Source organism: Nicotiana sylvestris, chromosome 2, assembly GCF_000393655.2.
Source record: "Nicotiana sylvestris chromosome 2, ASM39365v2, whole genome shotgun sequence".
Lineage (NCBI taxonomy): Eukaryota > Viridiplantae > Streptophyta > Magnoliopsida > Solanales > Solanaceae > Nicotiana > Nicotiana sylvestris.
In genome coordinates this window covers 52,040,479-52,112,567 of record NC_091058.1, presented here as the reverse complement: position 1 = coordinate 52,112,567, position 72,089 = coordinate 52,040,479, and the positions used below count along the sequence as shown (strand labels likewise).

Here is a 72,089-nt window from a genome sequence, read left to right as displayed (position 1 = left end):
ACAGAAGAATACAGCATGACTAAGTACTAATATGAAGTCAAAACAATGAGAAATAGTAGTAAAAAAACCCTAAGGGTCCAAAACAGTTGGCACGAGGCCTTAATATGGCATTCAGCCCAAACATGGTACTCCCTCTGTTCCAGTTTATGTGAACCTATTTCCTTTTTGGTCCGTTCCAAAAAGAATGAACCCTTTCTAAATTTGGCAATAATTTAGCTTAAAGTTACAACTCTACCCTTAATGAGAAGTTTTTATAACCACACAAATACTCTGGGCCCCATTTGGACTTGTTTAGGACCACAAATTCCAAAAGTCTTCATTTTTTTCTTAAACTCTGTGCCCAGTCAAACAGGTTCACATAAATTGGAACGGAGGGAGTAATAATTTCCAAAACATAATGATATCAAACAAGTTTTAATCAAATACTCATTTTAAAAGTCGTACGGGACGGACCAAGTCATAATACCCAACGGTTCACGACCCCACGCTCGTCATCTAGCGTGTGCGTCACCTCAAAGTAGGACAACGATGTGAAATTCGGGGTTTCATACCCTCAGGACAACATTTACAATCATTACTTACCTCAATTCGGTCCAATCTCTAGCCCGCAATGCCTTTGCCCCTCGACTCGGCCTCCGAATGCTCCAAATCTTACCAAAACCAGTATTATACCATTAATACGCACTAAAGGAACAAAGCCCAAAGCAAAAATAATTAATTTAACTCAAAAATCCCGAAATTAGCCAAACCCGACCCCCGGGTGTTGATACCCAATTTTTCCCTATATATTTGTAATATGAAAAATACTTTCAAAATAGCATATGTATGCATATATAGTATGTCCAAATGTTTTATTATTTTTCCTTAATTTTTAAAGATTTTTAAACCAATTTATTCCCCTATTTTATTCATAAAAACCCAATAATAATTTCTAGAATTATCATTTTTGGTGATTCATTTATTGGCTTCTCATATTTATGTTAAAATATAGCCAAGATGATTTTTTTCATATTTTTACAAATTTATTTAGTATTTTTAAAGCTAAATTGCATATAATTGCAATATTAGCCTCTTTTAGGATTTAATTGCGTTTACATTTATAAAAATTAAGTCCAGTATTTTTAAATTGATAATTATATGTTATAAATCATTTTAGTACTTTCAATTTATTTCCAAAATTTGATTTACTATTTTTTATAAAATAAATGGGAAAATGGCTATTTAAAATCCAGCCAGATTTCATTTCAATTGTAGCCTAATTCTACCCCAATTTACCCCGATCTAATTACTACTCATGCCCAACCCTCAAACCAATTAAATGACCCACCCGAACTCCTACCTAATCCCAGCTGTTGATCCCATGACCCCCTTCCCTTTTTAACCCAAATGACCCCTTCACCCTAATTCATTTCTCACATATCGCCGCCCCCGAATCCCCTTCTCTCTCAATTCTCTCTGAAACAACACCTAAACCCTAGCTGTCACCACCCTAATCCATCTTGATATCTACCTAATCCATGGCCTTCCGAGGTCATCGGAGACCTGTACCAGCCTTACATGGCTCCTATGTCTTTGTCCTTATGGTTTCAAGGCCAGACTATGAAGAACTCTGGTCCAGCCTTCGTTCGATTTTAGTTCATGGCCCTTCTTCGGTCATCTTTGACCTTCTCCGGCTAGCCATGGCCATTCGAGTCAGACCTTTGACTCTCCTGGTTAGATCGGTAACTTTCAAGGCCTTTCTCGTTGCTTTTGGGTTTTTTTGAAACCCTAATCTATAAGACCTTTCGATTTCTTTCAGATCTACTTTAGATCTATGCTTGCTTTGAACTTTTAAGCATTTTTCTCAAAGTTTCTTTAACTTTGCTTTCAACACTCTTTATCTTTCCCAATTAGGGTCTTCCTGTTAAGTTATTTCAAATCTCTTCTCTGATTTTTGACATGTTTTGCTATGTTTTGCTCGTGTTGTTCTTCTATCTGAGTTAACATGCTAAAAACCCTAATTTCTTTTGGCTGTTTGTCAGGCGAGTACTTGTTTAGTTAAGTTTTTGTCTGATTTATTTATTTATCATCTTTTAAGCTCTGCTATTGTTGAGAAAAACTATGTCTTTGGGTTTGAAACTGTTCGCTTGAATACATAACTCGATTTGAAGTTCTTTGCTCTCTTTTTCCTTTATGTGATTCCTCTGACTCTGGGTTTCTACTATCTTTAAAATTCGACTATGCTTGAAACCCTAACTTTGTAAAAGGTTTCTCATCTGTTACTGTGGGACCTTTGCATGCTTCTGATACACTATTTTTTCTCCACTATCGATTCAACTGGACTTGACCTATTTGACTATCATACTTCGAATGTTTGCTATCTACTGAACTTTGTGCTACTAATGTATGATGTCTCTTTTGCCAAATGAATTTGGCCTCGCATGTTTGGTGTCCCTGCTCCCCCTGTTTAAATACTGGAGTGCAGAAGCATGTTACTTCTTTGATTGATCTTCAATCTCGTGACTTATTTCAAAACCTTTCTTTTACGAATTCTAATTTCACTCGCATGTCAAGGTTAATTGATTCCTTTCCGTATTTTGCCTTGCTGAATCCTTTCCCAAAATAAATATATTTCTGTACTTAGACTTGATTGCTTACTTAATATTATACTATTTCTTTTATGTCAATAATCAGTCCGCCTACAAACTGATTTTCTTTCCTTATTTTGAATCTGTTAGCCAAGTGATTCCTCAATTAAAGGAAAATCACTTGGTTGATTGATTCTGACTGTTGGTTATTTCCATGTTTTTATTGAACTTTACTTATTACCTTATTTCTCACATGTTTTTAAAGGCTATAAATACCCTGCACCCCTCTTCTTTCAAAAACACGAACACAAGGAATACGAACACTTGAGTTCAGAACACACACTTCACTAAAAGCTCTCTCTCTCTTTTCTCTGTTACTGTTTGTGTTGCTGCCTTATATAGCCGGCTGAAAGTCAGGGCTAGGCTGAGGAAATTTGCCTGCTTTTCTTTTTGCATTTGCTTCTTTACTGGTATGTTCTTATTAATCTTCAGCATCAACAAAAATATGTTTATTTACTATTTCCTGCACTCTTGCCTGTTTCCTACTTGTGTTTAATCGAGTTTCATTCCTAAGCATGCTATAATCTGCCCTTTCCTTTTCTAAATTAATATTTCCCTTATAAATAAACTCTGTTAGTTACTTATGAATCCCAAACCCCCATCCCCTATGTGTTTGTATTCTTTGGTTGGTTGCGGGCATGTAAGCATCAGACATTGCTGTGCATGACCTAAACCTGACCCTCCCCGGGTCATATGCTTCATATACTCTCTATGTGTTATGTCTTTTGGCTGGTTTATGGGCATGCCAGCTTCACTTATTGTTGTGCATGTCCGGACTTAAACCCTTTTCAGGGTCGTATGCCATCTACAATGTATTCCCAAACCCCTGCCCCTTTGTGCAATTACTGATAATGTGCTTTACTACTACTTTTTTTTAAAACTACCCTTATCCCTTACTATTCTCAATCCTATATTTTTTAAACAAATCTCTGCTTCTACACTTCCACCATATTCTTAGACTTAAGTTCTGCCCCTCTTATGTGAGCCTTGCCTTAGGACCTATGAGCTCCCTCTGAACTTGGACACATAAGGGCTGACCCTTCCACACTGCACTCATCTCTATCTGGTTATGAAACTTGGGTATGAGCATTGTTGGGGTCCTCTTGAGACCCTTAGGGAACTTTGACACACTTAAGTCTAAGAAATGTTTTGAAACAATGGCATTTGAGGTGGTTTATTCCATAACTCAGAGAGGAAGTCAAGAATCATGCTTCCTCTGGTTGTAACTCTTTCTTTTATACTTCCTTGATGTAATTCGTTATTCAGTTTTGTAATAATTTGTAATAAACATTTAGGGCTTGGCTAGTGAAAAGGGGTTGAAGGGTAGATATCATGTCTATAGGACCTAAAATTATGCATGTTTAACTCTGCATCTAGATATCATGCCTATAAGATCTGTTGTTCTGCATGTTTAACTCTGCATCTAGATACCATGCCTATAAGATCTACTTTCATTGAAATTCTATATATTCTACATCTAGAGAATATGCCTATAAGACCTAAAATCTGCATATTGAACTCTGCATTTAGAGAGCCTGTCTATAGGACTTGTTTTAATTTCTGCAATACCACACTTAATAACCATGCTTAGGAACTAACTGGTTAAAAATCAGATATCATGTCATTGTTTAAAATTAGTACCCCCTTTCGTAGAAATCATGCCTATAGGAATACTGCATGCTTTCAATTCCGTTCGACTAGATATTATGTCTATAGGAATTAAATTAGTGATAATCATTATTTATAGAATCCGAAATCAGACTAATCTAAAATCAGCTATCCTCAACTAGTTTTTAAACACCTCTCTCACCTTCTATTAGTACGGTTTATAAAGCATGCCTGTAAGATTTCAAATCGTTTGTCTTCAATTGTTACTGCTTTGCCTCATTCCGGATTGATACCATGTCTATAGGATCTCACATAAATGTTTAGGCAAGCCTCATGTGATAATAACCATAAAATTGAATCTGCCTTTTTTTAATTAATAATTGCTAAAACCAGCAGGCAGACCTGATTCGGACTTCTTATCTAAGTTATGTAATAAACTGGTCTGCCTCAACAAATTGGAATTCCCTTACCTTAGTATTTCGACCCTAAATGTGTGTTTAAGTCATGCTATTTATGTATTTCACTTGAGGAGGTATACATGAGCCTTTATTTGTTTACATGTTTCCCCCCCTAATGTACAATATTATGTGTTTTGTATGTCTCCTTAGATTTTTTCACCTTTTTGAAATCAAAAGTCAGCCTAACATCCCTTCCTTTTAGGAATAGTAGTCCTAAGTTCCTCTAGGACTGATAGGAATGGGACGGGTAATAGCATGCAATAGAGATCGAGACCAATCCGTGCTTTAATACCTTAACGGAGTGGGAAGGGTAGATATGGATATGATGACCGATGCACTAATGCCACGTGTATCCCCTCTTCTGAGGAGTGTCATACCGGGTTCTCATTGATGTGATCCATATTATATATAAACCTAGGACCCATTTCCCTTTTTATTGCAAACTTCTTTTCAGAACTCTTCTTCTAGTTGTTCTTTCTAACTCTTATGTGTTCAAATTTAAATCCCCTCTTATTTGAGCCTTATTTGAATACTTGTTCATTTCACAAATTCATAATAAACTGTCTGGCCGGGAACCACATTAGTGGATCATGAGGGGTGCCTAACACCTTCCCCTTAGGATAATTTCAAGCCCTTACCCTATCTCTGGTTATCAAAAAACTTAGAAGTGAACCCTTATAGGTGTCTTAATGCACCTTAAAATTATTAGGTGGCGACTCTTCAAATGCAAAACCCAGTTCCCAAAAGGAATGAGTTGTCCCATACCAAATGTCACAAACCTGACCTCCCGATTGCACCAAGAGGGGAAAAAAGGGGGCGCGACACCAGGCCCACATCTTATATTCTAATAAAAATCACAAAACTAGAATCCTTACATTCTCACGAGTTCATACATACCAAATACATCAAAATCCGACCACAAACGACCCCTCAAAACCTCAAATCAAAGTCTCCAAGTTCAAGCCCTAATTCCCCAATTTTAGGCTTTAAATCCCATAAATTTCATGTCTAATTAGGTAGAAATCACCATAGAATCGAGTATTGAGTTAGAAAATCTTACCTCCAAATGTTTCCCTTTGATTCCCTCTTTAATCCCTCCCAAAAAGCTTCAAAATCGCCCAACAATGGTGAAAAATAGACCAAAAATCGTGAAGATGGCTATTTAAACATTCTGCCCAAACAATAATTCCTTCTTGGCGAACGCAGTCAAAGCTCGGGTTCACGAAATACAAAAATCTATTAACCACTTATTCCTCCTTCTCAAACGTGACATACTCCACGCGAATATGATGCTTCAACCATCCAAGCCTTCACGAACGTGACTATACCTACGCAAACGCGAAGCACAGAATCCTGGGGACCCAGCTGCTCCAATTACTCTACGCGAATGCGGTACTTCGCGTTCGCGATGCACACTCTGCCTCACCTTTCGCAAATGCGGGATCAATATCACGAACGCGAAGGGCAATTCTCTTGCCTCACTCAACATCTCTTCGCGAACGCAAGGACCCTCTCGCGAACGCGAAGAGCAAAACTCTGCAACACAGAACTGAAGAAATCTGCAACTTTCAAAACAAGAATATGATCTGATTAACCACCTGAAACTCACCCGAGGCCCTCGGGACCTCAACCAAACATGCCAACACATCCCATAACATCATTCAAACTTGTTCCAACCTTCGGAACGCCTAAAACAACATCAAAACATCAAATCATCATCGGATTCAAGCCTAAGAAATTCCAAAACTTCCAAATTCCACTTTCGATTAAAAAGTCTATCAAACCTCGTCCGGATGACCTAAAATTTTGCACGCACATCACAAATGACACAACGGACCTACTCAATTTTTGGAATTCCATTCCGACACTGATATCAAAATCTCCACTACCCACCGGAAAATGCCAAAATTCCAATTTTACTAATTCAAGCCTAAATCTATCCCGGACCTCCAAAACTCATTCTGATCATGCTCCTAAGTCCCAAATACCTCCCGAAGCTATCCAAATTATAAAAACCAAATTCTGAGATCCTTTACTCACAAGTCAACTTCCGGTTGACTTTTCTAACTAAAAGGCCAAATTAAGAGACTAAGTGTCTCATTTCCCTACAAACCACCCCGAACTTAAACTAACCAACACAATGCGATAAAATACAGCTGAACAACATATAAAGAAGCAAAAATGATGGAAACAGAGAGGTAATTTATGAAACAACCGACCGGGTCGTTACATTCCCACCCCTGGTTATCTTTTGCTATTTATGCAAGCAATAATCTAGATGATAGAAAAACACTTTAAGGGAACCTGATAGATATTTCAAATAGCATAAATGGTAGGTTGTTTGTGGGTGGAGACTTTAATGAAATATTAAAAGTAAGAGATAAGTTTGGTGGCAGCTGCATTAACACTAGTTGAAGCAACTTGTTTTAGAATTGCATTAACCAGTGTAAATTAGTGGACCTAGGCTACAAGGGTAATAAATACACCCAGACTAATAAGAGTTATAGGAATAGAACAAGCCTAATCTTAGAAAGAATTAATATGTACTTTTTTTAATAACTGTTGGATTTCTATATACCCTGAAGCCTCTATAACACACTTATCTAGGACCCATTCTAATAATTGCCCCTCCTTGTAAAGTTAAAGCACGACCCCCTAATGCCAACACCAAACCCTTCAGATTTGGGTACATGTGGTGCAGTTGCCAAAACTCATTAAGGACTCTTTCCCAGTTGCCTCCACGCTAATCCACTCATCCCAAAGATTTAGAATCAATGCCATTCATTAGAACAAGCACACCTTCGAAAATATATTCAACAAAAATAAGAGACTGCTAGCCAGGGTTGCTGGAATCCAAAATTTACCAAGTTACCAGTTTAGTCAATTTCTCCTGAATTTATAGAATACCTTAATTGAGGAATTAGACTTTATCCTAAAAAATGAAGATGATTTTTGGAAATTGAAATCCAGAATCAACTGGCTCACTGATGATGATGCCAATACCATATTCTCCCACACTTCTACTTTAAATAGAAGATAAAGAAACATGATTCGTTACCTCAAAGATGAATCTAGTAACTGGCAACATGAGCCTATTGATATAAAAATTTCATTACTAGATTCTTAAGTGCTCTCTACACATCTTCCCACACACAATCTCCAATTAATACCACCAATCCAAACTCCCATAGTCGCGCACTGTCTACAATTCAAAAGGCCAATCTGGACCATATCTAAGAGACAACGAAATTAAAAGAGCAATTTTTCCTTTAAACTATTTAAAGCACCAGGGCCCGACGGCCTGCACCCCTTCTTTTACCAAAAATACTAGATATTATGGGGAAAGATGTCTTCCAGTTCTACAAAGAATGCTTTAATAAAAAAATAATGCACCCTAAAATAAATGAAACCCTCTTATGCCTCATACCAAAATGCCCCCAGGCCTCCATGCTAAAGAACTTCCGACCTATAGGCCTTTGTAATACTATCTACAATACTGTGACCAAAATCATGGTTAATAGAATCAAGCCCTACCTGACCCAAATAATTGGTCCCAACCAAGGCAGATCCATGTCCATTAGGAGAGTTTCTGATAATGCCATCATAATTTAGGAATACATCACCGACTTTTGGAAGATGAGAGGAAGAAAACCGCATATGATCCTAAAAATTCACCTGGAAAAGGCTTTTGACAGGATTGAGTGATCTTTCATCAGGAACATTCTCCATGTTTTTAGCTTCCCCACTGTCACACCTCCTTTTTTCGCACCCGCTAGGGTGCAAGGGAGTTTCTTCCAATTAAAGGACAATCGAAACGGGATTGGTTTAATTATTTCAGAGTCGCCACTTGGGAGATTTAGGGTGTCCCAAGTCACCAATTTTAATCCCGAATCGAGGAAAAGAATGACTCTATATTACGGTCTGCGTACCAGAAATCCGGATAAGGAATTCTGTTAACCCGGGAGAAGGTGTTAGGCATTCCCGAGTTCCGTGGTTCTAGCACGGTCGCTCAACTGTTATATTCGGCTTAATTATCTGATTTTATACAAATATGAACTTGTGTGCAAATTTTATCTTTTAACCGCTTTCATAATTATTATTATTTTACAAGGAATTGCAACGTCGTGGAAACATACCTCGAATCACGTTACATCAATGTACACGTGATTGTTGACATATCTCGACTCGGTTGAGATTTGGATTCGGGTCACATAAATGTACACCCGAGTTAAGGAAAATAAACTATTAAAGGCGCGCTTAAAGCAACTAGCGTATTGTTATTTTTGGGGAAAGCCATGAAATTCGCTAAACGGCGTGTTCCGAATTCTAAGTATTTTTATACATATGCATTTAGAGGGCCCCGCACTTTGTACATCTTTGTTTGTCGAGGCTCGTCTCATTCCTTATGAAAAGAATTTGCAACGTCATGGAAATGCATCTCAGACCACGCTACAATCAATGTACCCGTGGTTAGAGACACATTTCGATTCCGTTGAGATTCGGATTTGGGTCACATAAATGTGCACCCGAGTTTAAGGAGATAACATTATTAAGTACGCGCTTAAAGAGACTATCGCGTTATTATTCCGGGAGGGCCGTGAGATTTGCTAAACGACCCATCCTGGAAACTGAATGCTTCGATAATATACATTTAACGAGGGCCCCGCAGCTTGCGCGTTTTTATTTATTTGTCGAGGCTCATCTCGTTCTTATTTTAAAAGGGTATCCTATAGCAACTACGTTTCTTGTCGCGTTTGTCTCTACTAATCGAAAACAGTAGATAGTCCTAATTAATTACATGCTTGCAAGTTATCTATAACAGAATTCTGAGTACTTGCGCAAAATCAGAAGCACGACCACGTACACAATCAGCCAAACGAATATTAAGGGCCCAAATCCCAAACCAAGCAGTAGCGGTTGGGCCTAGGCCACTATTTTTCGCTGGGAGCCTGCTTGATTTGCTCGACTTGGGCTCAACCTTTGTGAGGTTGAGATTGCAAACTCTGTGTTCTATGTCTTAAAGTATGGTTTAAACAGTTATATGAGCCAATTTATCGGAAGGGGAAGAACTATACTAGTAGTAGATAGTTTACATGCTTGGCCTACATTAAAGAGTATGTTACACAATTTAAACCTAAGTCTGGGATACAACCTACTGCATTAGGAATATTTATCTATCAACATACATATACAACTAACATTCAATCCTCATACGTTGATATTTACTAGGCGTGCAAGTTACCTTCAGTATCCAAACAAAATGTAAACTATCATGCATTACATGATATTCAATATAACAGTCTATGCTTAAAGTAAACAATCTTCAATTCTTCTCTCTTTGCATTCATACTCAACTTCAAGTTACATTGACAGTATTAGTCGTGTACCTGGATGTTTGCACAATAAGAAAAGGAAGAGAAAGAGTATCAGCAGCAAGTAACCAACAACAACAACAGATAGCAACAACACAGCCACACAACCAGCAGCAACTATGTAGCCCACAGGTGCTTGAGCATCAAACAGACAAATCCCAGAAAAAGAGCAATGAACCAACCGAAAACCCAAGATACCTAATGTAACAGCAACAGAAGACCCAATAACCACAAAGCTCAGCAAATACCCAGTACAGTTCCCACAATCAAGAAGGCTAAAACTCAATCCACAGCACACAGAAACTCAGTGTAGTAACAATCACAGCAGAAAACACACAGCCTTCTCTTAACGGAACAGTAATGACCCTAGTTAGAATAACTGACTTGGCCAGAACAGCTCAACCAACTTAGTTCCTTGTGCAGTTTTGGGCAGTGTTTAGTTAAAGTATTCTGAAAATTTTCACTTTGTTTTCTCTTTTTTTGTAGACTAAAAGTCCAGCCCCTTTTAAGTTCTCTAATGGCCTATTTATAAGCCAAACGACCCAGTGCAGCTAAGCTGCCTGGATCCTCCCACTTGCAGACTGCCCATACCCATTAAACCCATGCTTAAACATTTTTTGATGCCAGCCATTGGTTCCCCACGCCTGGTTTATTCTTTAATCAAGAGTTATGGGCTCATTTTAGTATTCATTTTAAACCCCATACTCTTGTGTCTTGTCCCCCACTGGTATTAGTTTAATCCCAAATTAGTACCCTACTTGTCAGCTCATTTAAACTAATCATTTTTGTTTTTTTCAAACCCCAGACTACCCCTGTTGAACCCTGGTTATCACTGTCTTGACCCTCTGCAATAATGGATTATTTTGGACTTCTGAAAAATTTAAAATCGAAGCTGCCCTAGACTGAATCTTTTAGCTGTTTTGTAATGCAGTTTATAGGCTAATCTCAGGCAATGTCGAACATTCAGTCAGTGACATGGTTCATTTAGTCATGTGAAATTATTAGCTTATTTGATCCATTAGTTATAGAGAACTAATCGACGACATTTATCGAGTCGAATATACTAATTATAACAGGTAATAATCAGTCGTTCAAATAAACAAACACATACAGGGACCTAAAGGGCTTCGGACAACTTTGGTCGATCACTGGGAACCTATATAAGTTATTTATGCGACGACTATCCTAATCGGACATGCTTATCACAGGATACATTCAAATCATACACAGAAAACAATCGACCAAATAAAAAGGTCTTTGACAGAGATGGAAGAAATTAAGAAAACTATCAGAAAATAACAAACAAATACAACAAAGCATGCTAACGACTTAATTGGCAGTTGAATAAACAAAAAAGGAAAAGAAAAACTTACCGAAAAATGTTTAAACCAAACTGACCCAAAACTGACTCAACTTTGACCATTTGAAGCCGAACAAACTTTAACCAGGGTGTTCTCACATGAGAACACCTTGGTTAAGGTCTATTAGACCTCAGACCCCTGTCAAGACTGGCCGGATTCCTCAGGTCCATGTGTTCTAGGGTCTGGATTTTCAGATCTGGTTTTTTAGAAGTTGTGGGTAGATTCGGACCAAACCAAGTTTGGTTTGGTCTCGAGGAGGGTCAGGGGAGTGTCTGGTATGAAGATGGGGTGGTTTGGTATAGATCAGAGTTCGACTCAAATCTTCAAATGAAGATTCGAGACGAAGGAAGGTGATTCGAGGCAAATGGATAGCAGATCCATGTTTAGGACAGTGAGGTGGTCCTAGGGTGTTCAGGAGGTGGCCACCGGCGTCCATGCCGCCGGCTTTAATGGCGAGGGAGATGGGGCGGCTAGGGTTTCTAATGGGAGGTCTGGGTTTGAGCTTGGGGACGACGGGATGGGGGTGCTCGTATAGGGGGGCTGGGTAATGAATTATGTTTATATACGTAAAGTGTAATTAGATCCTGGCTGTTGGATACATCGAGATTGATGGCCAGGATCTTTTACTTAGAACAGAACGACACCGTTTGGCCTAGGTTGGGGGGTTGGTTCGGATTGGTTCCTGGGTCGGGTTTTGAAACGGGTTACTGATAGTGATCCTGGACCGTTGGATTGGATTGATTGGAACGGCTGAGATGAGCCGCCGTTGAAACGACGTAGTCTTGGTATCGAACTACGTCGTTTTGACGACCGGTGGATGGGTCTTGGGTTGGCTGACTTGGGCTGGTTTTCGGCCTTCAGAATTTGAAATATCATGGGCCCAATCCGATTTTTTGCACTTTTTATTTTGTTTTCTAATTTTTGAAATACAACTAAATTAAAAATGAATTTGAAATACCCATTTATCAATACTTAACACAATTATTCACACACCTATATAAGAAAAATTTAAAATGGTTAAATCACAACCTAGAAATGCATACATATTTTTTGTATTTTGTTTGATTAATGATTAAATGCAAAATGGACAGACCCACAAATGACTAACAACACATGTCACGGAAAACTCGAAAAATTGTACAGCGAAGTCATTTGTCACTATTTTTATTTTCTTTTGGAGCGATTGTCCGTGAAGCAAAAATCACGCGCTTACAGCTGCCCCTCTTTGCCCGAAGACACGAAGGGTTTTCGCGCAAAGATAAAGCGAGCGATTTTTGCCCGTCCGAATACTCCGTGTGAAGCATTTTTTGAAAAAGATTTGACCGAACCTTTGCTTCAGAGGTTTCCTACATATCCTGGGCTGAACAGGAATCAGGTCAATGTAGTTCGGGAAATTTTGGTAGCTGGGACTACCGTGTGACTGTAGTGCTTGCTGTTGTTGTGCGCTGTTGCCTGCCGCTGTAGGATGCTACCGCTCAACCGATCTCCTTGTTACATTGTTCTTGAAAGGAAAAACAAGAAGCTAAGTTAGAGTATGAGATCTCATCTATCTTCAACTTGTTCTTGTTGCCTTGCTTTCTTGTCGGCTAACGCTTTCCTCTGATGCCCTTATTTTGTGAACTTGGGAGATGATACTGGTCCTTCGCCTTTTCTGAATGTCAGTTTTCACCACTTCGCTTGATCTGCTGGGAACATGGCCCTCTTCTTTAAGCCTTTCAATGGTTTCTTCAGTGGTATGGCTTTCTTTATCAAAATTGTTATGTTGGGCATGCTATAGCGTTCCCAAACTGCTTCTTTTGAGACGCGTTCCTTCTTCCTTTTGAATCGCGCGCTTGTCTTTGCAGCCTTCTGCTTCTGGTGCTGGGGATCTTATTGTTTCCTGCTTGGGGATCTCTGTTGTAACCTTCCGTCTTCAGGTGGGGTTACCGATTCCAAAATCTAGAGCTAAAAGTATTCTCGCATTTTACTGGTGGGCGACCTAGAACTTAAATGTATTCCCGCATTATACTGGTGGGCGACCTAGAACTTAAATGTATTCCCGCATTATACTGGTGGTCGACCTAGAACTTAAATGTATTCCCGTATTTTACTGGTGGGCGACCTATAACTTAAATGTATTCCCGCATTATACTGGTGGGCGACCTAGAACTTAGAAGTATTCCCGCATTATACTGGTGGGCGACCTAGAACTTAAATGTATTCCCGCATTATACTGGTGGGCGACCTAGAACTTAAATGTATTCCCGCATTATACTGGTGGGCGACCTAGAACTTAAACGTATTCCCGCATTATACTGGTGGGCGACCTAGAACTTAAATGTATTCCCGCATTATACTGGTGGGCGACCTAGAACTTAAATGTATTCCCGCATTATACTGGTGGGCGACCTAGAACTTAAATGTATTCCCGCATTGTACTGGTGGGCGACCTAGAACTTAAATGTATTCCCGCATTGTACTGGTGGGCGACCTAGAACTTAAATGTATTCCCGCATTATACTGGTGGGCGACCTAGAACTTAAATGTATTCCCGCATTATACTGGTGGGCGACCTAGAACTTAAATGTATTCCCACATTATACTGGTGGGCGACCTAGAACTTAAATGTATTCCCACATTATACTGGTGGGCGACCTAGAACTTAAATGTATTCCCGCATTATACTGGTGGGCGACCTAGAACTTAAATGTATTTCGAAATTGTTTCCCCGTTCTTCCGAGAAAATTTTTGATAATCGGCAGAAATTTTTCTGCCCCGGTTTTTGGTGACTTCCCTGGCGTTGCATCTTGCTGCCATCATCAATCCTTTGTTTTCCTGCAGCAGACAAAAGGATCTAATTAGTTTTAATCGTGGTAGTAGAGGGTGCCTTTCCGGCGGATGATTTTTCCTCTCTTCCCTTTTTCCTGCTCTATGTCCCCATAATTGGTTAGTGGACGAAATTGCCTGCTGGGGGTCTCTAGCCTGCTGGGGCTGGTTTTCGATTTGTTCCCTTTTCTGCTTTCTCTTTAAGCACATTCCGTGGGAATCTGCTTTTACTCCCGAAACCATTCCCTTTGGAGCTTACTTCCTCCAAAACTGCGAGGCACGATTATTGTGTTGCCTAGGGCCGACTTTTAAGACTGTTTGTGTTATCCTGCATTGGATGAATTCCCCTTCGGTCTCTGGTAGTAAGCTTTGAAAAATCCTTTTCAAGACAAATTTTTAGGAAGAGAAATAACAGCTAGAAAAGGAGAAAATCTTTTTGAACCAATATTTGGTGGGAGAAGAAACTCAGAAGAACTTATCTGGAGGACATGACTGGTCCCCGTGAACATGACGTGCACCATAGATTCCCGACCCAGTCTATTTGTATCAATCGATTTGCCCGATGGTCTGACTTGCTGGGGATGATAAATGACTGTCCATTTCGTTGCGAATGTGGTCGCTTTTTGTTGATCTGTCTTGTCGCCTCATAGTGCCCTTCGAGGGGTTTTCACCAATGAGACTCTCTCTTTTCTCTCATCTCCCGACGCCTTATGGTGCCTGTGAAGGTTTTCACCAATAAGACTCTCTCATTTCATATCTCTCATCTTACATCGCCTTTCGGTGCCTGTGAAGGTTTTCACCGATAAGACTCTCTCATTTTATTTCTCTCATTGAAGAATCGGGGTGTTATCGATACGACCCTCTCTTCTGGAGATCCCTTTGACCATCAATTCAATCCCAGTCTCATGATCTCTTCTTTACTGGGGATCGGTGTATTATTCTCGGCCTTATTAGCCTGACTTGGTATCTCTTGGACATTGATCGGGAGGTCTTTTGGACGTTGATGTTGATTTTGGTGTGGGGTTAAAGAAAGGCTATAAAAATGAAAATAATTTGATGGGTGATGTGCTACAACTTTTGGAATCAGACCTTTGTTGGAACTTAAAACATAACCCCTGCCCTAGTTTTCTTGCTTGGGGAATTTATTTTTCTACACTTACGTTGCGCTATGTGCGTTACGCACACTGTGCCTATTATGCACACTATGTACATTATGCATCCTATATTCATTATGATGCATACTATGACCGAGCCGTGAGGCGCCTACGTATCCTCTTTGAGGAATCAGGTCAAACGTAGTTCCCACGGTTTTGTATTTCTTATGATTTTATCTTCCTTTTTCTTTTCCTTCTTTTTTTTTTTCATGTCTTTTCCATTAGTGATTCCAAAAGAGGGGTATGAAAGAATAACTTAAGGCTCAAAGGGGGAAGCAGGGGTTAAAAGTGTTTGGATAGAAGAAAGAATTGCCTCCATCATCTCATTATCCAATAAATGCCAAATACAAACAAATAAACCAAAAATTGCCATAATTAAAGAAATTACGCATAATATCTCTTGACCGCATCTGAATTGATAGCCATGTCGACACATCTACCTTCGACATCTGTCAAACACAAAGCACCGTTGGACAATACTCTGGTTACGATATAAGGCCCTTGCCAATTTGGGGCGAATTTGCCTTTTGCCTCGACCTGATGTGGGAGGATCTTCTTCAATACCTGCTGCCCTACTTCAAACTTCCTGGGGCGCACCTTCTTATTATATGTTCTTGCCATTCTCTTCTGGTACAGCTGACCATGGCACACTGCTGCCAATCTTTTCTCATCTATCAGGCTCAACTGTTCCAATCGAGCTTTGACCCATTCATCATCATTAATCCCGGCTTCAGCGACAATTCGGAGGGACGGAATTTCGACCTCCGCCGGTATTACGGCTTCAGTTCCGTACACCAACAAATAAGGAGTTGTACCTATGGAAGTCCGGACAGTAGTGCGGTAACCCAACAAAGCAAAGGGTAATCTCTCGTGCCATTGTCTAGATCCTTCCACCATCTTTCGCAGTATCTTTTTGATATTCTTATTGGCTGCTTCGACCGCTCCATTCGCCTTGGGACGATATGGGGTGGAGTTGCGGTGTGTAATCTTGAATTGTTGGCATACCTCTCTCATCAGGCTGCTATTAAGATTCGCACAGTTATCCGTGATGATCACTTTTGGGATCCCAAATCTGCAGATGATATGGGAATGGACAAAGTCCACCACTGCCTTTTTGGTTACTGATTTGAAGGTTTTAGCCTCAACCCATTTGGTGAAGTAATCAATGGTCACTAGAATGAACCTATGACCGTTGGATGCTGCCGGCTCGATGGGCCCAATGACATCCATGCCCCATGCCACAAACGGCCAGGGTGCTGACATCGTATGTAACTCCGTTGGCGGAGAATGAATCAAATCTCCATGTATCTGGCACTGATGGCATTTCCTTACGAAAGTGATACAGTCGTGTTCCATGGTGAGCCAATAACACCCTGTTCGAAGGATCTTTCTTGCCAATACATATCCGCTCATGTGTGGCCCACAAACTCCAGCATGTACCTCTGCCATAACCGTCGTTGCTTGACTGGCATCTATGCATCTCAACAATCCCAAATCCGGGGTTCTTTTGTACAATACTCCTCCGCTGAGGAAGAAACCATTCGACAAACGCCGAAGGGCTCTTTTTTGGTCTCCAGAGGCATGTTCTGGATATATCCCCATTCTGAGGTATTCCTTGATATCATGAAACCAGGGTTCGCCATCTGCTTCTTCTTCTATGGCATTGCAGTAGGCGTGCTGATCACGGACCTGGATGTGCAGAGGATCAACATACATTTTGTCAGGGTGGTGCAGCATTGATGCTAAGGTGGCCAAGGCATCCGCAACCTCATTGTGAACTCTCGGGATGTGTTTGAACTTCACCGATCGAAATTGCTTGCTCAGATCATGCAAGCATTGTCGGTATGGTATGAGTTTTAGATCTCGTGTTTCCCATTCACCCTGAATTTGATGTACCAAGAGGTCCGAGTCTCCCAAGACCAAGACGTCTTGGACATCCATGTCAGCAGCCAAGCGCAGACCCAGAATGCAAGCCTCATACTCGACCATATTGTTGGTGCAATAGAAGCGTAGTTGAGCCGTAACAGGATAATGGCGTCCTGTTTCAGAAATGAGTACTGCTCCTATTCCAACCCCTTTTGCGTTTGCAGCTCCATCGAAGAAAAGCTTCCAACCCGGTTCCTCAGGTAATTCCAACTCATTTGTATGCATCACCTCTTCGTCAGGAAAATACGTTCTTAAGGGCTCGTATTTTTCATCAACGGGATTCTCCGCCAAATGATCTGCCAGCGCCTGGGCTTTCATGGCCGTCCTCGTCACATAGATGATATCAAACTCTGTGAGCAGAATTTGCCATTTTGCCAACCTTCCCGTGGGCATAGGTTTCTGAAAGATATACTTCAATGGGTCCAAACGGGATATGAGATAAGTAGTATACGAAGACAGGTAGTGCTTCAACTTCTGAGCTACCCAAGTTAAGGCACAACATGTTTTCTCGAGTTGAGTGTACTTGACCTCATGTACTGTGAATTTCTTGCTAAGATAGTAGATGGCCTGCTCCTTCCTTCCTGTGTCATCGTGTTGCCCCAATACACAACCAAATGAATTTTCCAAGACCGTCAGGTAAAGAATTAGGGGCTTCCCGGGCTTAGGCGGGACCAATACGGGTGGATTAGACAGATACCCTTTGATTTGGTCGAAAGCCTCCTGACACTCTGCCGTCCAACCTACCGCAGCATCCTTTCTCAGCAGCCGAAATATGGGCTCACAAGTTGCTGTGAGTTGAGCGATGAACCTGCTGATGTAATTGAGTCTACCCAGCAAACTCATTACCTCTGTTTTGTTCCTTGGCGGTGGCAAATCTCGGATGGATTCAATTTTGGATGGGTCTAACTCAATCCCCCGTCGACTGACGATGAATCCTAGCAACTTTCCTGATGGAACCCCGAATGCGCATTTGGCTGGGTTAAGCTTGATATCATACCTTCGGAGTCTTTGGAAAAATCTCCTTAGGTCTGCCACATGGTCCTCCTGACGCCAAGATTTGATGATCACATCATCGACGTACACCTCGATTTCTTTGTGTATCATGTCATGAAACACGGCAGTCATTGCTCGCATGTACGTTGCCCCGGCGTTCTTCAGTCCGAACGGCATTACCCGATAGCAGTAAGTTCCCCATGGCGTAATAAACGCTATTTTTTCCGCATCTTCCTCGTCCATTAGGATCTGATGATAACCCGCATAGCAATCTACAAAGGATCCGATCTCGCGCCCAGCGCAATTATCGATCAGGATATGAATGTTGGGTAACGGAAAATTGTCCTTGGGACTTGCTTTGTTGAGGTTGCGGTAGTCGACGCACACCCTGATTTTTCCATCCTTCTTTGGGACTGGTACCACATTGGCCAACCACTCGGGATATCGAGTGACCCGAATGACCTTCGCTTGCAACTGCTTAATCACTTCTTCTTTGATCTTTACACTCATTTCTGTTTTAAATTTCCTTAGTTTTTGCTTGACCGGAGGGTATGCCGGGTCAGTGGGCAATTTGTGAACCACTAAATTGGTGCTTAATCCAGGCATATCGTCATATGACCATGCAAAAACATCTTTGAATTCCATGAGGGTTTTGATCAATTCTTCTCTGACATTCGGCTCAATGTGGATGCTAATTTTGGTCTCTTGGACGTTATCAGCGTCTCCTAGATTCACAGCCTCGGTGTCATTTAGGTTAGGCTTGGGTTTCTCTTCAAATTGGCACAGTTCTCGGTTTATCTCTTCGAAGGCTTCACCTTCGTCACATTCAGATTCATCATCACAAACGACCTCTTGCATCATTGAGTCGGATTCAGATTGATTTATTAGACTAGGTCGAAGATCCGCTGTGCATGCCATGTCATTAGAACCAGTAAAAAGAGAACTGTTCAGAAAGAAAAGAACAAAACAAAATTAATATGGGACAAAAGAAAAGAACTTTATTAAACTGGCGGGATAAAAGGGTTCACACTTTTACAAAAACGAAAGTAAAATTTGGATTACACCCTTGAATAATCCGGACAAAACAAAACACACAAAACATAAATCAAAGCCTACTACCAAGACTCCCCTCGGACAGGAAGAGGAGTAACCGTCCAATTGTTGGTCTTGGCCTCAGGCCCCACAAACTGTATCTCTGCTCTGCTGGAACCTTCTCCAGCTTCCACCATACTGACATCCATGAATAGCTCCTCAAAACTCTGATTCAGGTCTTCATTTATACCGATCAAAGGTCCTAGAATCTTTGGGACCGGTGACCCCTTGGCACTTGCTTTGACAAAAGACCTTGAGAGGCGTGGCACTGGTTTAGGCAGAAACCAGACCCTCTTCTTCATTTTTCGCGCTTGCTTCCTATCTGCTGCGGTTGGTTTGAACCCCAATCCGAAAGTTTCCAGATTTTTAGGAAGGGAGACAGGTTGGACAATCCCTTGAAGCTCGACTCCTAGGCCTTTTCCCGGCACAAATCCATTACCCAGCATTTCTGAGACCATCATGACTGTTGCGGCAGCTACCCTAGGGTGCGGGATGATTTCTCCTTCAGAAATTTTGTTGGCCGATCCTGTATCGAAAATCTGGTAGACCCAAGGACCTTTGTCATCAGCGGTCTCTATGAAAGGTACGATGGCTCCGCCCATGGTGCACGTTGTATCCTCGCCGTGTAACACGACCTCTTGTCTTTCCCACTCGAACTTCACTATCTGATGTAGGGTGGAGGGCACCGCCTTGGCTGCATGAATCCATGGTCGTCCTAACAGCAGGTTGTAAGATACTGTGGCGTCTAATACCTGGAATTCCATGGTAAACAGGACTGGACCGATGGTCAGTTCAAGTACAACATCCCCCACAGTGGCCGTTCCGCTTCCATCAAACCCTCGGACACAGATACTGTTCTTGTGGATCCTTCCGTGGTCGATCTTTAACTGGTTCAGGGTAGATAGTGGGCAAATATTGGCGCTTGAGCTGTTATCCACCAATACTCGAGTTACCACCGAGTCTTCACATTTGACAGCTAGGTATAGAGCTTTATTATGCTCTGTGCCTTCCACCGGCAGGTCATCATCTGAGAATGTTACCCTATTCACCTCGAAAATCTTGCTGGCAATGGTTTCCAGGTGGTTTACAGAAATCTCACTGGGTACATGAGCTTTGTTCAATATCTTCAACAGGGCCCGACGATGCTCCTCAGAATGGATCAGTAACGACAACAGTGAGATCTGGGCCGGTGTTTTTCTCAGCTGTTCGACCACAGAATAGTCTTGTACTTTCATCTTCCTCAGGAACTCTTCAGCTTCTTCTTCGGACACAGGTTTCTTGGTTGCAACTGGGTTGGTTCTTCTTAGCTCCACCGGAGCAAAACATCGACCTGATCGAGTCAGCCCTTGCGCTTCACAACTGACTTCTTCCACCTGTTTTCCTTTGTACATCACCACCGCCTTTTCATATTTCCAAGGCACAGCCCTGCTGTCAATCATCGGCAGCTGGACCACAGGCTTTATGGTCACCCGTTCTCTACATACCCCTTTCAACACGACCGCCGGTGTGGGCGGGATCCCTGGTATTACCAACTTGCTTGGCTCGGGTTTGCTTGTTATGGCGGACGGGCTCTTTCCCAATATCACTACCGGCTTGACGCCTTCTCCCTGCGACTGTACACTCGTTCCTCCACTGGTTGAGACTTCTTTCGGGGCGGCTTGGATCATCATCACTGTTTGTGAGGGTTTTCTCAATTCTCCTCCCTCACACACCAACTCAATCATGTGAGTTTCGTGGTGTGCTGGCAGTGGGTTTTGGTTGATGTTAGGAGCCTCCGGTGTCTGGACCTCGATCTTATTGGTGTCAATAAGATCCTGTATGGCATGCCTTAATTTCCAGCACTTCTCGGTATCATGCCCGAGCATCCCTGAACAGTATTCACAACTGATTGATCGATCCAAATTCTGAGGTGGGGGATTTGGTTCTCGAGTCTGGACAGGACTAACCAAACCCAATTGCCTCAGCTTGTGGAACAAAGCGGTGTAGGTTTCTCCCAGCTCCGTGAAAGTTCTCTGCTTCCGCAACCTGTCATTCCTAGCATCTGGATTTCCCCGAAAGCCTGCCCCTGAAGGGTTTCTATACGCCCTTGGTGGAGGGTAGGTGTTTTGTGGTGGTGCATATATGTTCTGGGGAGCCGGTGCGCGCCATTGTGGGCGAACCGGAGGCTGAGTGTATGCCTGGGCTTGGTGTACGGAACAATGTGGTTCTCGAGGTGGATAGAAATTTTGTGGTGGGTTGTATGGGTATTCTGACCTGTGAGGTCTGGGTTGGTTGTAGTGCGGCCTGCCAGCCTGGACCAACTGCCTGCCTCGATCGTGGCAACCTCTTCCTTCTTTCTTCTCAGCGCACCTCCCGTGCCGCTTTGAATAGCCTGGGTTGTGGCTTTGAGTGCCGAATAGTTCAAAGATTTTGTCAGACCTCAGACCCTCTTCTATCATGACCCCTATCTTGACCACCTCGTTGAAAGATTTTCCAACCGTTGTCACCAAGTGACCAAAGTAGGTTGGATCCAATGTTTGCAAGAAATAGTCCACCATCTCTCCCTCTCTCATGGGAGGATCGACTCTAGCTGCTTGTTCTCTCCAGCGGAACCCGAACTCGCGAAAACTTTCCCCGGGTTTCTTCCCAGTTCTCAATAATGTGAGACGGTCAGGAACTATCTCGAGATTGTACTGGAAATGACCTGCAAAAGCCTGCGCCAGATCATCCCACGTGTACCACCTGCTGGAATCCTGCCTGGTATACCATTCTAGTGCAGATCCGCTCAGACTTTGGCCGAAATAAGCTATCAGCAGCTCATCCTTGCCGCCTGCCCCTCTCATTTTGCTACAGAATCCCCGCAAATGTGCCATGGGATCACCGTGCCCTTCATATAAATCAAACTTAGGCATCTTGAACCCAGCCGGGAGTTGGACGTCTGGGAAAGGGCACAGATCTTTGTATGCTACGCTGACTTGATTGCCCAGCCCGTGCAAGTTCCTGAAGGACTGCTCCAGGCTTTTGAACTTTCTCAATACTTCATCCTGTTCAGGGTCCTTAGCCGGCTTCTCAATCTCTGTCGGCACTTCCAAACATGGATTGTAAGCCTGTGGTTCGGGGGCATGAAACGTAGGATCGGGGGGGTAGTATTGTGTATCGTGAGCCTGAAACAATGGCTCACTGGTCGTTCTTTGCAAAGGGGCTGATGTTGGTCCCACAAAAATAGGAATATTGGGTGTTGGGAGAGGCTGATGGGGTGGTGGAGCTTGGGAATCATGAGGGCTTCTTTCTTGATGATAAAGGGGATTTGGGCGGCTCGTGGAAGGGCCAGAGTGAGGGTATTCCGGCATGTGTCCCAGTGTTTCAGGGCTCTTTTGTGTTTTGGCTAGGGCTAGCTGCATTGCATTCATCTCTAGTCCCATCCTTTCAATCTTTTCCATCGCTTCTTTTAGCAACTGGCTCATTGGCCTTTCTTCCTCATTACTATTCTCTGAAGTAGTCATGCTTGTTGCTACCGGTCCTTTGGATCTGGTTTGGTATGAGTGTGTTGCCAGATTTCTTTAACAACTAACTTGTCTGGATCAGACAACAACAAACCTTGTTAGCGTTAGAGTTTAACAGATTTGACCATAACACATAGAGGATGCAATGCACCTAGGAAGTTAACCATTTCTACATGCTTTGCTTCAAACAACATGCGTCATCCCGGTTTGCTCATTCGTTCCTTTTTAAAGTATTTTGGGAAACCCTGTGTTTTATTTTATTATGTATTTCTTTTCTTTCTTTATTAAAAGCGGTCGAATCTTATGGGGATTGCCTATGTATCACGTCCCCGCGTGAATCAGACCAGGCGTAGTTCTGCCTTAAAGTAAAGAAATACAAAATTCTTGTGAAATCATTAAATTCATTCTCAAAATTTTGCTATTACAAAATACTTCAAACAAGGAATAGCAATAATACAGACTCCACGGTTCTTTGACCCTATTTGATTGAAGGAAAAAATAAAAAAACAACATATGGGAAAAACATCAAAGCCTAAATAAACAAGACTTGACCAAAGGTTAATTTTCCAACTTAGGGACCTGCGAGGCATCATTCGGCCTTTTCGCGGGTCTAGGTGCGAGATCCCTTTCGAGCTGCTCCAACTCGTGCATGGTATGTTTGACATAACCCATCACTGCTGAGAGAACGGTAACGCAGGTCATGTTCTCACACCGCCGACACCGTCTGATGATGGCATGGGCAATGGCCCTGATCTTATCTCTGGTTTGTTTCTTCTCTATGAGTAGGTGTCTTATCTGATCACTGCACGTCTTGAATACCTGTGAGTCCTGTATATGCTGATTCCTCAGCTGCCGCACTTCTGTCTTCATTTGGGCCAGCAAGTCGTAACAGTATCTACTCTCCAATTGGAAATCCCTGGCCTGCTTAACTGCTTTAAACTCAAGTGTAGCCATCTCTTTCTTTATTTTGGCAACAGTCTTCTCGTGGTCACGTTTCAATTGGTTCAAGCATCGGCGATTCTTATCTACTCTTGTTCCCCACTGTGCCTTGAACTCTGCCATGACCTTTTCGGATTCTTCTAACCCGTCTCGCCATTCCGTGATCTCTCTTTTCAAACCCTTTATCAACCGCTGGTCTGATCGACTTCTGGGCTGCTCATCAAGAGACAATCTCAATTTTTAGATTTGGGCCTTAAGTTCTTTATTCTCTTGGATCAATCTATTCTTTTCGCTTCGATCCGCCGCGATTTGTACGCTGTTATCGAATTTCAGACTGTCCATTTGTAGCTTCAAATCACCAATCTCTGCCCGATAACCCTTCTCTTTTGCTAACCAGTTCCATTGCCCTTGGGATGATTCTACGAAATCTTTGAGATGCGGTCTCTTAGCCGGTCTTTCGTAGGACAGGCTACCTCTAAACCAAGCGTGATATCCTGGGGCGACTTCCCCTTTTGCCGTATCAATCACACAAGTGTTTGCTGTCAGATGTTGGCATTCACTCCAGATTTGGCGAACTTCTTCTTCAGGGAAATGACCGTTCGGACTGATTTCAATCACTTGGGTACTCAAATCTTCATCTTTCGGTACCACTTGGTACCTCCCAAGTTGCCTCAAAACCCGATACGGTGCATAGGGTTGGATACTTTTCAGTCCCATCAACAGAAAGTGAGGCCGGGTTGCCGGCATGTATATGATTTCCTCAATAGGTGACCATCCGAGCGTCCATTGGATTTGGCTGGCAGTGAGAGTTCGGAGAAATGAGGTCCATGATGTGACTCCCTCAGGTAAATTGAGCCCTTTGATTCTCGTGTAGAATTCTCCAATACAAGTTTTCTCTGGCGAACCATAACCCAAAAGTGAGGAGCGATGGCATAAATGATCGGTCATCCACATTTGCAACAGTAGGTTACATCCTTCGAAAAAGTCGCCCCTGGCTCGACAAGCAGTGAGAGCCCGGAAAATGTCAGCCATAATCATAGGCGCCAGAGTACTTTTATCTTGGGTAAGCAAAGTATTGACGACCCCGGTTATCTTTAGATCAATGTTTCCATCTTTCCTAGGGAACACTATAAGACCCAGAAAGGCTGTCATAAAAGCCACTAGCCTGTGTTCGTCCCACTTTTGTCGGTTGCCTCTACTGCATAGTTTGAAATCCGGCTTATTGAACCCGCCCACGTGGCCGTATCTAGCATATATGAGGTGGAGACTGCAGAATCCTTTGGCAAGATCTGGATGGTGGAACGTTCGAGGTATTTTTAGGAAATCCAGAAACCGGTGTACCGTGACAGCTCTAGGTGCAATCAAGTATTTGAACCTAAAAGGGGCTTCATCACTTCCGATGTACCCTGCTATTTCTTCCAACGTCGGGGTGAGCTCGAAGTCCGAAAAATGGAACACGTTGTGTGCGGAATCCCAACAAGTGACCAATGATCTGATGATATCATCCCGAGGCTGAACGTTTAGTAGGTCCGGGAGACCCTTCAGATATTTCCTTACTTTGTCTTGCCCTTCTTTGCCTAAGTCGTTCCACCAAAACCGCAACTCAAACGGGATCTTGGTCATTACTGAAAAAGGTTCGTTTTGTATCGTGCTCATCCTGCACATTTATTAGGGTGATTATGCCAAGTGAATAAAATAAAATAAAAACTTTATTTAGACATATACTTTTTGGACAATAAAACAAACTCTTTTTTTTTTTTTTGAAAATTAAGGGTCTAAAAACTTTCAAGACTTTTTGGCAAGACAAATAGTTTTGCAACAAATAAAGACATATATTTATATATATATATATATATATATATATATATATATATATATATATACATATTACTCGGATTTTCATAAAAATAATAAAAAAACACAACGTTTTTTTTATTTAAAATAAGGCTCTTTTTCATCTTCATTTTTGTGACAAGACAAACTATATATTTTGAAAAACAAAACAGAACAACGACCCCCTTTTTTTCTTCTCTTTTTTTCCTATTTTTCCTTTGCTTTTAATAAAACAAAACTAATAAGACGTTTTCTTTTCATTTTCTCAAAATTTCGGCAGAGTTTTGACAGTATTTTGGCATTGGCTTTTTTCCAAAAATAAACAATTAGCTCCTTAACCACTATTCCTTTTTTTTTTTTTGTTTCCAATTTCACATTATTCAAACACCGGTCAGCATGCGGGCTCGAGACAAATAAATGCACGGAAAACAAATAGGATGCATTAGGATGGTCCTTTCATATCAGGTTGCTAGTCCTAGACGGACCCAACCCCTGTGTTGAGTCCCCTAAGTCAAAATGCAACGTGATGCAAATAAGCGTTCCCACTAGGGATCCGGCATGAAGTCATGTTATTCTATGTTCAAAAACCTGGGTCAGTGTTCTAGACAGTGTACCCGAGCGGACAACTCGAGTCGAGGAGGGGGCAACTTACCGGGAACCAAAAGGCCGTCCGGCTTCGTAACTTATCCGTCCTCTTTCTTATTTCGGGTATTGACACTAACAGAATAGGGAGTCTCGACCAGCGAGCTTCTCCCCGGAGGTAAGAAGAGAAGGGTTTCGGCACAGTTTATATACAGTCCAAATAATATCAAAGCGGTAAAAGCAGCATTTAGCACATTAGGCTCAAACATGTAAAAATCAGATAATAAATAAAGCCAAATAATAACAATTATTTTAAGCTCGAATTTCTAACCCTGAACTAGTGGTTCTGGGTTATCCCCAGCAGAGTCGCCAGAGCTGTCACACCTCCTTTTTCCGCACCCGCTAGGGCGCAAGGGAGTTTCTTCCAATTAAAGGACAATCGAAACGGGATTGGTTTAATTATTTCAGAGTCGCCACTTGGGAGATTTAGGGTGTCCCAAGTCACCAATTTTAATCCCGAATCGAGGAAAAGAATGACTCTATATTACGGTCTGCGTACCAGAAATCCGGATAAGGAATTCTGTTAACCCGGGAGAAGGTGTTAGGCATTCCCGAGTTCCGTGGTTCTAGCACGGTCGCTCAACTGTTATATTCGGCTTAATTATCTGATTTTATACAAATATGAACTTGTGTGCAAATTTTATCTTTTAACCGCTTTCATAATTATTATTATTTTACAAGGAATTGCAACGTCGTGGAAACATACCTCGAATCACGTTACATCAATGTACACGTGATTGTTGACATATCTCGACTCGGTTGAGATTTGAATTCGGGTCACATAAATGTACACCCTAGTTAAGGAAAATAAACTATTAAAGGCGCGCTTAAAGCAACTAGCGTATTGTTATTTTTGGGGAAAGCCATGAAATTCGCTAAACGGCGTGTTCCGAATTCTAAGTATTTTTATACATATGCATTTAGAGGGCCCCGCACTTTGTACATCTTTGTTTGTCGAGGCTCGTCTCATTCCTTATGAAAAGAATTTGCAACGTCATGGAAATGCATCTCAGACCACGCTACAATCAATGTACCCGTGGTTAGAGACACATTTCGATTCCGTTGAGATTCGGATTTGGGTCACATAAATGTGCACCCGAGTTTAAGGAGATAACATTATTAAGTACGCGCTTAAAGAGACTATCGCGTTATTATTCTGGGAGGGCCGTGAGATTTGCTAAACGACCCATCCTGGAAACTGAATGCTTCGATAATATACATTTAACGAGGGCCTCGCAGCTTGCGCATTTTTATTTATTTGTCGAGGCTCATCTCGTTCTTATTTTAAAAGGGTATCCTATAGAAACTACGTTTCTTGTCGCGTTTGTCTCTACTAATCGAAAACAGTAGATAGTCCTAATTAATTACATGCTTGCAAGTTATCTATTACAGAATTCTGAGTACTTGCGCAAAATCAGAAGCACGACCACGTACACAATCAGCCAAACGAATATTAAGGGCCCAAATCCCAAACCAAGCAGTAGCGGTTGGGCCTAGGCCACTATTTTTCGCTGGGAGCCTGCTTGATTTGCTCGACTTGGGCTCAACCTTTGTGAGGTTGAGATTGCAAGCTCTGTGTTCTATGTCTTAAAGTATGGTTTAAACAGTTATATGAGCCAATTTATCGGAAGGGGAAGAACTATACTAGTAGTAGATAGTTTACATGCTTGGCCTACATTAAAGAGTATGTTACACAATTTAAACCTAAGTCTGGGATACAACCTACTGCATTAGGAATATTTATCTAACAGCACACATATACAACTAACATTCAATCCTCATACATTGATATTTACTAGGCGTGCAAGTTACCTTCAGTATCCAAACAAAATGTAAACTATCATGCATTACATGATATTCAATATAACAGTCTATGCTTAAAGTAAACAATCTTCAATTCTTCTCTCTTTGCATTCATACTCAACTTCAAGTTACATTGACAGTATTAGTCGTGTACCTGGATGTTTGCACAATAAGAAAAGGAAGAGAAAGAGTATCAGCAGCAAGTAACCAACAGCAACAACAGATAGCAACAACACAGCAACACAACCAGCAGCAACTATGTAGCCCACAGGTGCTTGAGCATCAGACAGACAAATCCCAGAAAAAGAGCAATGAACCAACCGAAAACCCAAGATACCAAATGTAACAGCAACAGAAGACCCAATAACCACAAAGCTCAGCAAATACCCAGTACAGTTCCCACAATCAAGAAGGCTAAAACTCAATCCACAGCACACAGAAACTCAGTGTAGTAACAATCACAGCAGAAAACACACAGCCTTCTCTTAACGGAACAGTAATGACCCTAGTTAGAATAACTGACTTGGCCAGAACAGCTCAACCAACTTAGTTCCTTGTGCAGTTTTGGGCAGTGTTTAGTTAAAGTATTCTGAAAATTTTCACTTTGTTTTCTCTTTTCTGAAGACTAAAAAGTCCAGCCCCTTTTAAGTTCTCTAATGGCCTATTTATAAGCCAAACGACCCAGTGCAGCTAAGCTGCCTGGATCCTCCCACTTGCAGACTGCCCATACCCATTAAACCCATGCTTAAACATCTTTTGATGCCAGCCATTGGTTCCCCACGCCTGGTTTATTCTTTAATCAAGAGTTATGGGCTCATTTTAGTATTCATTTTAAACCCCATACTCTTGTGTCTTGTCCCCCACTGGTATTAGTTTAATCCCAAATTAGTACCCTACTTGTCAGCTCATTTAAACTAATCATTTTTGTTCTTTTCAAACCCCAGACTACCCCTGTTGAACCCTGGTTATCACTGTCTTGACCCTCTGCAATAATGGGTTATTTTGGACTTCTGAAAAATTTAAAATCGAAGCTGCCCTAGACTGAATCTTTTAGCTGTTTTGTAATGCAGTTTATAGGCTAATCTCAGGCAATGTCGAGCATTCAGTCAGTGACATGGTTCATTTAGTCATGTGAAATTATTAGCTTATTTGATCCATTAGTTATAGAGAACTAATCGACGACATTTATCGAGTCGAATATACTAATTATAACAGGTAATAATCAGTCGTTCAAATAAACAAACACATACAGGGACCTAAAGGGCTTCGGACAACTTTGGTCGATCACTGGGAACCTATATAAGTTATTTATGCGACGACTATCCTAATCGGACATGCTTATCACAGGATACATTCAAATCATACACAGAAAACAATCGACCAAATAAAAAGGTCTTTGACAGAGATGGAAGAAATTAAGAAAACTATCAGAAAATAACAAACAAATACAACAAAGCATGCTAACGACTTAATTGGCAGTTGAATAAACAAAAAAGGAAAAGAAAAACTTACCGAAAAATGTTTAAACCAAACTGACCCAAAACTGACTCAACTTTGACCATTTGAAGCCGAACAAACTTTAACCAGGGTGTTCTCACATGAGAACACCTTGGTTAAGGTCTATTAGACCTCAGACCCCTGTCAAGACTGGCCGGATTCCTCAGGTCCATGTGTTCTAGGGTCTGGATTTTCAGATCTGGTTTTTTAGAAGTTGTGGGTAGATTCGGACCAAACCAAGTTTGGTTTGGTCTCGAGGAGGGTCAGGGGAGTGTCTGGTATGAAGATGGGGTGGTTTGGTATAGATCAGAGTTCGACTCAAATCTTCAAATGAAGATTCGAGACGAAGGAAGGTGATTCGAGGCAAATGGATAGCAGATCCATGTTTAGGACAGTGAGGTGGTCCTAGGGTGTTCAGGAGGTGGCCACCGGCGTCCATGCCGCCGGCTTTAATAGCGAGGGAGATGGGGCGGCTAGGGTTTCTAATGGGAGGTCTGGGTTTGAGCTTGGGGACGACGGGATGGGGGTGCTCGTATAGGGGGGCTGGGTAATGAATTATGTTTATATACGTAAAGTGTAATTAGATCCTGGCCATTGGATGCATCGAGATTGATGGCCAGGATCTTTTACTTAGAACGGAACGACACCGTTTGGCCTAGGTTGGGGGGTTGGTTCGGATTGGTTCTTGGGTCGGGTTTTGAAACGGGTTACTGATAGTGATCCTGGACCGTTGGATTGGATTGATTGGAACGGCTGAGATGAGCCGCCCTTGAAACGACGTAGTCTTGGTATCGAACTACGTCGTTTTGACGACCGGTGGATGGGTCTTGGGTTGGCTGACTTGGGCTGGTTTTGGGCCTTCAGAATTTGAAATATCATGGGCCCAATCCGATTTTTTGCACTTTTTATTTTGTTTTCTAATTTTTGAAATACAACTAAATTAAAAATGAATTTGAAATACCCATTAATCAATACTTAACACAATTATTCACACACCTATATAAGAAAAATTTAAAATGGTTAAATCACAACCTAGAAATGCATACATATTTTTTGTATTTTGTTTGATTAATGATTAAATACAAAATGGATAGACCCACAAATGACTAACAACACATGTCACAGAAAGCTTGAAAAATTGTACAGCGAAGTCATTTGTCACTATTTTTATTTTCTTTTGGAGCGATTGTCCGTGAAGCAAAAATCACGTGCTTACACCCACTGATCTTATTAGTCTCATCTTATCTTGTGTAAGCTCCTCCTCCATTTCAATCTTGGTTAATGGGGACCAAACTCCTCCTTTTAAACAATCCAGAGGCATAAGACAAGGAGATTCTCTTATCTCCTTATTTGTTCATCATGTGTATGGAAAGACTTTCTAGGCTAATTGATGAAGTTGTCCAGACAAAATAGTGGAGCAATCAGCATCAACAGGTCTAGACCAAAGATCTCACATCTTTTATTTGCTGATGGTCTAACCTTATTTTCTAGGGTTGAGTACAACAATTGATCAACTATTATCAATATTCTAAATTCCTTCAATCTGGCTCCAGGTCAGAAAATTAATCTTGAAAAGTCAAGGGTCTTCTTCTCTGCTAACTGCCACCCTGACCAGATGGAGGCTAACTCTGCCAATCTATCCATCCAAGCCTCTTATACCTTATGCAAATATCTGGGTTTTCCCATCTTCCATAAAAGGCCAGTTAATAGTGACTTTCAATTCAACATTGACAATATACAATCTAAATTGGCTGAGTGGAAAACAAGTTTTCTAAACATGACTGGGAGAACTACCCTTGCAAAAACTCCTTGAATAACATCCCAAATCATGACATGCAAAACAACAAAGGCAATTGATAAAATCCAAAGAAACTATATCTGGGTACTACCCCTAATAAGAAGAAAATGTATCTAGTAGGCTGGGACACTGTTGCCAATCCTAAAAGCCAAGGAGGGTTAGGAATCCAAAAACCAGAGTAAAGCTATCCATGCTGGCCTTGTTAAACACTGTAATTGGACTCACATCTTTAAAAAGGCTAAATCTTCCATATGGTAGCGTATCCTTAAAGGTTGGGACATTTGTAGTAAAGCTATCAAATGGGTGGTTCACAAAGGAGACAAAGTCAGCTTCCTAAATGACTCTTGGATCCTCAACCACCCACCCATCAGGAGCATGAGAGAGTTGTTGATACCCAATTTTTTCCTATATATTTTTAATATGCATAAATACTTTTAAAATAGCATATATATGCATATATAAGCACGCACAAGGTTTTTTATAATTTTTCTATAATTTTAAAGATTTTAAATTGATTTATTTCCTCCATTTTTACTCATAAAATCCCAAATAATTATCCCTCAAATTATTGTTGTGGTAATTTAGTCATTTAAATTCTATATTTATACCAAAATATTGTTAAAATATTTTTTAGTGCATTTTTATAATTACATTTATATTTTTAAAACTAATTTGCATATAATTACAATATTAGTCTTATTAATATATCATTACATTTATATGCATAAAATTGATCTTCTATATTTTTAAATGTTAAATATGTATTTTTAATCATTTTAGTACACGAAATTATTTTTTAGAAATTATCTATTATTTATTATAAATTGTATGGGGATAAATTGTTTATTTAAAATCTAGCCAGATTGCATTTCAATTTTAGCCTCAATTAAATCCAATACCCCAGCCCAATTTCGGATTAAATAACTCGACCCAGGCCCTAAATGCACCTAACCGACCCAAAACCCATCAAAACACTCTCAACCTAACCCTAACCCTTCAACCGCCGACCTCTCTTCTCCGGTCATCTCCGGTGACCTCTCATCGTCTCCTAAGCCTCCAACGGCTCCTCTAATGCCACGATTGCCTTCTCTAAGGTCTTCAAGGTCCCAGGGCCATGCCGACTGTCACACCTCCTTTTTACCTACACCCCGAAAGGGTATAAGGGAGTTTTTTCAATTTAAGTGACAATCGAAACTAGATTGTTTTATTAAAATTTCAGAGTCGCCACTTGGGATAATTTTATGGTGTCCCAAGTCACCGGTTCAAATACCGAATCGAGGAAAAGCTTGAATCTATTTTACAGTCCGCGAACACAGAAATCCGGGTAAGGAATTCTGTTAACCAGGGAGAAGGTGTTAGGCATTCCCGGATTCCGTGGTTCTAGCACGGTCGCTCAATTGTTATAATTGGCAAATTATCTGATTTTAATATATGTTTTAGCCTATGGTTTTATTTTAACTTCACCGCTTTTATTTACTTATTTTTTTTAAGAAGATTTCAACGTCATTTAAAATACGTCTTGAACCACGTCACATAAATGCACCCGTGATCCTCGACATATTTTATCTAACATTGTTGTGATTTGGATTTGGGTCACATAAATGCGCACCCGAGTTTGGAAAGGTAATTTTAAGTATCGCGCCTAAAGCAACTACGCACTTTCAAGTTTGTGAGGGCCATGAAAAATTCACTAATGGAACACCTCGATTTCTAAGGGTTCAAGCATTAATTAAGCGAGGGCCATGCATTTTTGAGGTTTTATTTGGCACGGCGCACCTCAAAACAATTTAAAGAAAATTTGAAACTAAATTTTGAGGGCCATAAATTGTACATTTGGCTTAATACGACACATCCCAAACTAAACTAATTATGCCCATTAGGAAAATGCAAAATTCTTGCTTAATCCGGTTCTGAAATTAATCTAATCTTGAAATTTAATCTGGGACCTAATCATAATCATAGGGCGAGGCAGTTGAAAAATTGATTACCCGAATCTAAAACAAGTTAAGTACAACTAAACTGGATGCACGAATAGTGCAATGTATTGGGCTCGAAGGCAAGCCCGTCTCTCAAAGCGAGAATCAGTCACGCACCAACGAGAAAGGATATTTGTCCCTTTGGGCCTGACATTTGGCCCAAACATGGCAAACCACACATGAGCAAATTAATTTCTAATCCTACTAATTAACTAGCTGACATCAAATTAAGACGCCAATTAAATCAAAACCAAATTGCTTCAACAAGTAGCCACGAGTTGAACCCATTCAAATCACTGAAGACTTGGGCCCAAATGAGCCCAATTCTTAATGATGGGAGGACATTCAAGTACACAAAATGCGACATTGAAACTGAAACCAGAAATTGATTTAACAAAAAGCATCCTATTTGAGATCAAAAGACTCGAATATAAAATTGATTTAACAAAAACCAACACCTCTGTTACTCATGATTCCCCTACTATACCAACTTCCATATAAATTCAATGTTATTTGACCAAAACCTTGGTTCATTTGAAGAAACAACTAGCTGGTAAATGCAATTAACAAATCTGAACCTATGAAATAACCATTAAAACTAATTTAAACTATTTGAATCAAATACATACTTGATTGCAACCTTTCATGAAAACTACCAAGCTATTCTTACACAAATCCACCATATAATTGGAGAAGAACCCGCAAATTCCTTTCCGAAAAGTATCCAAATGTTACTAAAATTCTCCATGAATTTCCATACATACTCGGCAAAAAAAAAACATGAACCATAAAACATGTATTATTACATTCTTCTACATTCAAAACAAAGAAAGAAGGAGAAATGAAAGAAGCTAAGTAGCTTCAATAGAATAAGAAAGTCAGACTTCAAGTTCAAGCATTCTTTATTGATCTCAATAGAAACGAACACCTTCCACACATTCAAACACAATTTGTCAGCTTAGATTCAAAAGTGTACCTGGAAATTGAAGGAAAAATAATGAGGAAGTAGCAGAGAGCAGTAGAAATCAGCTTGGAAACCAACTGATGTAACAGTATTCCACGCAGCAACTCAAAGCCAACTTTTAAAGTCTTAGAAATCAAACCATTTTCAACTCAAATGCAGAATTTACAGTTTTTCAAGAGTTCTAGATACGAAGAAAATCAAAAATCCTAGGCCAGACAGAATTTAAACAGTTTTTGCAGAAAAGGGCCGGGGAATTCAAAGGATTTTTCAGAGTTTTAATCCCTTCAATTTACAGCAGTTTTTTGATCTCCCCCATCTGCCTTGTTGGTGAAGAAACAATGCCTTTATAGGCAAGGTATTAGGGCTACAGAGATTGAATTAAGTTTGCCCTTAGGACCTTTTCTAATTTTCATTTTTCCTTTGAAAACCTTCTTCAATTTTGGTTTTTTCTCAAGTACCCTTAATTTTAAAATCAGAATTTCAGAATAGTCCCCCTTCCCTCTTCCTAGAAGCTTCTCAAATCAGTTACTAAAGATTCTTTTACCCAAATCCCTAAATTAACCCTTAAAACTTTTGTATTTACTTCAGAAAAATCACATGTCAAATTACCCCAAGACCCAACCCAAACCCATGGTCTATATACTCACAGCCCAAACTCAACAAACTTCAGACCATTAAGCAATGAAGGTCAAATGAACAGGGCTGTTTATGTCATTAAATGAGTTTCAGAGAACTTAAATGATTCAAGCAAAAACATAGCAACAAGTGGGAATTTATGAACCAAACGAATGAATTAAACAAAAACAATGAACAAACAACTTAAGAGAATTTGACCCCAATTATAATCTCAAATGAACTATCGACCGGGGTCAGAAAAGAAAGGAAAAATGACATAACGGAGGAGAAACACGTACTGACTAATGGAGAGGCGTCTCTCAACAGAATTGCTAGCCTTGGTCTTGCATGAGGTCGATGGGCTTCGAAGCGAATCGAAGTCCATGCTAGTCACTCGTTCTCGAGGAGAAAAGTCGTCTGGCATAAAATTCGAACCATTATCGGCCCAGAAGCTTGAACTTGACAAGGAGAGCAAGATTACGGTTCATGGGACTTGAGTCTTTTATCTCAAATTCAACGAGCTAGGCTACGATTCGAGGGTAAAGGGTTGGAGATTTGGGATGGGGAGACGGAAAGGGTTCTAGAGTGTGAATTTTGGCCAATTTGGTGGTGGCGCCGTCACCGGAGGACGGTGGAATCATGGGGCGGCGCTAGGGTTGGCTGGAGGTCTCTAAAGATGAAATGAATGAGAGAGACGGGTTTGGGGGGGGGGGTAATTTTCAGACATATATATTTGGGTAGGGTGAGGAATTCCGGTCTGTTGGATCTAATTGATCCAACGGTTGAGACGGAGGGGTTCCAAAATGGTGTCGCTTAATTGGGAAGTGGGGATGGACCGGGTTGGGGCGTGGGTTTGGGCTGGGTTAAGCGGGTACTGGTGGAAAATCGTTTGGGTTGTTACAAGTTTGGCCCAAATACAACCTTTCTTATTTCCTTTTATTTTCATTTCTTCTTTTTTCTAATTTCTTTTAAATTAAAACTAAAAATAAAAACCTAAATTAATTCCTACATCAAATTATTCTACCACATTGAATTAATTAACTCTGACTAACAATTACCACTAATAATTAAAAACCAAATTTAAAGGGAAAACTACCAAAATTTCAAAATTAAAATTAAAAAGTGCAAAAGTAAACTATTTTTTGTGATTTTTCCATTTTTATAAAACAACTAATTTGCTAATTAGTCTAACAAATGTAAAATTAAATCTTAAATTTAAATGCAACATATTTTTGTATTTTCATGAATTAGATAAAATAAACGTGCATAGACAAATGCAAACAGTCGACAAAAATGCCACAAAAATCTACGAAATTGCAAATAGTAGGAAAAATTTGTTTTTCTTGAATTTATGGGAGTACGTATGGCAAAAATCACGTGCTCACAGCTGCCCCTCTTTGCTCGAAAACACAAAGAGTTTTCGTGCAAAGATAAAATGAGCGGATACGAGCGATTTTGCCCGTTTGAATACTCTGTGGGAAGCATTTTTTAAAGATTTGACCGCACCTTGTTTTCGAGGTTGCCAACATATCCTTGGCTATAAAAGAATTAGGTTAATGTAGTTCGGGCAGTTTTGGTAGCTGAGACTACCATGAAGCTGTGATTTCACTGTTGCTGCTGCTGCTACTACTGCTTAATGAACTCCTTATTACGCCATGACAAAATAAAAGAAGCTAGACTAAACTATGATCTATGCATTACAAAAATACTATATATATCCTCAAACTTGATCTTGTGGTTCCTGTTGCCTTGTTGACTTGTATTCTCCAGGTGACGTTCTTTTGTTGCCGACTTGAATTGTAATCTGATGTGCTTTCTCTTTTCTTCAGGTGGGCGCCTGATTGCTGAACTTGAACTGTCTTACTTTGAACATTGTTGCTTTCCCTTCGTTCTCCAGGTGGGCTCCTGATTACCAATACTTTGAGTTACTTTGTTCTCCGGGTGGGCTCCTGATTACCGACACTTAAATTGTTTCCCTTCCTTAAAACTGGTGTTGTTCTCCCTTGCTCTCCAGGTGGGTGCCTGATTGCCAAAACTTTAACTGTATTCCCTTGCTTTCCAGGTGGGCGCCTGATTACCAAAACCTTACCTGTACTCCCTTGCTCTCCAGGTGGGCGCCTGATTACAACGCTTGAACTGTATTCCCTTACTTTCCAGGTGGGCGCCTGATTACTAAAACCTTAGCTGTATTCCCTTGCTCTCCAGGTGGGTGCTTGATTTCCAAAACTTCAACTATATTCCCTTGCTCTCCAGGTGGGCGCCTGATTGCCGAAACTTGAACTGCATTATTCCCTTGCTCTCCAGGTGGGCGCCTAACTGCTGGAACTTGAACTGTACTCCCTTGCTCTCCAGGTGGGCGCCTGATTGCCAAAAATTGAATTGTATTCCCTTGCTCTCTAGGTGGGCGCTTGATTGCCAAAACTTGAATTGTATTCCCTTGCTCTCCAGGTGGGCGCCTGATTGTCAAAACTTGAACTGTATTCCCTTGCTCTCCAGGTGGGCGCCTGATTGCCAAAACTTGAACTGTATTCCCTTGCTCTCCAGGTGGGCGGCTAATTGCCAAAACTTTAATTGTATTCCCTTGCTCTCCAGGTGGGCATCTGATTGCCAAAATTTCAACTGTACTCCCTTGCTCTCTAGGTGGGCGCCTGATTGCCAAAACTTGAATTGTATTCCCTTGCTCTCCAGGTGGGCGCCTGATTGTCAAAACTTGAACTGTATTCCCTTGCTCTCCAGGTGGGCGCCTGATTGCCAAAACTTGAACTGTATTCCCTTGCTCTCCAGGTGAGCGGCTAATTGTCAAAACTTTAATTGTATTCCCTTGCTCTCCAGGTGGGCATCTGATTGCCAAAACTTCAACTATATTCCCTTGCTCTCCAGGTGGGCGCCTGATTGCCAAAACTTGAACTGTATTCCCTTGCTCTCCAGGTGGGCGCCTGATTGCCAAAACTTGAACTATATTCCCTTGCTCTCTAGGTGGGCACCTGATTGCCAAAACTTGAACCGTATTCCCTTGCTCTCCAGGTGGGTGCCTGATTGCCAAAACTTGAACTGTATTCCCTTACTCTCCAGGTGGGTGCCTGATTGTCAAAACTTCAACTGTATTCCCTAAAACTGCTGCCTTTGAACCTGATTACAACAAAACAAACAAAACAAAAGAAATTTTCCTACCCCAGGTTGATGCTGGGCGCATCTATGAGTGTTAATTAAATCATGTCACCAAATATCTCTATGAATTTGAAAGCTAAATTCCATTATCCAAGAGGGTCCTGAAAACTCCTAGTTAAATGACAGCTTTAGATCTAAATTATATCTTCTAAAGGTATGACTTCCACTAAACTTTGTTATCTAAGAGGGTCTTAAAACTACATCTCATTATCCATGAGGGTCCTGAAAATCAAAAATCAAGTCTTATCTTAAGAGTGACAACTTTTACGGCTGAATTATACTACCCTGCAACAAAACTTACGCTAAATCTTGTTATCTAATGGAAATCTTAAAGCTAAGTCCCATTATTCAGGGGGGTCCTGAAAGCTCTTAATTGAATTCTATCTCAAGCATAAAAACTTTGAAGCCAATTTATATTCCTTTGGGGATACGTTTATGCTAGATCTTGCTACTAGGGTTAGAGGTTGAAGACGATGAGGATAGAGAAGGGGGGGTTCTGAAGGGGGTAGGGTTGTTTCAGACAGCTTTATAGTCTAGGGGGCAGTTCTCGACCATCCGATCAAGGAACATCGATGACCCTGATCAAGACTAGCTAAACGGGGTCGTTTGGTCTTAAAGGGAGATGGATCGGGAAACTGGGCTGGGTTTGGGATCAATTTGGGGCGGGTTTTGGAGGAAATAACGTTGGGCCTGGGTAAAACAAGGCAGCCCAAATTCTGATCCTTCTATTCTTTTGTATTCCTATTTCAAATCAAATTTTCCAATAATTCTTTTCCTTTTTTTTCAAAGTTAAATTTAAATCTAAATTAAATCCTAAAACCTAATTAACCTATCAAAAGCACTAATTAAACCTAAATAATAGTTGCCACAATTAATAAAGAAAACAAGTTAAAGAAAACTACCCAAAATTCAAAATTAAAATTAAAAGTGCAAATTAAACAAATTTTTTTTTGTAATTTTTCCATTTTTATAAACAACTAATTTGCTAATTAATCTTAGCATGTGGAACTAAATCCTAAATGCACATGCCATGTATTTTTGTATTTTTTATTAATTAAACAAAACTAACATGCACCGACAATATGCAAATAATAACAGAAAATGCCACAAAATATCCACAAAAATTGCAAGCAATGGAAAAATTATTTTGTTTTGAATTTATGGGAATAATTCATATAGAGCAAAAATTACGTGCTCACAGCTGCCCCTCTTTGCCCCGAAACACGAAGAGTTTTCGTGCAAAGATAAAGTGAGCGGATACGAGCGATTTTTACCCGTTTGAATACTCCGTGGGAAGCATTTTGAAAGACTTGACCGCACCCTACTTCTGAGGTATCCTACATATCCTTGGCTAAAAAGGAATCAGGTCAGTGTAATTCAGGAATGTTTGGTAGCTGAGACTATCACAAAGCTGTGATTTCACTGTTGCTGTTGTTGCTGCTACTGCTTACTGAACCTCCCTTATTACACCATGTCAAAAATAAAAGAAGCTAGACTAGACTATGATCTATGCATTACGAAATCATATCTATATCTTCAAGCTTTCTTTTGTGGTTCTTGTTGCCTTGTTGACTTGTGTTCTCCCGGTGAAATCCCCTTATTGCCGCCTTGAATTGTAATATGAGATGTTTTCCCTTTCTCCAAGTGGACGCCTGCTTGCTGAAACTGAATGTATTCCCTTGTTCTCCAGGTGGGCTCCTGATTGCTGAACTTGAAATGTATTCCCTTGTTCTTCAGGTGGGCGCCTGATTGCTGAATTTGAAATGTATTCCCTTGTTTTCCAGGTGGGCGCTTGATTGCTGAACTTGAAATGTATTCTCTTGCTCTTCAGGTGGGCGCCTGATTGCTGAACTTGAAAATGTATTCCCTTGTTCTCCAGGTGGGCTCCTGGTTGCTGAAACTTGAATGTATTCCCTTGTTCTCCAGGTGGGCGCCTGATTTCAACAAAAATATACAACAACAAAGAAAATTTTCCTCCCCAGTTTGGTGGCTGAGCACATATGTGATTGTAAACTAAATCATGTTACCAAATATCAGTAAGAACTTGAAAAAACTTGAATTGTACTCCCTTGTTTTCCCGGTGGGCGCCTGATTGTTGAACTTGAAATGTATTCCCTCGTTCTCCATGTGGGCGCCTGATTGCTGAATTTGAAATGTATTCCCTTGTTCTCCAGGTGGGCTCCTGATTGCTGAACTTGAAATTTCCCTTGTTCTTCAGGTGGGCGCCTGATTGCTGAACTTGAAAATGTATTCCCTTGTTCTCCAGGTGGGCTTCTGATTGCTGAAACTTGAATGTATTCCCTTGTTCTCCAGGTGGGCGCCTGATTTCAACAAAAATAGGCAACAACAAAGAAAATTTCCTACCCCAGTTTGATATTGGAAACATCTGTGAGTGTTAACCGAATCATGTTACCCAAAATCTCTAAGAATTTAAAAGCTAACTCCCATTATCTAGGAGGGTCCTGCAAATTAAATCTTATCTGAAGAGTAAAAACTTGAAAGCTAAATTCTATTTCTTAACGGTAAAACTTACGCTAAATCTCATTATCTATGAGGGTCCTAAAAACTTAAAATTAAATCTCATTATCCAGGAAGGTCCTGACAACTTAAAACTTAAAACTGTATCCCATTATCCAGGAGGGTCCTGAATACTTAAAACATAATCTCATTATCCATGAGGGTCCTGAAAATCAAACATCAAGTCCTATCTTAAGAGTGGCAACTTTTACGGCTGAATTATACTACCCTACAACAGAACTTACGCTAAATGTTGTTATCTAATTGAAACCTTAAAACTAAGTCCCATTATTCAGGATGGCCTTGAAAACTCCTAATTGAATCCTATCTCAAAAATGCAAACTTTGAAACCATCTTACATTCCTTGGGGTACATTTATGCTAGATTTTACTACTCGTGATTGTTTTGAATTTTAAACTAGGTCCCATTTTTCAGGAGGGTCTGAAAATCAAAAGTCAAGTTTTATCTTAAGAGTGACTATTTTATATCTAAATTATATTACCCTACACCAGAACTTACGCTAAATTTTGTTATCCAATGAAAATTTTAAAGCTATGTCCCATTATTCAGGAGGGTCCTGAAAACTCCTAATTGAATCCTATCTTGAACATGCAAACTTCTAAGCCAGCTTATATTCCTTTGAGATACATTTATGCTAGATTATGCTATTTCTGAATTTTGAACTAGGTCCCATTTTCCAGGAGGGTCCTGAAAACTTTAAATTAAACCCCATTATCTAGGTGGGTCCTGGGAATCAAAAATCAAACATGTCTGGTGCTTGCCTTTCCCCTATGGAGGATTTCTCCGGAACAACCGAAATTTTCTTCCCCTGTTTTAATCAAAGAAAATTTGTCAGTTTAAAATGTGGTGTTTAGTCGATGGCATTCTTGCTGAAGGTCTCTCCGCAGTCGTGTTTTGTTTTGACCTGCTTCCCCGAACTGGCCCTGAACCGCTTGCCTTTCTGACTGACCTTCAAACCCCATGACCCTTGATGACGTGAGTTTCTATATCCAAATCGTTGATTTACATATCTGACCCTTTTATCTGAGTCTTTGCATCTCCCATGAAATTACCAAATCATTCCACCGATAAAACTTTCGGTGACTCCCTATATCCCACTTTACATCATGCTGTCTTTGGTATTCCTGGCCACACTGTGCTTTGCACTTTTGGAAGTTGGTAGTAAACTTTGAAATCCTCTCTTACTTGCTCAAACAAAATTATCATTGAAACATCTTATAGAAATAAGACCCGGAAGAAAATGAAATGCAATGACTTCGAGAGTTAAGGATAAGAAGAATCCAAAACTGAATGACTGCTAAAAGAAAAAGAAAAGGGACTTATCTGAGTGGAACGTCTGGTACCAATGATCATGACATGCATTTCGGATTAATCGGTCCAGTCTGTCCAACCAACCAACCTTCAGTTGCCATACTTTGTTGTCCCAAAATTTCCATAACCTGATTTCTTCACCCAAATCCTGACCTTGTTCATCCTGCGGTGCCTTAAAAGGTTGTCACTTGCAGACCTCTCTCATCCGTTCATCTGTCAACTCACTTTCGCCTCAAGGTGCCCGTGAGGGTTTTCACCAATAAGACTCTCTCATTTTTATTTCTCTCAGCTCTCGTCGCCTTACGGTGCCCGTGAGGGTTTTCACCAATAAGGCTCTCTCATTTTGATTCTTTTTCCTGTTTGGACCAGAGTGTTGCCCCTGATATGAATCACCTCTACCTGCTCGACTTGGCATTTTTCAAAGACTGGTCGGAAGGTCTTTCTTTGGACCGTAATGTGGGCTTTTGTATGGGGTTAGAAAGAAAGGGTATAAAAGGCTCAAAACAATTCAAATGGGTTAAAAATTACAACTTTCGGAATCAGATTTTTTGCAACGACTGCAACTTCTGCCCTAGTTTCTTTGCTTGGGGACTTTTGGATTTTATTTTGATGGGACCGAACCGTGAGGCTGCCTACGTATCCTTAAAAGGAATCAGGTCTGACGTAGTTCATGTCATAGAAATTGCTTTGTTGTTGTGATTTTCTTTCTTTTCTTCTCCCCCTTTTTCTGTTGTTTTTCTTCTCTCTCTTTTTCTCCTTTTATTCCTTCTTTTCTTCTTTTTTTTCTTTCTTCTTCTTTTTCTCTTTTTTTTTTCTTTTTCACTCTTTCCTTTCTCTTTTCTCTCTTCTCGCGTTTTTGAATTTTCCCACTGATTCCGAAAGAGGGATATAAAAGAAAATAAATAAGGCTCAATGGGGTAACAAGGAATAAAGTGTTTAGATAGCAGAACAAAATGCCTTCGTCATTCCAATATTCAAAACATGCCAAGTACAAACAAACACAATTTAAACAAAGAGATCATACATAATATCTTTTGACCGCATCAGAATTGATGGCCATTTCTACACATTTTCCTTCTATATCTGTTAAATACAAAGCACCATTGGATAATTCTCTCGTCACGATGAACGGTCCCTGCCAATTTGGGGCAAAGTTGCCTTTTTCTTCAGCCTGATGAGGAAGGATACGTTTCAATACTAACTGGCCCACTTCAAACTTCCGTGGATGTACCTTCTTGTTATATGCTCTTGCCATTCTTTGTTGATACAACAGGCCATGACAAACTGCTGCCAATCTCTTCTCATCAATTAAACTCAACTGTTCCAAGCGAGTTTTGACCCACTCATCGTCATCAATTTTGGCCTCAGTGACAATCCGAAGGGACGAGATTTCAACTTCCGCGGGTATTACTGCTTTGGTGACATATACCAACAAATAAGGAGTTTCCCCTACCGAAGTACGAACAGTAGTGCGATAACCCAACAATGCAAAAGGCAGCTTCTCATGCCACTGTCTGGAACCTTCCACCATTTTCTGAAGTATCTTCTTTATGTTCTTGTTGGCTGCCTCGACTGCTCCATTCGCCTTGGGCGATATGGGGTGGAGTTGCGATGTGTAATCTTAAACTGTTGACACATCTCTTTCATCAGATGACTGTTGACATTAGCACAGTTATCTGTGATGATCACCTTTGGGATCTCGAACCTACAAAATGATGTTTAAATGCACAAAATCGAACACTGCTTTCTTGGTCACAGACTTGAAAGTTTTAGCTTCAATCCACTTGGTGAAATAATCAATGGCCACTAGAATAAACCTGTTCCCATTGGACGCTGCTGGCTCGATTGGCCCAATGACATCCATACTCCAATCAACAAAGGGCCATGGTGCAGACATTGTATGCAATTCCGATGGTGGAGAATGAATTAAATTTCCGTGCACTTGACATTGGTGACACTTGTGCACAAAACTGATACAATCTCGCTCCATGGTGAGCCAATAATAACCTGCTCGGAGGATCTTTTTTGCAAGAACTTACCCACTCATGTGCGGTCCATAGACTCCAAAATGTACCTCGGTCATGATAGTTGTGGCCTGCTTGGCATCCGTGCATCTTAACAATTCAAGATATGGAGTTCTTTTGTACAAGATCCCTCCACTGAAGAAAACCCCACTTGCTAACCGTCGAATTGTTCTCTTTTGATCACCTATGGCTTGTACTGGATATACCCCCATCCTGATATATTCCTTGATATCGTGAAACCAAGGCTCACCATCAAGTTCTTCCTCTACCACATTACAGTAAGCATATTGCTCGCGGACTTGAATCTGCAAAGGGTCGACGTAAGCCTTATCTGGATGATGTAACATTGATGCCAGAGTAGCTAAAGCATCAACAACCTCATTATGAATCCTTGGAATATGCCTGAACTCTATTGATTGAAACCGTTGACAAAGATCCTGCAAACATTGTCGGTACGGTATAAGCTATAAAATCCCGAGTTTCCCATTCTCCTTGAATCTGGTGCACCAGAAGGTCCGAGTCGCCCAAGACTATGACTTCCTGGACACCCATATCTACAGCTAACCTCAAACCCAGAATGTATGCCTCATACTCAGCCATGTTGTTAGTACAGTAGAAACGAAGTTGAGCCGTAACAGGGTAGTGATGCCCTGTTTCAGAAATAAGTACCGCTCCTATCCCAACGCTTTTCATGTTAGCAGCCCCATCAAAGAAAAGTTTCCATCTTGGCTTTTCAATTGGTTGCAACTCATCAATATGCATTACCTCTTCATCAGGGAAGTAAGTCTTCAAAGGCTCATATTCTTCATCCACTGGGTTCTCAGCCAAATGATCGGCCAATGTCTGGGCTTTCATTGCAGTCCTAGTCACATTGACGATGTCAAATTCTATGAGCAAGATTTGCCACTTTGCGAGCCTCCCTGTAGGCATAGGCTTCTGAAATATATATTTTAACGGATCCAAACGAGAGATGAGGTAAGTAGTGTAAGATGACAAATAGTGCTTCAACTTCTGTGCTACCCAAGTTAGGGCGCAACATGTCCTCTCAAGGTGAGTGTACTTAACCTCGTAAGATGTGAACTTCTTGCTAAGATAATAGATGGCATGCTCCTTCCTGCCGGTAATGTCATGCTGACCCAACACACAACCAAATGAATCAAATACAGAATCAAAGGTCTCCTCGGCTCTGGTGGCACCAACACAGGTGGGTTTGACAAGTACCCCTTTATCTTATCGAATGCTTCTTGACACTCATCTATCCATTTGACCGCAACATCCTTCTTTAACAGTTCGAAGATAGGCTCACAAGTTGTCGTAAGCTGAGCAATAAACCTGTTGATGTACTTCAACCTCCCTAATAAACTCATCACCTCAATTTTGTTCCTTGGGGTGGCAATTCTTGGATAGCTTTGATCTTTGACTGGTCCAATTCAATACCTCGACGGCTGACTATGAACCCCAATAATTTTCCAAATGGCACACCAAATGTGCATTTTGCAGGATTGAGCTTAAGATCATACCTGCGAAGCCTTTGGAAGAATTTTCTCAAATCTTTGACATGATCAGACTGCTTTCTAGACTTTATGATTACATCATCCACATAAACCTCGATCTCCTTGTGTATCATGTCGTGGAATATGGTTGTCATTGCCCTCATGTAAGTTGCCCCAACATTTTTCAAATCAAAAGGCATGACCCTGTAGCACTATGTTCCCCATGGCGTGATGAATTCTGTCTTTTCTGCATCTTCCTCATACATTAAGATCTGATGATAGCCCGCATAGCAATCCACAAAAGACCCAATCTCGTGTTTGGCGCAATTGTCAATCAGAATGTGGATATTTGGCAGTGGAAAGTTGTCCTTGGGGCTTGCCTTGTTCAGATCACGGTAATCAACACACACCCTGGTCTTGCCATCCTTCTTTGGCACAGGCACTACATTGGCTAACTAAGTGGGATACCGAGTGACCCGAATGACTTTTGCATCGAACTGTTTGGTGACCTCTTCCTTGATCTTCACACTCATATCAGTTTTAATTTTCCTCAGCTTTTGCTTGACATGAGGGAATACCGGGTCAGTGGGCAATATGTGAACCACCAAGTCAGTGCTTAAGCCCGGCATGTCGTTGTAGGACCATGCAAAAATATCTTTGAATTCAAACAATGCTTTGATTATCTCTTCCCTCATTTGTAGTTCCAGGTGAACACTTATCTTAGTTTTCTGGATATTATTTGGGTCCCCTAAATTGATTGCCTCTGTATCACTCAGGTTAGGCTTGGGTTTTTCTTCAAAATGGCTTAATTCTTTACTAATCTCTTCAAAGGCCTCATCCTTATCATATTCCAATTCATAATCACACTCTATTTTTTGAATTACTATTTCAGAATTAGATTGGCTTTTAAGACTGGGTCAGAGATTCCTCATGCATGTCATATCATTGAAGCCAGCATAAAAAGAACTGTACAAGTAAGAAAAGAAAAACAAAAATGAAACTATCGGGAAGGAAGAAAAAAAGGAAATTGTGTTTCATTAAAATTAAAGATAACAAGGTTTATACGTCCAAACGGAAGGAACATAGAATCTGAATTACAACCCTGGAATAATCCGGATAAACTGAAAGGAAATCAAAGCAAACTACCAAAACTCCTTCCTGGTGGGGAGAGGAGTAGCTTCCCAATTGTTAGTCTTTGCACTGGGCCCAACAAACTGCACATCCACTTTACTCAAACCCTCTCCAGCTTCCAACATGTTCACATCGGCGAATAACCTCTCGAACTTTCCAATCAAATCTCTATCTACATCAATCACTGAACTGGGAACTGTTGTCACTGGGCGTTTCTTGGTGCCAGACCTGACAAATGATCTGGAGAGCCGTGGGATGGGCTTTGGGAGGACCCAGGCCCTCTGTTTCAACTTTCTAGCTCTTTCACATCCGCAGTTGTGGGATTGAACCCCAAACCAAATGTATCCAAATTTTTGGGGAGAGACACCGACTGTACGATACCTTGAAGAGATGCACCCAAACCCTTGCCCGATACAAAACTATTTTTCAATATTTCGGTAGCTACCATGACTAATGCGGCAGCTACCCTCGGGGTTGGAACGCACTTCCCTTCTGGAATTTTCTCTACCGATACCGTGTCAAAAACCTGATAAACCCATGGCCCCTTGTCATCCTCGAACTCTATGAATGGAACAATGGCATCACTGAGAACACACCAATTATCTTCACCATGCACAACAATTTCCTCTCTATCCCATTCAAACTTGACCATTTGATGTAGAGTAGACGGGACCGCTTTGGCATCATGAATCCAGGGTCGACCTAACAGCGGATTGTAAGACACAGCCACATCCAGCACCTGGAACTCCATCGTAAATTCAACTGGCCCTATTGTAAGCTCAAGCACTATGTCCCCGACTGAATCTTTCCCTCCACCGTCGAATCCCCCAACGCAGCTACTGTTCTTGTGAATTCTTTCATCATCCACCTTTAACTTGTTCAGAGTGGAGAGAGGGAAAATGTTCGCGCTGGAACCATTGTCAACCAGTACCCGAGTAACAACGGAATCTTCGCATTTCACCATCAGATAGAGGGCTCTATTGTGCTCAGTACCCTCCACGGGCAATTCATCATTAGAAAAAGTGACTCTGTTTACTTCAAATATCTTGTTAGCTATCTTTTCCAAGTGGTTTACTGAGATTTTGTTAGGAATATGGGCCTCATTCAGGATCTTCATCAAAGCCCTACAGTGCTCGTCTGAATGGATCAATAATGACAATAATAAAATCTGAGCCGATGTTTTCCTCAATTACTCCACAATGGAATAGTCTCGCACTTTCATCTTTCTCTAGAATTCCTCTACTTCTTCCTCAGTCATAGCTTTCTTCGCCAATACTGGGTTATCTTTGGAGATCTTAGCTTTTCTCAACTCTTCGGGGGCAAAGCATCTCCCCGATCGAGTCAAACCATGGGTCTTACAAACTTCTTCTTTAACCTCTTTCCCCTTGTAAGTCACTGTCACTCATTCATAATTCCACGGGACCGCCTTGCTATTGATCATCGGTAATTGAGTTACCGGCTTGATAATGACAGGATTTGTGCTAGCACCCTCCACAATTACCACAAGCTTTTTCACCATTCCTGGCATAATCACTTTTGCTCTTTCTTGTTTTACTGCCATGTCACTTGAGGACCCTTTCTTGACCACCACAGATGGTTCACTATTTGTCCCGCTCAACTTAATCACAGACTTCTCACTTGTTGACTTTTCAAATGGCATATTTCATTGGACCGAATCATCATGACAGTTTGCAAAGGCTTCTTAGGCTCCCCTCCCTTATGCACTATCTCAATCATATTCGTCTCATGATGAGCTGGCAATGAGTTCTGGTTGATATTAGGTGCCTCCGAAGCTTGGACCTCAATCCGATTAGTATCAATGAGTTCTTGAATAGCTGTTTTCAATTGCCAGCACTTCTCTGTGTCATGCCCCGGGGCACCAGAACAATATTCACAACTCACGGAGTGATCAATATTCCTCAGGGGAGGATTTGGCAATTTTGGTTCAATCGGACTCAGCATACCTAATTGTCTCAACCTGTGGAACAAACTGGTATAGGATTCTCCCAATGGAGTGAAAGTCTTCTTCTTCTGCAACCTCTCATTCTTGGTGGCCTGATTGGGCTGGAAACCTGTTCCAGGGGGATTTCGGTAGGCTCTTGGGGGTAGATAGGCATTTTGTGGAGCTGGGTAGGTACTTTGTGGAGCTGGCGCATGCCATTGCGCGTGAGCGGGAGGTTGAGTGTATGTTTGTGCATGATGGACAAAAAAATAGGGATCTGACTGTGGGTAGTAGTGTTGTGGTGGGATATATGGAGTGTGGTAGTAAGTTGGGTGATAGGGTCGAGGCTGGTTGTAGTAATGTGAAGGGCCCCTGGATCCGACCCAAGCTCCCGACTCAATTGTCGCAACATCCTCTTTCTTCTTCTTCTTCCCGAGTACACCCCCAGTACCGTTTTGAATGGCCTGGGTGGTTGCTTTAATTGCTGAGTAGCTCATGATTTTATTAGACTTGAGTCCCTCTTCTACCATGCCTCCCATTTTTACAACCTCATTAAAGGACTTGCCCACTGCTGACACCAAATGACCAAAATAAGTGGGCTCTAAGGCCTGCAAGAAATAATCAACCATCTCGCTTTCTTTCATCAGAGGGTCAACCCTCGCTGCTCCCTCCCTCCAACGGAATCCATATTCCCTGAAACTCTCACTAGGCTTTTTCTCAATCTTCGTCAATGAAAGACGGTCTGGGATAATTTCAAGATTGTACTGAAAATGGAAGGCGAAGGCTTGGGCCAAATCATCCCATGTGTACCACCTGCTGTGATCTTGTCTGGTATACCATTCCAATGCCGATCCACTCACACTTTGGCTGAAATAGGCCATCAGTAATTCATATCTTCCGCCTGCTCCTCTCATCTTGCTAAGAAATCCTCTTAAGTGTGCTACTGGGTCTCCATGCCCGTCGTACAGATCAAACTTGGACATCTTGAATCCTGATGGTAACTGAACATCCGGGAACAGACATAAATCCTTATAGGCCACACTTATTTGACCTCCCAACCCCCTCATATCTCTGAACGATTGTTCTAAGCTTTTGACCTTTCTAATCATCTCCTCATGTTAGGGATTTTTGGGTGGCTTTTCAGTCTCTGTCAGGAGATCAATATGAGGGGTGTAAGAATATGGTTCTGGAACTTTAAAGGTGGCCTCGGGGGTGGGCTCGGGGGGGTAATACTGGTTATCATGAGTTTGGAACAGAGGCTCACTGGAAGATCGTTGTAATGCAGCAGGTGGAGGTGCCACAAAGACGGGAGTGACTGGTGGAGAAGGGTATGAGACTTGTTTGGGTGGTGGAGCTTGGGAAGTGGTTCCGTAACATTATTGGTAGAGGGGAAAGGTTGGAGATGAGTTCACAGTGGGAGGTTCTTGAGGTTGAGCCAATGGTGGGATATAAGCAGGGTTGGCAGGATAAACCGGTGGTGGATGCCCCTTTGCCCAGGCCTAGTACATTTCAGTCATTTGTTGCTTCAGCTTATATAACTCATCTCTCAAATTAACCTCTGATTCATCCACCTCTTTTGACGGATCGACAATGCTTGCCTCCAGTTCTTGGTTGGCCATGTTCAGCTTGTCTTTTGACCAGGTGTTGTAGGAATGAGTTGCCAGAATGCCAATCAACTAACCACCTTCCTGGACTCAATACATCAACAACAACCTTGTTAGTGATTAGGACTTTAACAGATTGGTAACCGCACATTTTAGGGAATGAATGCACCTAAGCAGTTAACTATTTCTATTATGCATTTGATCGGCTATTTGCGTCATCCCGGCTTTTCCTTATTTTCATTTGCAACTTCTCTTTTCTCTTTTTTTTTTCATTCTTGCCTTTCCTTGTTTGATCTCTCATGGTTTCCGCCCCATGGTTTCTTATTTTTTTCTCTCTTTTCTTTTCTTATTTTTTTTCTTGTTTTACCTCTCTCTTTTTTCTTTTTTCTTCTCTTTTTATTTTGGTTATGGTCGAATCCTTTGGAGATTGCCTACGTATCATGACCCCACATGAATCATACCGAGCGTAGTTCTGGGAGATAAGTGTGAAAGTAAATAATAAAACATTTTGGGATTTTCAATTTTCATAAAAAGCAAATGCTTTGATTACAAAGACTCAAAACTAACAGACTCCAAAAGAAACTAACAGACTCTGATGCAAAGACAAAATGCAGACTCCAAAAATAAACTATCATACTCCAACAAAAGAAAATACAGACTCAAAAACAACTGACAGACTCCAGCAGAAAGAAAATACAGACTCAAAACAACTGACGGACTCTAACGGAAAAGGAAATACAGACTCAAACGAAAATCATGAATACATTAATGCTCCTGGTGCCCGCGGGACATCATTCGGTCTCGTCGCGGGCCTATATGCAAGATCCCTTTGAAGTGTATCCAAGTCACTCATTATCTGTTTAACAAATGTCATCGTTGCCGCGGAGAAGGTGGTGCGAGTCATATCCTCACAGGCTTGGCACTTCACAACAATGTAATCGGCGATGTTTCTAATTTTCTCTCTTATGACACCTTTTTCCTACAATAAAAGCCCGATCTGCTGGGCCCTGGCTTCCAAAGTTTGCTCGGCCACATGATTCTGCTCCTGAAGTTGTTGCAAATCTATTTCTAATTGTGCCAATGTTGTATAACAATGTTCTCTTTCAGCCTTGAAATCTTTCGCCTGTTTGATCATTTTATTCTCCGCGGTAATGACCTTCTTTTTTAACCCTACAACCTCATTGTCATACTTCTCTTTCAATTGCTTAATCAAGCGCGGTCGTTCATCCGCGTTCTTATCCAATTGCTTTCGATCCCTAACTAATTCATTTTCTGCTTTGTTTAGATCAAAACTGTATTCGCCCACTTTCTGCCTTAGGTTATCTATAAGTTTTTCATCTTTAGCACTTCGGGCGGGGTTTTTTGCCGCTATTTTCATTTTCTGAATTTGGGCTCGAAGGGCCTCGTTTTCTTTGGCTAGCTTTTTCTTTTCACCTTCGTCCGCCGCGGCTTGCAAGCTATTCTCAAATTGAAGTTCTTTGACTTGTCTTTCCAACTTTCTGATTGTGGCCCTGTACTCATTCTCCTTGGCCAACCAAGCCCACTGTTCTTGTGACGCCTCAATGAATTCCTGAAGATGGGTTCTTTTGGTCGGCCTCCCAAACTCAATTTCTCTTCTATACCAAGCCAGGTACCCTGGTGAAACCTTACCTTTGGATCGATCACGTACGCAGGTATTTGCTGTTAAGTATTGACATTTGCTCCAAATTTGGCGGATTGCTGCTTCATGAAACTGACCATTAGGTCCGATCTCGACTACTTGGGCACTAAGATCTTCATCTCTCGGAACTATTTGGCATCTCCCCAGCTGCCTCAAAACCCGATATGGGGCATAAGGCTGGATACTCCTGAGTCCCATCAAGAGGAAATGAGGCCCGGTGGCTGGCATGTATATGATCTCATCCACAGGCAGTCATCCAAATGTCCACTCTATTTGGTTTGCAGTGATGGAACGGAGGCGTGCTACCCACTCTGTGACCCCTTCTGGCAAGCTGATCCCATCAACCCTCGTATAAAATTCTTCTATGCATGTTTTCTTTGTCGACCCATAACTCATAAATTGAGGATGATGGCATAGGTGTTCAATCATCCACATCTGCAGCAACAAGTTGCACCTCTCGAAAAAGTCTCCTCCAGCTTTGCAGGTTGTGAGAGCGCGGAAGATTTTAGCTACTATCATGGGTGCGAGGGTGTTGTTAGCCTGAGTAAGTAAAGTGCTGAAAACCCCGGCTACTCGTATGTCAATATTCCTATCTTTTCTAGGAAACACCAAAAGTCCCAAAAAGACCACCATAAAAGCAAAACACATGTGTTCTTCCCACTTAAGGCGGTTTCCTTTGCTGTAGATTTTGTTTTCCGGCTTGTTGAACCCCCATATATGACCATATTTGTTGTATATAAACTGCAAAGTACAAAAACCAGCTGCCAAGTCTGGGTTGTGGACCCCCCTGCTTATTTTCAAAGAGTCTAGGAACCTGTGTACGGCTACGACCCTTGGAGCAATCAGGTACTAGTGTCTTAGAGGAACTTTGGGACCCCCAATATATCCGGTTATTTCTTCCAATGTTGGGGTAAGTTCAAAATTTGAGAAATGAAATACGTTGTGGGTCGGGTCTCAAAATGTAACCAACGCCTTTATGATATCTCCCCTAGGATTGATCTTCAGCAACCCAGTGAAGCCTCCTAGGTATAGATTGACCGTGTCTTGTCCCGATTTACTCAGATAATCCCACCACATATGCAACTCCAAAGGGATCTTGTTCACGATTGTTATTGGCAAATTCTGACTTGTGCTCATTCTGCATATTTTTTAGGGTGATTAAGCAAAAATCATGATTCAATTGACTCAAAAACAAAGCTGACACTTTTTCAGATTTTCATTTAAAAGGTAAAAACTCGGCTTTGCAAATACGGCCTTTCAGCACTTCCGGAGGAAGATTTTAAGGTTGTTCTTGCTAACCGGGCAAAATTTTTAAAAGAAGACCAAAGACGGTTGTTCTTGCAAAAACAGCCTTCCGGCTTCCTTTTGGGGATATTCGGCTATTTTTGACAAGAACAGAATCACCTTAATTATTTAAAATAAAATAAAATTTTTGTTCTTTTTGGGTTATTTTGCAAAAGAAAAGTTGGACCCGATGGGGGTTGCCTATGTATCCCACATCCGGTGAGAATCAAACTAGCGTAGTTTGGGCAATTTTGACAAAATAAAACCAACTATTTTTCTTTTCTTAAAGCACAAAGATTTTCCCCTTTTTTCTTTTCTTTAAAAACCACAAAATTTCTTTTTTTTCGGAATTTTAGCAGAGTTTCAGTATGTTTTGGGACATCGGTTTCTCAAAACAGGTACTTATCCCTCTCAACCACCTCATTAATTTTCTCTAAATTTCCCTATAAACCGGTCAACATGCAAATTTGAAGTAAATGAATGCACAAGTAGTAGGATGCATCATAATGGTCATTATATTTCAGGTACACCTGTCCTAGACAAACTCAACCCCTGTGTTGAGTCTCCAAAGTCAAATGCACATGATGCAACAAACGTTCCTATTTAGGGATCTGGTATGAGGCTGAGTTATTCTAGGTTCAAAACCTGGGTATTTGTTCTAGACTTGTGTACCCAAGCGGACAACTCGAGCCGAGGAGGGGGCTACGTACCGGGAACCAAAAGGCCATCTAGCTTAGTAACTTGTCCGAGCCTTTTTCTTATTTCAAAGTGTGACACTAACAGAACAGAGAGTCTCGACCAGCGAGCACATCCCCGAGGATGAGAAGAGAAGGGTTTCGTAGCAGTTTATATACAGTTCAGATAATATTAAAACGGTAAAAGCATCACTTAGCACATTAGGTCCAAACATGTAACAAAATCAGATAAAACCAAATATAACAATTTATCTAAGCTCGAATTCTGAACCCTGAAACAGAGATTCTGGGTTCGATCCCCATCAGAGTCGCCAGAGTTGTCACACCTCCTTTTTCCTACACCCCCGAGAAGGGACTATATAAGGGAGTTTTTTTCCAACTTAAAGTGACAATCGAAACGGGATTATTTTATTTAAAATCAGAGTCGCCACTTGGGATAATTTATGGTGTCCCAAGTCACCGGTTTAAATCCTGAATCGAGGAAAAGATTGACTCTATATTACAGTCCGCGAACACAGAAATCCGGGTAAGGAATTTTGTTAACCCGGGAGAAGGTGTTAGGCATTCCCGAATCCCGTGGTTCTAGCATGGTCGTTCAACTGTTATAATTGTCCTATTATCTGATTTTAGTACATGTTTTAACCTATGGTTCAATTTTAACTTTTTAACCACTTTTATTCATTTTAAGGAAGATTTCAACGTCATTTAAAATATGTCTTGAACCACGTCACATAAATGCACCCGCAGTCCGCAACACATTTTGTCTAACGTTGTTGAGATTTGGATTTGAGTCACATAAATGCGCACCCGAATTTAGGAAGGTAAATTATTAAATGGCGTGCCTAAAGCAACTACGCATTTTTAACTTTGCGAGAGCCATGAAAAATTCACTAAATGGCACACCTCGATTTTCTAAAGAGAAAACACATTAATTAAATGAGGGTCGTGCATTTAAAATTATGTTTGGCACGGCGCACCTCAACCCCAATTTTAAAAGGAATTCAAACTAAGTTTTGGAGGTCCGTAAACTATTTGTGTCACCTAATATAGCACACCTCCAATCTATTTTTGAAAACAAAACCCCCAATTAATTAACTAAAGAAAAATTGTGGAAACTTCTACTCAATTAAATAAAATCTCAAATGTACTAACTAATTAGCAAGCATCAAATACCCAATTTTTGGCTGCTTTCAAGCTTGGGCCCAATGAGTTCAATAACTTATCGTGATTGCACATTCTGCCGAACCACTGATTTTAGTGGCTTAAACTAAGCCCTAGATGGAAGCCCAATTCGTAAACACATTGCACCTATAACGCTAGGACCCATTTTCTATGTGTTAATTTTTTGAAGGCAATTTACGATGAAACAATGAATAAACTCCCAATCAATTTCCAAATTATAAGCTAAGCAAACAAATTGATGAAGGTCTACACATGAAGAGGACTTGAAATCTACTCCAAGACTTTATATCCAGCTTCCAATTTACCATTTTGTAAAACTTCATTCAAGTTTTCCCAACTAGCACGTCATAAATAAAAGCTAGAACATGAATGATCTTAAGCATAAACTGAACAAAATCTTCAACCCAAAACATTAGATAAACCTTTGTTGCAAAGTTCTAACAGCTCCCTTACTCAACACACTCAAACTTATTTAAAACTAGAGTCCAAAGTTCATTAAAAGTATAGGTTTGCTCACAGATTCGGAACATTTAATCTTACCCACAGATTCAGGGTATGCGAGCAATAAAAGTAAAAGCCTAAACTGACACTTGCAATTTAAATTCTAACTATAGAACATGGAAAATAGTAGGAGAAACATAAAGAAAAACTAAGTAAATATGGCTCGCATTTCATCAGATTTCACTTGAATCACATAGTCAACATTCACTTGTTGCTCAAGGATAGAGAAATACCTGGGAAGCAAAAAAAATAGAAAATGAGAAATCAACAATGAGCAGCAGCAGTTAGCTCAAATTTGACCAATCGAATAGTGAACAAACCAGGATAAACCAATGGAACAGGAGAGGATCTTCAGAAAATTGATTCCAAACAAGCTTAAACCATTTTTCTACTCAGATGTACAAGTTCAGCAGTTTTTCCAGAAATTCTAAATTATCAGAGGATTCAACTAGCCAAACCAAGCAACCAGAACCAATTGAAACTTTCAAAAAAAAATACCGAGTTCAATCCATTTCCACCCCAGGCGAATCAAGAATTGGTTCAGAAGTTGAAAACCTCAAAATTACAGAAGAAAACTCAATGGAACAGTGATTTTTGATCTTTCTAGACGTTTGTGATTTCTCTGAATTTTATCTCTTCAAAATCTCTCCAAAAATCTGACTTAAATATCAAGTCATGATGCCTTTATAGGCAAGGCATTAGGGCAGCTTAAAGGTATCAGATTTTACACTTAAAACCTTCTGAAATTTTTATTTTTGCTTAGGAGTCCTTAATTTAAATATCAGATATTCAAAACAGTCCCCCTCCCCAGCTTCCTAGAAGCTTCCTATTCAGTTATTCAGAGATTCCTTAAGCCTAAGTTCCTAAACTACCCCTTAAGCAACTGGAAATTACCTCTGGGCCAGGCAGAGATATGGATCAAATTGACCCAATTTGAAGTGTTGATGGGTCAAATTTGACCCAACACTTAACAGGACCCTATGAAGGATTCGAAAATGGCCTTAAGGCCCAAACAATATCAAAAGCTCATTTGAAAATTGGAAGAACAAAATTACTTGAATTTTTTCATAACTAAAACTAGGCTCAACTAACTGATCTTCTTTTAAATTAAAACGGCGGGCTACAAATAAACCACATAATCGAATTAACCTGAGCCAATTATATGATTGGAAAAACATAACAGAACTTGAACGGGCAATACGCATAAACTAAAACGGAATTTACAAGAACTTCTACAAGAAAATTTGAAAAGCTCATGGAATAAATACAAACACCATATAAACACAGAAACTTATAATCAATGCTTTAATACTTTACCAAATTGAAATCAAGAAATCTAACTAAGGAAAGATCGGAGAAAAGGGAGAGGGACAACGAAAACGAACAGAAAAGAGAATAAGTAGAAAAATAGAAAAAGAAAAATGAAGAAAATACCTACTAAAGCTCGGACAGTGGAGAATGGAACCCAAATCTTCAAATCTTTGGATTTTTGGCCAAATCTGATAATGTCATATTAGACCTAAATCTTTCACAAAAACTCAATTTGGGATTTTTTTTTGAATTTTTAGGGTTCATCTTCAAACCCAAATTCGATGGGTTTGGTGAAGATTCGAGGGAAACAAATCAAGGATTTGGAACGAGGGGGTCGTGGTGGTCTTGTGGTGTCGATTTGGGGTGGATTAGGATGACGCCGCCGAGTTGAAGGTGGGCATTTTTGGGCGGCGAGTCTCTAGGGTTAGAGGTTGAAGACGATTAGGATAGAAAAGGGGGGTTCTGAGGGGGGTAGGGCTGTTTCGGACAGCTTTATAGTCTAGGGGCAGTTCTCGACCATCCGATCAAGGAACATCGACGGCCCTGATCAAGACTAGCTAAACGGGGTCGTTTGGTCTTAAAGGGAGACGGATCGGGAAACTGGGCTGGGTTTGGGATCAATTTGGGGCGGGTTTTGGAGGAAATAACGTTGGGCCTGGGTAAAACAAGGTAGCCCGAATTCTGATCCTTCTATTCTTTTGTATTCCTATTTCAAATCAAATTTTCCAATAATTTTTTTCCTTCTTTTTTTTTCAAAGTTAAATTTAAATCTAAATTAAATCCTAAAACCTAATTAACCTATCAAAAGCACTAATTAAACCTAAATAATAGTTACCACAATTAATAAAGAAAACAAGTTAAAGAAACTACCCAAAATTCAAAATTAAAATTAGAAGTGCAAATTAAACTTTTTTTTTTTGTAATTTTTCCATTTTTATAAACAACTAATTTGCTAATTAATCTTAGCATGTGGAACTAAATCCTAAATGCACGTGCCACGTATTTTTGTATTTTTCATTAATTAAACAAATTTAACATGCACCGACAATATGCAAATTATAACAGAAAATACCACAAAAAATCGACAAAAATTACAAACAATAGAAAAATTATTTTATTTTGAATTTATGGGAATAATTCATATAGGGCAAAAATCACGTGCTCACACCAGCACCCGAAACTCCATGGTAAATTCAACTGGTCCTATTGTCAAATCCCCGCACGCAGATATTGTTCTTGTGAATTCTTTCATCATCCACCGTCAACTTGTTTAGAGTAGAGAGACGGCAAATGTTCGCACTGGAACCATTGTCGACCAATACTCGAGTAACCACGGAATATTCGTATCTCACCGTAAGATAGAGGGCTCTATTGTGCTCAGTACCCTCCACGAGCAACTCTTCATCAGAAAAAGTGACTCTGTTTACCTCAAATATCTTGTTGGCTATCTTTTCCAAATGGTTTACTGAGATTTTGTCAAGAACGTTGGCCTCGTTTAGGATTTTCATCAAGGCCTGTCGATGCTTGTCTGAATGGATTAACAATGACAACAGTGAAATCTGAGCAGGCGTCTTCCTCAACTGCTCCACAATGGAATAGTCTTGCACCTTCATCTTTCTCAAAAACTCTTCCGCCTCTTCTTCGGTCACAACTTTCTTCACTAGCAGTGGGTTATCTTTAGAGGTTTTAAGCTTTTCTTAACTCCTCGGGGGCAAAGCATCTCCCTGATCGAGTCAATCCATGGGTCTCATAGACTTCTTCTTTAACTTCTTTTCCTTTGTAAGTCACTATCACCCGTTCATAATTCCACGGGATAGCCTTGTTGTTGACTATTGGTAACTGCATTACAGGCTTGATAAGGACCGTATCTGTGCGGGCACCCTCCACAATTACGACAGGCTTGTTCGCCACTCCTGGCACAACCACTTTTGCCCTTTCCTGTTTCACTGCAACATCACTTGAGAACTCCTTCTTGACTACCGCAGATGGTTCACTGTTTGTCCTGCTCAATTCGATCATTGATCTCTTACTTGTTGATTTTTCAATCGGCTTGACCTCGCTGGACCGAATCATCATGACAGTCTGTGAAGGTTTCTTGGGCTCCCCTCCCTTATGCACTATCTCGATCATATTTGTCTCCTGATGGGTTGACAATGGGTTATGGTTGATGTTAGGCGCCTCCAGAGCTTGGACTTCAATCCGATTTGTATCAATGAGCTCTTGGATAGCATTTTTCAATTGCCAGATTTTCTCTGTGCCGTGCCCTGGAGCACCAGAATAATATTCGCATCTTACAGAATAATCAAGATTTCTCGGGGGAGGATTTGGCAATTTTGATTCGATCGGCTTCAGCATATCCAATTGTCTCAGCCTGTGGAACAAACTAGTATAGGACTCTTCTAATGGAGTGAAGGTTTTCTTCTTCTGCAACCTCTCGTTTTTAAATGCTTGATTGGGCCGGAAATCTGGTCTAGGAGGGTTTCGGTAGGCTAGTGGGGCCGGGTAGGTGTTTTGTGGGGCTGGCACACGTCATTGTGCGTGGGCAGGAGGTTGAGTGTATGTTTGGGCGTGGTGGACAGAAAAATGGGGGTCTGGTGATGGGTAGTAGTGTTGGGGTGGATTATACGGGGTATGGGGGTATGTTTGGTGGTGGGGTCGAGGCTGATTATAGTGGTGAGACGAGCCCTGGGTCCGAACCAAGCTCCTAAATCAATCGTTGCCACATCCTCTTTCTTCTTCTTTCCAATTACTCCCCTAGTTCCGTTTTGAATGGCCTGGGTGGTTGCCTTAATAGCCGAATAACTCATGATTTTGTTTGACTTAAGTCCTTCTTCTACCATACCGCCCATTTTCACCACTTTATTGAAGGACTTGCCTATAGCTGATACTAGATGACCGTAGAAAGTAGGTTCTAAGGCCTGCAGAAAATAATCCACCATTTCACTTTCTTTCATTGGAGGGTCAACCCTTGCTGCCAATTCTCTCCACCGAAAACCATACTCCCTGAAGCTTTCATTGTGCTTTTTCTCAATCTTTGTCAAAGACAGACTATCCGGAATAATCTCAAGATTGTACTGGAAGTGACAAGCGAATGCTTGGGCTATATCATCTCATGTATACCATCTTCCGTGATCCTGCTGAGTGTACCACTCCAGCGCCCAACCACTCAAACTCTGACTGAAATACGCCATTAGTAACTCGTCTCTCCTTCCAGCTCCCCTCATTTTGCTACAAAAAACTCTCAAATGCACCACTGGGTCTCCATTCCCATCATACAAATCAAACTTCGGCATCTTAAACCCTGCTGGCAATTGAACATCTGGTAATAAGCATAGATCCTTGTAAGCCACGCTTACCTGACCTCCTAACCCCTGCATATTCCTGAAGGACTGTTCCATTCTCTTAACATTCATAAACATCTCCTCTTGTTCAGGATTTTTAGATGGTTTCTCAGTTTCCACAGGAGATCAAAACGAGGAGTGTAGGAATAGGGTTTTGGAGCTTTGAAAGTGAGATCCGGGGGGTAATATTGGTTATCATGGGCCTGAAATAAGGGCTCGCTAGAGGATCAGTGGAGTGTAACGGGTGGGGGTGCCACGAAAATAGGAGCGGCTGGTGGAGGAGGGTATGGAACTGCTTTGGGTGGTGGAGCTTGTGGTGTTTGGGAAGTAGTGCCCTGATAGTGGTGGTAAATGAGAAAGCCCGGGGATGAATCGACCATGGGGGGTTCCTTGGACTGAGCCAATGGCGGGACAAAGACAGGGTTGGTGGGGTAAAGTGGTGGTGGATGTCCTTTTAACTATGCTTGGTACATCTCGGCCATCTGTTGTTTCAGTTTATACATCTCTTCTTTCAAATTAACATCTGATTCTTCCCCCTCTCTCGACGGATTGATAACACTCGCATGAATTTCCTGGTTATCCATGATCGCCTTGTTTTTGGACCGGGTGTTGTATAGGTGAGTTGCCAGAATGCCAACAAACTAACCACCTTCCTGTACTGGATTATCAACAACAAACTTGTTAGCAGTTAGAGCTTAACAAATAGGCAACCACACATTATGGTTGCTTGCGTCATCCCGGCTTTTCTCTTATTTCTATTTGCAACTTCTCTTTTTTTCTCTCTTTTTTTCTTCTTCTTTTTTTTCAATCTTTTTCTTTTTTTTCACTCCTACCCCCCCCCCCCTTTTTTGCTTGATTTCTTATTGTTCTTTATTCTCTCATTTCTCTTTCTTGTTTTGCCATTGTTTCCTTCTCATGGTTTCTTATTTTCCCTATCTTTTTTCTTTTTCTTTTCACTCTTGTTTTTCCTCTTTTTTTTCCTTTTCTCTCTTTTTTTTCTTTTGGTTATGATCGAACCCTATGGAGATTGCCTACGTATCATGACCCTGCATGAATCAGATCTTTGCATAGTTCTGGGGGATAAGTGTAAAAATAAATAATAAAAATATTTTGGGATTTTCAAATTTTTTCATAAAATGAACGTTTTGATTACAACGACTCAAAAACTAACAGACTCGAAGAAGAAACTAACAGACTCCAATGGAAAGATTAAAATACAGACTCGAAAATAGACTAACAGACTCCAAGATGAAAATACAGACTAACAGACTCCAATAAAAATCATGAATACATCAATGCCTCAACTGCTCATGGGGCCCGCGGGACATCATTCTGTCTCGCCACAAGCCTATGTGCCAAATACCCTTGGAGGTGGTAGAGATCTTCCATTATCTGGCTGACAAAGGTCATCACAGTGGCGAAGAACATGGATCTAGTCATGTCCTCATACTTACTGTATTTCATTATGATGTAGTCGGCGATCCTTCTGACCCTTTCTCTTATGACGCCCTTTTCTTGCAACAAACGCCCAATCTGTTGGGCCCTAGCTTCCAAAGTTTGTTCAGCTATATGATTCTGTTCTTGAAGGTGCTGCAAATTTCTTTCTAACTGTGCCATCGCTGCATAACAGTGTTATCTTTCTGCCTTAAAGTCTTTTGCTTGCTTGATCATTTTGTTCTCAAAGATGGTGACCCTTTTATTCAACACCACAACCTCATTGTCATATTTTTGTTTTAACTATTTAACCAAGCGCTCTCATTCTTCCGCATTCTTAGCCAATTTTGTTCGAGCCCTTGCTAATTCACCCTCCGCCTTGTTCAAATCAAAACCATACTCACTCACCTTCTGCCTAAGGTTCTTTATAAGCTTTTCATCTTTTGCACTTCGAGCGGGATTTTCAGCTGCAATTTTCATTTCCCGAATCTGGGCTCGAAGGGCTTCATTTTCCTTGGCTAGCTTTTTCTTCTCACCCTCATCTGCGGCGGCTTGCAAACCATTCTCGAATTGAAGGTCCTTGACTTGCTTTTCCAGCTTGCTTATGGTAGCCCTATATTCATTTTCTTTGGCCAACCAATCCCATTGTGCTCGTGATGCCTCGACAAATTCTTGAAGATGGGGTCTTTTGGCCGCCTTCCAAACTCAATTTCCCTTTTATACCAAGCAAGGTACCCTGGCGAAACTTCACCTTTGGATAGATCGCGCACACAGGTATTTGTCGTCAGGTACTAACACTCGCACCAAATCTGGCAGACTGTTGCTTCATGAAACTGACCATCAGGACCAATCTTGACTACCTGAGCACTAAGGTATTCATCTTTTGGAACTATTTGACATCTCCCCAACTGTGTCAAAACCCGGTATGGGGCATAAGGCTGGATACTTCTGAGACCCATCAAGAGGAAGTGAAGTCCGGTAGCTGGCATGTATACGATTTCATCTATAGGAAGCCACCGGAACGTCCATTCTATTTGGTCTGCAGTGATGGAATGGAGATGTGATATCCATTCTGTGACCCCTTCTGGTAGACTAAACCCGTCGACCCTTGTATAAAATTCCTCTATGCAGTTTTTCTCTGTTGACCCATAACTCATGTATTGAGGACGATGACATAGATGTGCAATCATCCACATCTGTAGCAACAAGTTGCACCCTTCAAAAAAGTCTCCTCCGTCTTTGCAGGCTGTGAGAGCGCGGAAGATTTCAGACACTATCATGGGTGCGAGAGTGCTTTTGGACTGAGTAAGCAAAGTGTTGATGACCCCAGCTATCCGTATATCGATATTTCCATCTTTCCTAGGAAACACCAGAAGACCCAAGAATACCACCATAAAAGCAAAGCACCTGTGTTTTTCCCATTTGAGGCGATTCCCCTTGCTACAAATTTTGCTTTCCGGATTATTAAACCCTTCTATGTGTCCGTATTGCTAGTATATAAACTGTGGAGTGGAAAAACTAGCTGCCAAATTTGGGTTGTGGACCCCCTGCTTATCTTTAAGGAATCTAGGAACCTATGCACAACGATGACTCTTGGACCAATCAGATATTTGTGTCTCATAGGAACCTCAGTGCTCCCAATATATTCGGCTATTTCTTCCAAAGTTGGGGTGAGTTCAAAATCTGAGAAATGAAATACGTTGTGGGTCGGGTCCCAAAATGTAACCAACGCCTTTATGAGATCTCCTCTAGGCCTGATCTTCAATAACCCGGTGAGACTTCCCAAGTATAGATTGACCTTATCTTTCCCTGATTTACCCAGATCTTTCCACCATACACACACCTCCAAAGGGATCTTGTTCATGACTATTATTGGCAAATTTTGACTCGTGCTCATTCTGCACATTTATTAGGGTGATTAAGCAAAATCATGACTCATTTGACTCAAGAAAAGTTAATATTTTTTCAAATTGTCATTTCAAAAATAAAACCCGGCTTTGCAAATACGGGCTTTCAGTACTTCCGGGGAGAAGATTTTAAGGTTGTGCTTGCTAACTGGCCAAAAATTCGAAAAAGGGGCCAAAGGTGGCTGTTCTTTGCTAAAATAGCCTTCTGGCGTCCTTTTGGAGACATTGCTATTTTAGACAAAAATGGCATCGCCCTGCTTATTTAAAATTTTTGTTCTTTTTGGGCTATTTTTGCAAAAGGGAAGTTGGACCCGATGGAGGTTGCCTACGTATCCCACATCCGGTGAAAATCAAACTGGCGTAGTTCGGGAAATTTTGACAAAACAAAAACCAACTATTTTCAAAAAACCTTTTTTTTTGAAATTTCGGTAGAGTTTCAGTATATTTTGGACATTGGTTTTTCAAAAACAGACAGTTATCTCTCTCAGCCCTCACATTAACTTTCCTTCTCTCAACTTTTCCCCTATAAGCCGGTCAACATACAAATTCGAAGCAAATGGATGCACAAGTAGCAAGTAAGATGCATCAGGATAGTCTTTTCATTTCGGGTACACCTGTCCTAGACAGACCTAACCCCTGTGTTGAGTCTCCAAAGTCAAATACACATGATGCAAACAAACGTTCCTACTAGGGATCCGGCATGAGGCTGAGTTATTCTAGGTTCAAAACCTGGGTATTTGTTCTAGACTTGTGTACCCGAGCGGACAACTCGAGCCGAAGAGAGGGCTATGTACCGGTAACCAAAAGGCCATCCGGCTTAGTAACTTGTCCGAGCCTCTTTCTTATTTTAAGGTATGACACTAATAGAATAGGGAGTCACGGCCAGTGTGCACATCCCCGAAGATGAGAAGAGAAGGGTTTCGCAGCAGTTTATATACAGTTCAGATAATATCAAAGCGGTAAAAGCAACATTTAGCACATTAGGTCCAAACATGTAATAAAATCAGATAACATATAAAGCCAAATATAACAATTCATCTAAGCTCGAATTCTGAACCCTGAACCAGAGATTCTGGGTTCTGTCCCCAGCAGAGTAACCAGAGCTGTCACAACTCCTTTTTACCTATACCCCGAAAGGGTATAAGAGAGTTTTTCCAATTTAAGTGACAATCGAAACGGGATTATTTTATTAAAATTTCAGAGTCGCCATGTGGGAAAATTTTATGGTGTCCCAAGTCACAGGTTCAAATCCCGAATCGAGCAAAAGATTGACTCTGATTTACAGTCCGCGAACACAGAAATTTGGGTAAGGAATTCTGTTAACCTGAGAGAAGGTGTTAGGCATTCTCGGATTCTATGGTACTAACACGGTCGCTCAACTATTATAATTGACCTATTATCTGATTTTAATACATGTTTTAGCCTATGGTTTTATTTTAACTTCACCGCTTTTATTTAATTATTTTTTAGGAAGATTTCAACGTTATTTAAAATACGTCTTGAACCACGTCACATAAATGCACCTGCGATCCTCGACATATTTTATCTAACATTGTTGAGATTTGGATTTGGGTCACATAAATGCGCACCAGAGTTTAGGAAGGTAATTTTAAGTATCGCGCCTAAAGCAACTACACACTTTCAAGTTTGCGAGGGCCATGAAAAATTCACTAATGGAACACCTCGATTTCTAAGGGTTCAAACATTAATTAAGCGAGGGCCATGCATTTTTGAGGTTTTATTTGGCACGACGCACTTCAAAATAATTTAAAGGAAATTTGAAACTAAACTTTGAGGGCCATAAATTATACATTTGGCTTAATACGGCACACCCCAAACTAAACTAATTATGCCCATTAGGAAAATGCAAAGTTCTTGCTTAATACGGTTCTGAAATTAATCTAATCTTGAAATTTAATCTGGGACCTAATCATAATCATAAGGCGAGGCAGTTGAAAAATTGATTACCCGAATCTAAAACAAGTTAAGTACAACTAAACTGGATGCACGAATAGTGCACTGTATTGGGCTCGAAGGCAAGCCCGTCTCTCAAAGCGAGAATCAGTCACGCACCAACGAGAAAGGATATTTGTCCCTTTGGGCCTGACATTTGGCCCAAACATGGCAAACCATACAGGAGCAAATTAATTTCTAATCCTACTAATTAACTAGCAGACATCAAATTAAGAGGCCAATTAACTCAAAACCAAATTGCTTCAACAAGTAGCCACGAGTCAAACCTATTCAAATCACTGAAGGCTTAGGCCCAAATAAGCCCAATTCTTAATGATGGGGGGACGTTCAAGTACACAAAATGTGATTGAAACTAAAACCAGAAATTGATTTAACAAAAAGAATCCTATTTGAGATCAAAATACTCGAATATCAAATTGATTTAACAAAAACCAACACCTCTGTTACTCATGATTCCCCTACTATTCCAACTTCATATAAATTCAATGTTATTCGACCAAAACCTTGGTTCATTTGAAGAAACAACTAGCTGGTAAATGCAACTAACAAATCTGAACCTATGAAATAACCATTGAAATTAATTTAAACTATTTGGATCAAATACATACTTGATTGCAACCTTTCATGCAAACTACCAAGCTAATCTTACACAAATCCACCATATAATCGGAGAAGAACCCGAAAATTCCTTTCCGAAAAGTATCCAGATGTTACTAAAATTCTCCATGAATTTCCATACATACTCGGCAAAAAAAAACATAAACCATAAAACATGTATTATTACATTCAAAACAAAGAAAGAATGAGAAATGAAAGAAGCTAAGTAGCTTCAACAGAATAAGAAAGTTAGACTTCAAGTTCAAACATTCTTTATTGATCTCAGTAGAAACGAATACCTTCCACACATTTAAACACAATTTGTCAGCTTAGATTCGAAGGGGTACTTGGAAATTGAAGGAAAAAGAGGAAGCAGCAGACAACAACAGAAATCAGCTTGGAAACCAACTGATGTAACAGTATTCCATGCAGCAGCTCAAAGCCAACTTTTAAAATCTTAGAACTCAAACCATTTTTAACTCAAATGCAGAATTTTACAGTTTTTCAAGAGTTCTAGATACGAAGAAAATCAGAAATCCCAGGCCAGACAGAATTTAAACAGTTTTTGCAGAAAAGTGCCAGGGAATTCAAAGGATTTTTTAGAGTTTTAATCCCTTCAATTTTCAGCAGTTTTTTGATCTCCCCCCTCTGCCTTGTTGGTGAAGAAACAATGCCTTTATAGGCAAGGTATTAGGGCTGCAGAGATTGAACTAAGTTTGCCCTTAGGACCTTTTCTAATTTTCATTTTTGCTTTGCAAACCCTCTTCAATTTTGGTTTTTGCTCAAGTACCCTTAATTTTAAAATCAGAATTTCAAAATAGTCCCCCTCCCTCTTCTTAGAAGCTTCTCAAATCAGTTACTAATGATTCCTTTACCCAAATTCCTAAATTAACCCTTAAAAATTCTGTATTTACTTCAGAAAAATCACATGTCAAATTACCCCAAGTCCCAGCCCAAACCCATGGGTCTGTATACTCACAGCCCAAACTCAACAAACTTCAGCCCATTAAGCAATGAAGCTCAAATGAACAAGGCTGTTTATGTCATTAAATGAGTTTCAGAGAACTTAAATGATTCAAGAAAAAACATAGCAACAACTGGGAATTTATGAACCAAACGAATGAATCAAACAAAAATAATGAACAAATGACTTAAGAGAATTCGACCCCAATTATAATCTCAAATGAACTATCGACCGGGGTCAGAAAAGAAAGGAAAAATGACACAACGGAAGAGAAACACGTACTAACTAACGGAGAGGCATCTCTGAACAGACTTGTTGGCGGTCTTGCATGAGGACGATGGGCTTCGAAACGAATCGAAGTCCATGCTAGTCACTCGTTCTCGAGGAGAAAAGTCGACTGGCATCAAATTCGAACTATTATCGGCCCAAAAGCTTGAACTTGACAAGGAGAGCAAGATTAGGGTTCATGGGACTTGAGTCTTTGATCTCAAATTCGACGAGCTAGGCTATGATTCGAGGGTAAAGGGTTGGAGATTTGGGATGGGGAAACGGAAAGGGTTCTAGAGTGTGAATTTTGGCCAATTAAGTGGTGACGCCGCCACCGGAGGATGGTGGAATCATGGGGTGATGCTAGGGTTGGCGTGGAGTTCTTTGAAGATGAAATGAATGAGAGAGACGGGTTTGGGGGGTAATGTTCAGACATATATATTTGGGTAGGGTGAGGAGTTCCGGTCCGTTGGATCTAATTGATCCAACGGTTGATACAGAGGGGTTCCTGAACGGCGTCGCTTAATTGGGAAGTGGGGCTGGACCGGGCTGGGGCATGGGTTTGGGCTGGGTTAAGCTGGTACTGGTAGAAAATCGTTTGGGCTGTTACAAGTTTGGCCCGAATACAGTCTTTCTTATTTCCTTTTATTTTCATTTCTTTTTTTTCTAATTTCTTTAAAATTAAAACTAAAAATAAAAACATAAATTAATTCCTACATCAAATTATCCTACCACATTGAATTAATTAACTCTGACTAACAATTACCACAAATAATTAAAAACCAAATTTAAAGGGAAAACTACCAAAATTTCAAAATTAAAATTAAAAAGTGCAAAAGGAAACTATTTTTTGTTATTTTTCCATTTTTATAAAACAACTAATTTGATACTTAGTGTAACAAATGTAAAATTAAATCCTAAATGCAAATACAACATATTTTTGTATTTTTCATGAATTAGATAAAATAAACGTGCATAGACAAATGCAAACAGTCGACAAAAATGCCACAAAAATCTACGAAATTGCAAATAGTAGGAAAAATTTATTTTTCTTGAATTTATGGGTGTAATTCACGTATGGAAAAAATCACGTGCTCACACCGACTTGCATCAAGAGTTCGTCACTTGTCTGTTCTTGGCTACTCCTGTGTGATTTCGAGCAAAATCATGATGTATTTGTTACGATCCTTGGGATTCTAGACAGGTTATTTCATCTCTATATGAGTTTCTTTTGAAACCCTAATTTCTTCCTATATCTCCTAGATCTGCACAGATCTAGGACGATTTGGGTTTGTTTCTTTAATATTTTACACTATCCTTGGAACTCTTTACAAGAATCATTGATTTCAAGTGTTTTTCACCTTCTTCTAAAAATTAGGGTTTCTGAACTTATTTTAAAACTTTGTTTAACTGATTCTTTGTGTTTAAACTTCTATTTCTTACATATTTTTGACTGATTCTATGATTTTACTACCTCTTCAACTCGTCTATGTTGAAAGCCCTAATTTTCTAGGTTTCTTCGTTTGATTCTATGTATCAGCATGACTGACCGGTTCTTGTTTGGGTTTCTATGACTATCTTGCCTCGAATATGTTCCTACTGAGTTTTTTAGCCTAACTTATATCAACTCTATGTGCTTGTGTTCATCTTGACTATTCAAGACTTGCCTCTTTCTATCAGTGTTGCTTAACCTTCATGTTTGCTATGTCTGGTTATTCTTATCTTATTCTATTTATATGCTAAACACTGACTCATGACTTTCTCTTTGATTGATTTTGGATTCCCTATTTCATGGTTTAATTGGAAGACCTTCCTTTAAACATTCGATTCCTACCCTTTCTATTCAAATTGATTGATTCGCCTACCTTGACTGCATTGGTACCTTATTCTTACTGACTATCTCCTTAATTAGAGTTTTCTGAACTTAGCCCTAATTGTTTACCCTATACTTACTGTATTTGAAATCCTTCCTTATTGGTTGTACAATGATTTCTTTCCTTATTTGTTACTTGTTCTTACCGTTTGAACAGATTCCCTTAAATTAAGGGAGTACTTGTACTGATTTTGCTCTGATTGGTTCTGAGTTCCATAATTACTATACTATTGTGATTCTTGCCTTATTTTACCTAGTTTCGAACTACTATATATACATACTCTCTCATTAACACAAACACACGAACACATTAGTTCAAAAAGCACTCTCACACTCAAAACTTTCTGTTTTCTCTTTGGTTACTTGCTATTATTCTGAGTTAGCGGGCTCTCTCACACTCAAAACAACACATGTTATCTCATATTTGCTATGTATGCTCTGCCATGTTAGAAACCATGCCTGTAGGATTTCATATATTTGCTATGTTTGACTCACCATACTAGAAATCATGCCTATAGATTTTACAACCAATTTCACAAATAGATATCATACTTAAGCATGTGATCAAGTTAAAGTTTCTGTTCCAATGGTTGTTTATATTTATTTCCACTAGAAATCATGCATATAAGTTTATAAACAACAAGATATCATGCTCATAGGGAACAACATCAGAAATTCTGCATATAGATCCACAATCAGTTTAGTTTAAATAAGTCAATCCAGTTCCTGATAAGTTTACTTCGAAACTGGTCTAATTAATGGTTTGTTTTTCCTGAAATGAATTCTTTCGAGTACTGCTCTAATTTACTATTAGAAAGCATGCCTATAGGAACTCAAGAGTCTGTTTTAAAATTTGCCCACTGTTTTACTATATCAAACGTAGTTATCATGCTCTTAGGACACCACTATTCAGTGTGTAGGCAAGCCTATAGGGCGTTTTCAAATCCTGCAACTCTGAAACTGTTTCTGCTACTTAATGTTGTTCTAATTAACAAGCTTAAAATCAGCAGGCAAACTGATAGGGCCATTACTTCTGAGCTTATAAAAAATAAACTGCCTATCTTCTATGTCTTAATATTCATTTAGACATTATGTTTTAGGATACTGTTTAACAATACGACCCTTATTTATGTTTGAGTCATGCTGCTTATATGCGTTGTTTGTGGAGGTAAGCTTGAGCCTCTAATTGCTTCTTTTCTACCTTATGTGCTAAGACCCTATTTGTTCTTGTCTGTCACCTTAGTATTTTTGCCTTTGAACCTTAGGGGTCTGTCTAGAACTGCCTATAGGTAGAGGTCCTAAATTTCCTCTAGGACCATTAAGAAGTGACAGGAAACAACACGCAATAGAGATCGCTAATCAACACTCGCTTTAATAACCACTAAGGGGGTCGGAAGGGTAGATATGGTATATGATAACTACGCTTTAATATCACGTGTAGCCCCTCATTGAGGAGTATTTACTGGTTATTATGTGGGGTGATCCTATAGGCTAACTAACCTAGGACCCCTCCTTTCCCAAATCCCTTTCATTTAAAACATTGTTTTATATGTATACAACTTGTTCAAAATCTTTGTCTTATTATACAATGTCCAACGTGCTTTACTTGCAAATTATTTGATTCAACTATTTATTTGTTAATGGACCAATTCATAAGTTAAGTTCGGCCGGGACCAACCGTTGTGGACCGCGAGGGGTGCCTAACACCTTCCCCTCAAGGTTATTTCGAGCCCTTACCCTAAATCTCTGGTAATGCAAACCAATCCAAGAGTTAATCGCTCTAGGTTCCCTAACGCACCATAATTTGTTAGGTGGCGAATCTTCAAATACCCAATTCCCAAAAGGAAACGAGTTATTCTCCATGAATGTCGAAACCCGGACTTTTCTCTGCAGCGGAAAAAAGGGGGCGCGACAGCATGGCGACTCTGCTGGGGATACCTTTTGGCTCTTACCATAATGAACTTACCTTATGTGAATTCATCCAAGCATGCTTTATCTCGTACCCTTTCCCCATATTTGAATTTAACTGCCTATTTTCTTTTAAGCATTTAGGATTTTTTATCCCGGAAACTAACTTGTCTTTTTATTTCTTTTTCCTGTAACTGTCTTTCAATTATTTAAATACCATATTTATTTTTCCTACGTACAAATACTTGAACACATGTTATTAATTGTTGCATAAATCATGCTCCACATCATATTCCACTCGTGCGTATCAAATCCTATAGCAACACTTAAATGAGTGGTTGCACTCTTCCTATTTACTACCCTTAAATTCGGAAATGTTTATTTGCGGTAAAACCAGTTGGTCAGCGGTGCAGTATTGACTATTTCGTGCCTTCCCCCTCAAGTTGTCCGCTTGAGGGTACCAGTCTAAAACCCCATAGTAGCCTTACTGTTGTCAAAATTATGCATTCATCATGGTCAAATCTAGTTGGATCAATATGTTGTCCACGTAATGATCTTTTAAGACGAGCCTTATCCAAAAGTCCACCGGGGTTTCTATAATCCCAACGGACACAATCATGTTCTGTGCATTAATTTGGAGAACAAAATGTCGATATGCTAATTATGAGTGTACAAATGGTAGGGAAAAGGTCCTAACCTTTTTGTTTTGCAAAAAATGAGGCACGAAGTCCCCAGGTTCGGCATGGCCGATAATATACCATCACTATTGTTAGACTGGTGGAGGGTCTTCCATCATGTGACCAGATCAATGAATGGAAAGAGAGGGCTGTCAAATCTAGAGAAAAGCTAGAATATCTAGAATACAGTCTGATGGAATTGGAAGGAAGAGTGAGGAAGAGAGTCACCGACTGCCAGAACGCTGAGGGAAATGAAGGAGGACATTTGGCAAAGGCATTCCTACTGCTGAACCTATGTGAACTGGGGGATTTGATCGACAAGAGCATCCAGCCAGAGGAAGGTCCTTCTGAGGCCAAA

General features: G+C 40.5%; 1 protein-coding gene across 1 annotated transcript; it reads right to left on the bottom strand.

Moving 5' to 3' along the window:
* Positions 1-38,006: 38,006 nt before the first annotated feature.
* On the bottom strand, positions 38,007-48,171 carry LOC138884915 (uncharacterized). Its single transcript, XM_070165782.1, has 9 exons — positions 48,067-48,171; positions 47,096-47,484; positions 46,626-46,991; positions 45,989-46,391; positions 44,656-44,772; positions 44,037-44,291; positions 43,652-43,667; positions 43,121-43,411; positions 38,007-38,074 (listed from the first exon to the last, which is right to left on the bottom strand). The coding sequence occupies exons 1-9, from the start codon at positions 48,169-48,171 to the stop codon at positions 38,007-38,009; spliced, it is 2,010 nt and encodes a 669-aa protein (XP_070021883.1).
* Between the last annotated feature and the right edge of the window lie 23,918 nt (positions 48,172-72,089).

Bases quoted from the DNA above. Each gene is read 5' to 3' on its own strand.
- LOC138884915 (XM_070165782.1), bottom strand. From the start codon at position 48,171: ATGGCAGTAAAACAAGAAAGAGCAAAAGTGATTATGCCAGGAATGGTG. The intron at 44,773-45,988 runs GTCACCAAACAG...GAGCCTTTGAAG, and splicing joins GTGTGAAGATCAAGGAAGAG to ACTTACTTCCCTGATGAAGA. The intron at 38,075-43,120 runs GCAACTTTGCCC...TGTTGTAATCAG, and splicing joins TCATCAGGCTGAAGAAAAAG to GTTCAAAGGCAGCAGTTTTA.